Below are 72,089 nucleotides of genomic sequence, written 5' to 3'. Positions count from 1 at the left end.
CTGTGTGTGTCTCTCTCTGTCTATGTCTGTCTCTCTGTGTCGTGTGTTTGTCTCTGTGTGTGTGTGTGTCTGTCTCTCTGTGTCGTGTGTGTGTCTCTCTTTCTGTGTGCGTGTCTCTTTCTCCGTCTGTGTGTGTCTATCTGTCTGTCTGTGTCTCTTGTCTATCTCTCTCTCTGTCTGTGTATGTTTCTGTGTGTGTCTCTCTCTCTGTGTCTGTCTGTGTGTGTGTGTCTGTCTCTCTGTTTCTGTGTGTGTGTGTGTCTGTCTGGGTATGTGTGTCGCTCTCTCTCGGTGTCTCTAATATTTGCTTATTCATTACCCACCATTATCCATCCCTACTGGTGGTGCGGGCTTTGTTCCCCAAGGCGTCTGTATTGGCTGTCCATAGACCATATCTGCCCCAACGCATTCCTCATTGTCACCTGCATTAAAATCAAGATGGCATCAGCACCTTTTTGGGCACTTTTAGCCGTGTTTCCTCAGTTGTTCTGGCCAGTTTTGTGTTTCGTTCACACATTCCTGCTGCCTGGGGTTCATGGCACTCGTAGAAGATAGCCAGTTCCTGAAACAATTCTTCATTTATCTTATTTGTAACATTTTTACATTTAATTTAACATATGCATTAAAAAACTTAAATTTCTTATTTGAAAATAAGATAAAATTAATGCATAGTGATTTCAAAAGTAACCCCTCCCACAGCTGCCCAATAGAAAACAATAAAGAGAGAAAACATCTAGATAGTATTTATAAAAATTGACCAAAACTCTCAAATAAAATCTTGCTTTTCTTGGTTTTAGGAGTCAGAAAGTTCGTGTTGGGTGATTACCACTTAATTCCTACAATTGGTAAATACACATCCCAAATCTTCAAAAGAGAAATTCAAATTTGTTCCGTGAATTCGATGTAATTATTTCGTGGGAATCAATGGCCTATTTCAGTGTGGCCATCGACCCATTCCCAAATACGCATCGGACTTCCAAGTTACTGCCACACATTTTAACCCTATAACAATTACAGCACAGAAACAGGTCATTTGGCCCTTCTTGACTGCACTGAACTAAATACTCTCCCCTCGTACCACCTCTCTGCATTCCCCTCCCCTCCAATTTTTCCTGAAATGACAAAATGGACCCTGCCGCCACTATTTCTCCCGGAAGCTCACTCCACTCAGCCACCACTCTGAGTAAAGAAGTTCCCCCTCATGTTATTTCCAAACTTTTACCTCCTGTTTCAATCTCTGAGATTTTTTCATTATTTTTTTCCTTTTGAATTGAACATTACGATATATGTTAATACACTTTTCAAATTATTTTACAATGTAAACAATATTTTAAAGAAAAATCTGTAGATTTCACCACCTGAGGTGGAGGAACTAAACTGTGGTTTCGGTGGGTCCACGCCTAGGGGTATTCGGATTATTTTAAACTGGACCGTCTTCCAATGTCTGCAGCGGAACCGGCAGAAAGAGGATTGGGCTGTCGGTGTCATTGTTAATGACGTCTCATTCCAGTACAGAAACCTTCCAGTCTGCGGTGAACTGATTTTCTCATCCCACTGACCAGCACCCATTTCATATCCCTTCATACCCCTCCCATCCATGCCCATATCAAATGCTTTCTGCAGTTAAGCCATTTCTGAATCCACACATCCATAGATCCCAAGCCTTATGACTGAGTCTGTGGAGCCTATCAAATGTCTATGTTTGTGTGTGTCTCTCTGTGTCTGTGTGTGTCTCTGTGTCTGTGTGTGTCTCTCCCTCTGTATGTGTGTCTCTGTCTGTCTGTTTGTGTGTCGCTGTGTGTGTGTCTCTCACTCCCTCTGTGTCACAATTTGTGTCTCTCTGTCTGTATGTGTGTGTCTCTCTCTGTCTGTGTCTCTGTATCTGTGTGAGTCTCTGTGTCTGTCTCTGTGTGTCTGTGTCTCTCTGTCTGTGTCTCTCTGTCTGTGTCTCTCTCTCTGTGTCTCTGTGTGTGTTTCTATATTTGTGTGTCTGTGTGTGTCTATGTCTCTGTGTGTGTCTCTCTATCTGTCTGTGTGTGTCTGTCTGTGTATTTGTGTCTCTGTCTGTTTGTGTGTCGCTGTGTGTGTGTGTCTCTCTCTGTGTCACAATTTGTGTCTCTCTGTCTGTATGTGTGTGTCTCTCTCTGTCTGTGTCTCTGTATCTGTGTGAGCCTCTGTGTCTCTCTCTGTCTGTGTCTCTCTCTGTCTGTGTGTGTGTCTCTCTCTGTGCCTGTGTGTCACTGTCTGTGTCTCTGTGTGTGTTTCTATATCTGTGTGCCTCTGTGTGTGTGTATCTGTCTGTGTGTGTCTGTCTCTCTGTGTCGTGCATCTGTCTCTCTGTGTCGTGTGCCTGTCTCTTTGTGTCGTGTGTGTGTCTCTGTCTCTGGCTGTGTGTGTGTGTCTGTCTCTTTGTGTCGTGTGTGTGTCTCTCTGTGTGTCTCTCTGTCTCTTTCTGTGTGCATGTCTCCCTCTCCGTCTGTGTGTATCTCTCAATCTGTCTGTGTCTGTCTGTCTGTGTGTGTCTCTGTCTGTCTCTCTCTCGCTGACAGTGTCTCTCTCTCTGTCTCTGTCTGTGTGTGTTTCTCTGTGTGTCTGTGTCTGTCTCTCTGTTTCTGTGTGTGTGTGTGTCTGTCTGGGTATGTGTGTGTCGCTCTCTCTCGGTGTCTCTAATATTTGCTTATTCATTACCCACCATTATCCATTCCTACTGGTGGTGCGGGCTTTGTTCCCCAAGGCGTCTGTATTGGCTGTCCATAGACCATCTCTGCCCCAACGCATTCCTCGGTGTCACCTGCATTAAAATCAAGATGGCATCAGCACCTTTTTGGGCACTTTTAGCCGTGTTTCCTCAGTTGTTCTGGCCAGTTTTGTGTTTCGTTCACACATTCCTGCTGCCTGGGGTTCACGGCACTCGTGGAAGATCGCCAGTTCCTGAAACAATTCTTCATTTATCTTATTTGTAACATTTTTACATTTCATTTAACATATGCATTAAAAAACTTAAATTTCTTATTTGAAAATAAGATAAAATTAATGCATAGTGATTTCAAAAGTAACCCCTCCCACAGCTGCCCAATAGAAAACAATAAAGAGAGAAAACATCTAGATAGTATTTATAAAAATTGACCAAAACTCTCAAATAAAATCTTGCTTTTCTTGGTTTTAGGAGTCAGAAAGTTCGTGTTGGGTGATTACAACTTAATTCCTGCAATTGGTAAATACACATCCCAAATCTTCAAAAGAGAAATTCAAATTTGTTCCGTGAATTCGATGTAATTATTTCGTGGGAATCAATGGCCTATTTCAGTGTGGCCATCGACCCATTCCCAAATACGCATCGGACTTCCAAGTTACTGCCACACATTTTAACCCTATAACAATTACAGCACAGAAACAGGTCATTTGGCCCTTCTTGTCTGCACTGAACTAAATACTCTCCTCTCGTACCACCTCTCTGCATTCCCCTCCCCTCCAATTTTTCCTGAAATGACAAAATGGACCCTGCCGCCACTATTTCTCCCGGAAGCTCACTCCACTCAGCCACCACTCTGAGTAAAGAAGTTCCCCCTCATGTTACTTCCAAACTTTTGCCTCTTAACTCAATACCTCCTGTTTCAATCTCTGCTCCCCGCAATGAAAAAAGTCTATCCACATAAACACGTTCCATCCTCCTAGTAATTTTAAAGACCTCGATCAAATCCCCTCTCAACCATCTACAATCTAAAGAATAAAGACTTCATTTCCTCAATCTTTCTTTGTAATCTAGTTGCTGATATCCAGGTAACATTGACGTAAATCTTCTCTGCACCCTCTCTACTTTGTTGATAGCTTTCCTCTCATTTGGTGACCAGAAGAGCACACAGTATCTCAACAGGGCCTCACCAATACCTTGTCTAGTCTCAACCTCACTGCCCGACTCCTGTATTCTATGCTATGGTTGATCAAGGCCAGCTATTTGAACAGATTCTTTTCGAGGTACTCTCTGATTACCCTCCAATAATTTACCTATCACTGTCAGGCTCACCTGGTTGGCTTTTGAAGCCGTTTTTCAACAAAGGAACATTAGATTACATCCATTCCTCTGGCACCTCACCCGTGGATAAACAGGTTTTAAATATTTCTGTCAGAGCCCTTGCAATTTCTACTCTTCTTTCCCTCAAGGCCAAGGGAATATCATGTCAGACCTCCATCCACCAACAGACAAAAATCAGCCATCACAAGGTGAAGGCAGGACAGTAGTCCCACCTCTCCAGCACGAGTCACCCCAGGATCAAGTCAGCACTGACTGCAAGAAGTTTCTACATCCTCTCGGTGTCTGTGTGGATTTCCTCCCACACTCCACAGCTCAAGGGGGCCGAAAGTTCATTGGCGATTTGGGAAGCTCAAGACCATGGGGTGGAAGTGCACATTCTGGTCCTGGGGGCATCAATTCAATTCAACAGCACAGATGAACCTTTGGGCACGACCTGATCTTTTTCTGGTTTCAAACTCATTATTTTTGAAAATTGTATGTGCACCTCTAATGCAGCACGACTGCTGCTAAACAGGCTTCTTGATGCATATCCATGACAAGAACTCGGGAGAATCTGATTTGGTTGCTAGACTTTTGAACAGAACAGTGTCTGGACATTTTATCCCTAAACTGAAACTTTATAGACATACAGAACAAAATGAGGGCAAAACAAGCTTGTGTCTCACCAATACCACAATTCACGGACACTTTTTAAGTTCTCAAGGGTGGCAGAAAACACAAAAATAGACAAACTCCTTCCACACTGTCACTTTGAGAGCTTTGGACTCACCATGCTGTAAATATTGCCAAGCCATCACTCTCTCTCCAAATCAATGACCAAAAGTACTGGCTGAGCGATAGATTTGAGACATTTTACCCGCTATGTAGCAATCAGGCACAAGGAAAATTGCTGCTTCCATTGTAAAGTATTTAGGAATCTCAGACCACAAACAAACTTCACCCCGAAAAACAAGCAATTCTCCACAATAAAACTAGGTTTCCTTCCTGTCTGCAAGCATTTGCTCTCTTGAGTCTGAATGGCACAAGTGGGGAAACCGTTTCAAACCCATGACCTGAAACAGCATATTCTCTTCCCCTAATTGGAGCTGTCTTGCAATTGGCCACCACTGCCCAAGCATGAATGAACTGGGAGATCTCACACTTGCTCCTTCACAGGTGAGACCTCCCTGTTCATTGGAGCTCCATATTATCCATCTTGCTCTATTTTGTTAACCTTAATCAAGTCTCCTCTCATTCTCCAACACTCCCATGAAAAATAAAAATCATGTATCCTGTAGTTCGCGAGTCCGGACACCAGGTGGTGGTATTATACCTAGATCTCTCTCCCTCGCTTCATGCATGCAGTACTCGGTGTGAACAGGCGGTGGCAGCACTTTACAGCCCTTGCAATCTGCAGCTTGGACAGGAGATGGTTGCTTTGCACCTCGTGGGCTCTTGCACCAAGATTGAAGATTTGGAGATTTCCCATTGATTGGCAGAGAACATACACGACATTACATCCAACCCTGAGATTCCCTTTTTCCTGTGGACACGGCCGAATTCCCACGCATGGGTCGTGCAAAAATAAACGGTTCAGTGGAAACCTGGAAAGATAAAAGAATTGAAAACAAAGAAAATCAATAAAGTGCTGCAAGAGTCCTGAAATGAGTTCCTGATTGAGTCTGAAGGTGGAGGGGGAGCAGCTTTCCTGAACCTGGGGGTGTGAATCTTGAGGCTCCTTGTGCTCCAATTGTTGCTTTGGTCTAGGCTTCTGTCCTTTTGCCTAGATTCTCATCCTCTGCTTTTTCAGTCTGAACCTTGCCATCAGCCCCAGGAATAAAAATGTGGAGATATGAATCGGAATTCTTTCTGGCTGGGTACACGTTGTAACACGGAGCCTGGAGCACCTCAAACACTGCTCTCATCCTCGTGTGTTCACGGCTAGAGACGAGAACAAATCTGGTGTTAGCCACTGATAAATCCATCTCCAGGATGCTGGCACTTTATTCCTGTGTGTTTGCTTTGAACCTTGCTTCGTGCTAGGGCTTTGAATTAAGAATTTTTCATTATTTTTTTCCTTTTGAATTGAATATTACAATATATGCTAATGCACTTTTCAAATTGTTTAACAATGGAAACAATATTTTAAAGAAAAATCTGTAGATTTCACCATCTGAGGTGGAGGAACTAAACTGTGGTTTCGGTGGGTCCACGCCTAGGGGTATTCGGATTATTTTAAACTGGACCGTCTTCCAATGTCTGCAGCGGAACCGGCAGAAAGAGGATTGGGCTGTCGGTGTCATTGTTAATGACGTCTCATTCCAGTACAGAAACCTTCCAGTCTGTGGTGAACTGATTTTCTCATCCCACTGACCAGCACCCATTTCATATCCCTTCATACCCCTCCCATCCATGCCCATATCAAATGCTTTCTGCAGTTAAGCCATTTCTGAATCCACACATCCATAGATCCCAAGCCTTATGACTGAGTCTGTGGAGCCTATCAAATGTCTATGTTTGTGTGTGTCTCTCTGTGTCTGTGTGTGTCTCTGTGTCTGTGTGTGTCTCTCCCTCTGTATGTGTGTCTCTGTCTGTCTGTTTGTGTGTCGCTGTGTGTGTGTCTCTCACTCCCTCTGTGTCACAATTTGTGTCTCTCTGTCTGTATGTGTGTGTCTCTCTCTGTCTGTGTCTCTGTATCTGTGTGAGTCTCTGTGTCTGTCTCTGTGTGTCTGTGTCTCTCTGTCTGTGTCTCTCTGTCTGTGTCTCTCTCTCTGTGTCTCTGTGTGTGTTTCTATATTTGTGTGTCTGTGTGTGTCTATGTCTCTGTGTGTGTCTCTCTATCTGTCTGTGTGTGTCTGTCTGTGTATTTGTGTGTCTCTGTCTGTTTGTGTGTCGCTGTGTGTGTGTGTGTCTCTCTCTGTGTCACAATTTGTGTCTCTCTGTCTGTATGTGTGTGTCTCTCTCTGTCTGTGTCTCTGTATCTGTGTGAGCCTCTGTGTCTCTCTCTGTCTGTGTCTCTCTCTGTCTGTGTGTGTGTCTCTCTCTGTGCCTGTGTGTCACTGTCTGTGTCTCTGTGTGTGTTTCTATATCTGTGTGCCTCTGTGTGTGTGTATCTGTCTGTGTGTGTCTGTCTCTCTGTGTCGTGCATCTGTCTCTCTGTGTCGTGTGCCTGTCTCTTTGTGTCGTGTGTGTGTCTCTGTCTCTCGCTGTGTGTGTGTGTCTGTCTCTTTGTGTCGTGTGTGTGTCTCTCTGTGTGTCTCTCTGTCTCTTTCTGTGTGCATGTCTCCCTCTCCGTCTTTGTGTATCTCTCAATCTGTCTGTGTCTGTCTGTCTGTGTGTGTCTCTGTCTGTCTCTCTCTCGCTGACAGTGTCTCTCTCTCTGTCTGTGTGTGTTTCTCTGTGTGTCTGTGTCTGTCTCTCTGTTTCTATGTGTGTGTGTGTCTGTCTGGGTATGTGTGTGTCGCTCTCTCTCGGTGTCTCTAATATTTGCTTATTCATTACCCACCATTATCCATTCCTACTGGTGGTGCGGGCTTTGTTCCCCAAGGCGTCTGTATTGGCTGTCCATAGACCATCTCTGCCCCAACGCATTCCTCGGTGTCACCTGCATTAAAATCAAGATGGCATCAGCACCTTTTTGGGCACTTTTAGCCGTGTTTCCTCAGTTGTTCTGGCCAGTTTTGTGTTTCGTTCACACATTCCTGCTGCCTGGGGTTCACGGCACTCGTGGAAGATCGCCAGTTCCTGAAACAATTCTTCATTTATCTTATTTGTAACATTTTTACATTTAATTTAACATATGCATTAAAAAACTTAAATTTCTTATTTGAAAATAAGATAAAATTAATGCATAGTGATTTCAAAAGTAACCCCTCCCACAGCTGCCCAATAGAAAACAATAAAGAGAGAAAACATCTAGATAGTATTTATAACAATTGACCAAAACTCTCAAATAAAATCTTGCTTTTCTTGGTTTTAGGAGTCAGAAAGTTTGTGTTGGGTGATTACAACTTAATTCCTACAATTGGTAAATACACATCCCAAATCTTCAAAAGAGAAATTCAAATTTGTTCCGTGAATTCGATGTAATTATTTCGTGGGAATCAATGGCCTATTTCAGTGTGGCCATCGACCCATTCCCAAATACGCATCGGACTTCCAAGTTACTGCCACACATTTTAACCCTATAACAATTACAGCACAGAAACAGGTCATTTGGCCCTTCTTGTCTGCACTGAACTAAATACTCTCCTCTCGTACCACCTCTCTGCATTCCCCTCCCCTCCAATTTTTCCTGAAATGACAAAATGGACCCTGCCGCCACTATTTCTCCCGGAAGCTCACTCCACTCAGCCACCACTCTGAGTAAAGAAGTTCCCCCTCATGTTACTTCCAAACTTTTGCCTCTTAACTCAATACCTCCTGTTTCAATCTCTGCTCCCCGCAATGAAAAAAGTCTATCCACATAAACACGTTCCATCCTCCTAGTAATTTTAAAGACCTCGATCAAATCCCCTCTCAACCATCTACAATCTAAAGAATAAAGACTTCATTTCCTCAATCTTTCTTTGTAATCTAGTTGCTGATATCCAGGTAACATTGACGTAAATCTTCTCTGCACCCTCTCTACTTTGTTGATAGCTTTCCTCTCATTTGGTGACCAGAAGAGCACACAGTATCTCAACAGGGCCTCACCAATACCTTGTCTAGTCTCAACCTCACTGCCCGACTCCTGTATTCTATGCTATGGTTGATCAAGGCCAGCTATTTGAACAGATTCTTTTCGAGGTACTCTCTGATTACCCTCCAATAATTTACCTATCACTGTCAGGCTCACCTGGTTGGCTTTTGAAGCCGTTTTTCAACAAAGGAACATTAGATTACATCCATTCCTCTGGCACCTCACCCGTGGATAAACAGGTTTTAAATATTTCTGTCAGAGCCCTTGCAATTTCTACTCTTCTTTCCCTCAAGGCCAAGGGAATATCATGTCAGACCTCCATCCACCAACAGACAAAAATCAGCCATCACAAGGTGAAGGCAGGACAGTAGTCCCACCTCTCCAGCACGAGTCACCCCAGGATCAAGTCAGCACTGACTGCAAGAAGTTTCTACATCCTCTCGGTGTCTGTGTGGATTTCCTCCCACACTCCACAGCTCAAGGGGGCCGAAAGTTCATTGGCGATTTGGGAAGCTCAAGACCATGGGGTGGAAGTGCACATTCTGGTCCTGGGGGCATCAATTCAATTCAACAGCACAGATGAACCTTTGGGCACGACCTGATCTTTTTCTGGTTTCAAACTCATTATTTTTGAAAATTGTATGTGCACCTCTAATGCAACACGACTGCTGCTAAACAGGCTTCTTGATGCATATCCATGACAAGAACTCGGGAGAATCTTATTTGGTTGCTAGACTTTTGAACAGAACAGTGTCTGGACATTTTATCCCTAAACTGAAACTTTATAGACATACAGAACAAAAAGAGGGCAAAACAAGCTTGTGTCTCACCAATACCACAATTCACGGACACTTTTTAAGTTCTCAAGGGTGGCAGAAAACACAAAAATAGACAAACTCCTTCCACACTGTCACTTTGAGAGCTTTGGACTCACCATGCTGTAAATATTGCCAAGCCATCACTCTCTCTCCAAATCAATGACCAAAAGTACTGGCTGAGCGATAGATTTGAGACATTTTACCCGCTATGTAGCAATCAGGCACAAGGAAAATTGCTGCTTCCATTGTAAAGTATTTAGGAATCTCAGACCACAAACAACCTTCACCCCGAAAAACAAGCAATTCTCCACAATAAAACTAGGTTTCCTTCCTGTCTGCAAGCATTTGCTCTCTTGAGTCTGAATGGCACAAGTGGGGAAACCGTTTCAAACCCATGACCTGAAACAGCATATTCTCTTCCCCTAATTGGAGCTGTCTTGAATTGGCCACCACTGCCCAAGCAAGAATGAACTGGGAGATCTCACACTTGCTCCTTCACAGGTGAGACCTCCCTGTTCATTGGAGCTCCATATTATCCATCTTGCTCTATTTTGTTAACCTTAATCAAGTCTCCTCTCATTCTCCAACACTCCCATGAAAAATAAAAATCATGTATCCTGTAGTTCGCGAGTCCGGACACCAGGTGGTGGTATTATACCTAGATCTCTCTCCCTCGCTTCATGCATGCAGTACTCGGTGTGAACAGGCGGTGGCAGCACTTTACAGCCCTTGCAATCTGCAGCTTGGACAGGAGATGGTTGCTTTGCACCTCGTGGGCTCTTGCACCAAGATTGAAGATTTGGAGATTTCCCATTGATTGGCAGAGAACATACACGACATCACATCCAACCCTGAGATTCCCTTTTTCCTGTGGACACGGCCGAATTCCCACGCATGGGTCGTGCAAAAATAAACGGTTCAGTGGAAACCTGGAAAGATAAAAGAATTGAAAACAAAGAAAATCAATAAAGTGCTGCAAGAGTCCTGAAATGAGTTCCTGATTGAGTCTGAAGGTGGAGGGGGAGCAGCTTTCCTGAACCTGGGGGTGTGAGTCTTGAGGCTCCTTGTGCTCCAATTGTTGCTTTGGTCTGGGCTTCTGTCCTTTTGCCTAGATTCTCATCCTCTGCTTTTTCAGTCTGAACCTTGCCATCAGCCCCAGGAATAAAAACGTGGAGATATGGATCGGAATTCTTTCTGGCTGGGTACATGTTGTAACACGGAGCCTGGATCACCTCAAACACTGCTCTCATCCTCGTGTGTTCACGGCTAGAGACGAGAACAAATCTGGTCCTTAGCCACTGATAAATCCATCTCCAGGATGCTGGCACTTTATTCCTGTGTGTTTGCCTTCAACCTTGCTTCGTGCTAGGGCTTTGAATTAAGAATTTTTCATTATTTTTTTCCTTCTGAATTGAATATTACAATATATGCTAATGCACTTTTCAAATTGTTTAACAATGGAAACAATATTTTAAAGAAAAATCTGTAGATTTCACCATCTGAGGTGGAGGAACTAAACTGTGGTTTCGGTGGGTCCATGCCCAGGGGTATTCGGATTATTTTAAACAGGACCGTCTTCCAATGTCTGCAGCGGAACTGGCAGAAAGAGGATTAGGCTGTCGGTGTCATTGTTAATGACGTCTCATTCCAGCACAGAAACCTTCCAGTCTGTGGTGAACTGATTTTCTCATCCCACTGACCAGCACCCATTTCATATCCCTTCATACCCCTCCCATCCATGCCCATATCCAAATGCTTTCTGCAGTTAAGCCATTTCTGAATCCACACATCCATAGATCCGAAGCCTTATGACTGAGTGTGTGGAGCCTATCAAATGCCTCACCAAAATGAAGACAAACCTCATCCTCTGCCAGACCTTCATCCATTCCTTTTAGTAACACTTGATGGTTGAGGTCAGGGGTCCCCAAACGGGTCAGACTGTCCTCATAGCATCCCTGATCCCTCATTGACCTCAACGCCAGGAATCCTGGCGCTGGATGGGGTGGGGGGAACATCACTGCCGCATCTACTTGAGGAACAGAGAGTCCTGTGGAAAAGTGGAACCTTTCTATTATTGGCCCTGACCACCCATCCCACTTGCAGGTCCCCATCCCCAGCCCCCTCACATCGCTCACAAACTTCCCGCTCATTCCCATCCAAGGGTCCCCGACCCCCTCACACTCACTGGTCCTCCTCACCCTCGCAGTTCCCAAACCCCGTCACCGTTCCGGGTCCTCAACCTCCTGAGCTTCACGGTTCTACCTCAGGCTCTCAGGTCCCCCTCACCCTTCTGGGCCCCCCTCCCTCCTCAGCCTCACGTGTCTCCGATCCCCCCTCACCCTTCTGGGTTCCCGACAACCCCTCAGCCTAGAGGATCGCCGACACCCCTCTCAGCCACGCAGGTCCCCAACACCCCTCACCCATCTGGTTCCCCCCTCACCCATCTGGTTCCCCCTCACCCTTCTGGTTCCCCCTCACCCTTCTGGTTCGCCCTCACCCTTCTGGTTCCCCTCAACCTTCTGGTTGCCCCTCCCTCCTCAGCCTCACCGGTCCCTGATGCCCCCTCACCTTTCTAGGTCCCAACCACCCTCAGCCTCGCGGGGTCCAACCACCCTCAGCCTCGCGGGGTCCCGACCACCCTCAGCCTCGCGGGGCCCCGACCCCCATCAGCCTCGCGGGTGCCCGACCCACCCTCAGCCTCATGGGTACCCGACCCTCGTGAGCCACGTGGGGCCCGACCTCCTCAGCCTCACGGGTCACCCCCCTCAGCCTCGCAGGGACCCAACGCCCCTCAGCCTCGCGGGACCCAACAGCCTCGCGGGGCCCAACCCCCCACAGCTTCGCGGGGCCCAACACCCCACAGCCTCACGGGGCCCAACCCCCTTCAGCCTCGCGGCCCCCGACCGACCTCAGCCTCGCAGGTCCCCGACCGACCTCAGCCTCGCGTGTACCCGACCCCCCTTAGCCTCGCGGGTTCCCGACCCCCCTCAGACTCACGTTTCCCCCTCCCCCCAACAGCCTCACGGACCCTGACCCCCATTCAGCCTCGCGGGTCCCCGACTACCACACACCCTAATGTCACCCCGACCCAAACTCCATCACGGTTCCCCAGCCCACCTCACAACCATCCCTCTGCCCGTTCCCCTCCAAGCTCCGGCCGCCCCAGACCCAAAGTGCGACCCGTGGAAACTCCGCCCTCTCTGGTCTCGCTCCCAAAATGCCTCGATTCCCGCCCGTGAAGAACCGACACGAACCTCTCTCTTCCTCCCGCTCGCGAACTATTCATCCAAAGGCGGGAAAGATCAACAACATGGCGGCCCCCAGGGGTCGCTCTCGCGTGAGCTTTGGCCACCCCTCCACGGGATCTCTTCTCCGCCACCCCGAGCCCCTGGATGGAGCCCTTTGGAGCCCCCTCTGTCCTGAGAACCTCGTCCCACTGGGGAAGGGTCCGAGAGCTGCCTCAGGCCTCCAGTCCATCTCCCCTTCAGGCTGCACATTTCCACACCAGGACCTGCACCACATTCCCCCACAAGATTCCAGTCCATCCCACCTCCACCACCTTGGCCCAAAGCTCATTCCACACTCCCATCCCCCTCTGAGGGAAAAAAATCCCCCTTCAATCTCAATCCATGTCCTCCTCTTTGAATCTCCCCCACTCTCCTTGGAAACAGCCTGTCCCCATGGACACGATCCGTCCCCACTCACAATTTTCAAATCTTCCTCAATCTTCTACGGTCCAGGGAATAAAGTCCCAGCCTGTCCAACCTTCCCCTGGAACTCAAACCCCGAAAGCCAGACCACCTTCTTGTCCCTCTCCTCGATGCGCTCTCATTCCTATCCTTCCTCTCCTCCGGCCACCCAAACGGCACACAATGTTCCCCAGTTGGCCTCACCCAGGCCTTGTCCAACTTCCTCGTAGCCTCCCACCTCCTGCACTCAATCCTCTCATTTCTGAAGGCCAAAATACCAGAAGCATTCTTCACCCCCCCACCCCCCCCCCATCTCTACATGGGACTCCACTTTCGGGCAGTTCTGTATCACAGTTCCTCAATCCCTTTGTTTGACAACACTCCTCAATGGTCTGCCATTTAACATTCAAACTCTTACGTTTTAAGAATCAATTGCAGAGATCCATGGATGTGGGAAGTCAGGAGGGTTAGGGACTGGCTGCAGGTCGATCAGACTGGCAGAATGATATTTCACCATGGATGAGAAGGGCCGAAGGGTCTCTTTTCTTTGCTGTGGGGTTTCTAGGGTAGAGTTCACACCATTCTCAGGAAGGAGGATGAGCAGACAGATGTCATGGTCCATGGGTAGGAAAGGTGATGAGATCCTGCCAGGAGAGATGAGAGAGTTAAGTGCGAAGGTGAAGGGCACAACCAAGGGGTCTCTCTCTGTCTGTTTGTGTGCGTGTGTAACTACGTCTGTGTGTTTCTCTCTATGTCTGTGTGTGTGTCTCTCTCAGTCTGTCTCTCGGTCTGAGTGTGTCTCTGTGACTGTGTGTCTCTCTGTGTCTGTGTGTCTCTCTGTGTCTGAGTGTGTCTCTCTGTGTTTGTGTGTCTGTGTCTCTCTCTGTGTCTCTCTCTCTGTCTGTGTCTCTCTCTGTCTGTGTCTCTCTCTGTGTGTATCTTCTTCTGTGTGAGTGTCTCTGCGTCTGTTTGTGTGTCTCTGTCTGTGTCTGTTTGTGTGTCGCTGTGTGTGTCTCTCTCTCCCTCTGTGTCACAATTTGTGTCTCTCTGTCTATATGTGTGTGTCTCTCTCTCTGTCTGTGTCTCTGTACCTGAGTCTCTGTGTCTGTCTCTGTGTGTGTGTGTGTCTCTCTCTGTCTGTGTCTCTCTGTCTGTGTCTCTCTGTCTGTGTCTCTCTGTCTGTGTCTCTCTGTCTGTGTCTCTCTGTCTGTGTCTCTCTGTCTGTGTCTCTCTGTCTGTGTATCTCTCTCTGTGTCTCTCTCTCTCTGTGTCTCTATGTGTGTGTGTCTCTCTCTGTGTCTCTCTCTCTGTCTGTGTGTGGGTCTCTCTCTGTGTCTCTGTGTGTGTCTCTGTCTCTGTGTGTCTGTGTCTCTTTATCTGTCTCTCTCTGTCTATGTCTTTGTGTGTGTCTGTCTCCCTGTGTCTTGTGTCTGTCTGTATGTGTCGTGTGTTTGTCTCTGTCTCTGTGTGTGTGTCTGTCTGTGTGTGTGTCTGTCTCTTTGTGTCGTGTGTGTGTCTCTCTGTGTGTCTCTCTCTCCGTCTGTGTGTGTCTCTCTATCTGTCTGTGTGTGTCTCTGTCTGTGACTCTTGTCTGTCTCTCTCTCGCTGTCAGTCTCTCTCTCTGTCTGTGTGTGTCTCTCTGTTTCTGTGTGTGTGTGTCTGTCTGTCTGGGTATGTGTGTGTCGCTCTCTCTTGGTGCCTCTAATATTTGCTTATTCATTACCCACCATTATCCATCCCTACTGGTGGTGCGGGCTTTGTTCCCCAAGGCGTCTGTATTGGCTGTCCATAGACCATCTCTGCCCCAACGCATTCCTCGGTGTCACCTGCATTAAAATCAAGATGGCATCAGCACCTTTTTGGGCACTTTTAGCCGTGTTTCCTCAGTTCTTCTGGCCAGTTTTGTGTTTCGTTCACACATTCCTGCTGCCTGGGGTTCACGGCACTCGTGGAAGATCGCCAGTTCCTGAAACAATTCTTCATTTATCTTATTTGTAACATTTTTACATTTAATTTAACATATACATTAAAAAACTTAAATTTCTTATTTGAAAATAAGATAAAATTAATGCATAGTGATTTCAAAAGTAACCCCTCCCACAGCTGCCCAATAGAAAACAATAAAGAGAGAAAACATCTAGATAGTATTTATAACAATTGACCAAAACTCTCAAATAAAATCTTGCTTTTCTTGGTTTTAGGAGTCAGAAAGTTTGTGTTGGGTGATTACAACTTAATTCCTACAATTGGTAAATACACATCCCAAATCTTCAAAAGAGAAATTCAAATTTGTTCCGTGAATTCAATGTAATTATTTCGTGGGAATCAATGGCCTATTTCAGTGTGGCCATCGACCCATTCCCAAATACGCATCGGACTTCCAAGTTACTGCCACACATTTTAACCCTATAACAATTACAGCACAGAAACAGGTCACTTGGCCATTCTTGTCTGCACTGAACTAAATACTCTCCTCTCGTACCACCTCTCTGCATTCCCCTCCCCTCCAATTTTTCCTGAAATGACAAAGTGGACCCTGCCGCCACTATTTCTCCCGGAAGCTCACTCCACTCAGCCACCACTCTGAGTAAAGAAGTCCCCCTCATGTTACTTCCAAACTTTTACCTCCTGTTTCAATCTCTGAGATTTTTTCATTATTTTTTTCCTTTTGAATTGAACATTACGATATATGTTAATGCACTTTTCAAATTGTTTTACAATGTAAACAATATTTTAAAGAAAAATCTGTAGATTTCACCATCTGAGGTGGAGGAACTAAACTGTGGTTTCGGTGGGTTCATGCCCAGGGGTATTCGGATTATTTTGAACAGGACCGTCTTCCAATGTCTGCAGCAGAATTGGCAGAAAGAGGATTGGGCTGTCGGTGTCGTTGTTAATGACGTCTCATTCCAGCACAGAAACCTTCCAGTCTGTGGTGAACTGATTTTCTCATCCCACTGACAAGCACCCATTTCATATCCCTTCATACCCCACCCATCCATGCCCATATCCAAATGCTTTCTGCAGTTAAGCCATTTCTGATTCCACACATCCATAGATCCCAAGCCTTATGACTGAGTGTGTGGAGCCTATCAAATGCCTCACCAAAATGAAGACAAACCTCATCCTCTGCCAGACCTTCATCCATTCCTTTTAGTAACACTTGATGGTTGAGGTCAGGGGTCCCCAAGTGGATCAGACTGTCGACCGCCCTAATAGCATCCCTGATCCCTCATCGACCCCCACGCCTGGAATCCTGGCGCTGGATGGGGTGGGGGGAACTTCACTGCCGCATCTACTTGAGGAACAGAGAGTCCTGTGGAAAAGTGGAACCTTTCTATTATTGGCCCCGACCACCCATCCCACTTGCAGGTCCCCATCCCCAGCCCTAGCCCCCACACATCTTTTCTAATGGAATACAAGACCTCCTTTCTGAATGCCACCATTGAATACTCGTCATTTTCTAGCCCCAGCTAAAGCCAATCTCAAAGAGCAATTTGAGACTCATCTAATTTTAATTCTAAACTCAATTTCTTCATATAACCCAATAAAAATACCTTAGGATCAAGTGAAAGTTTAAATTTTAATAAGTTCCTTGATTCTATCCCAGAAAGGTTTCACATAATCAAGTCGAGTGCAAGAAAGAGCCAACTTGCTCATGGCACCTAAAGCACCGATTTACGTGAAACTCCACGAGTTCCATCTACCTACTTCCCTTGCCCATAACCCTCCCACCCCCTCGCATCCATATACTCATATAACCTCATCTTAAATGACAGAATTGACCCTGGCGCCACTTCTTCCAGTAGATCATTCCACTCAGCCACCACTCTGAGTGAAGAAGCATCCTCTTGTATTACTTCTCAAGTTTTGCCCCTTAACTTATGACCCCTTGTTCCAATCTCTGCTCCCCTTAGGGGAAAGAGCCTATTCACAGCTACTCTATCTATTCCCTTGATAATTTTAAATACCTCTATCAAATCCCCGCTCAACCCTCTACGCTCCAATGAACGAAGTCCCAGTCTACTCAATCTTTCTACGTATTCAAAATACTGCAATCCAGGCAACATTTTCGTCAAACTTCTTTGCACTCTCTCTACCTTATTGATATCCTTCCTATAATTTGGAGACCAGAAAGGCATACAATACTCCAAACCTGGCCTCACCAACACTCTGAACATCACCTCCCCAGATCCTATATTCCATGCTATGATTTATAAAGGCCAGCATACCCAAAGCCTTCTATCTCCATGGGAATCCACCTTCAAATTTAAAACTAATTTGGCAGGGGGAAGGGAACAGGACTGATAGGGAAGCAGATAGGAGAGTGAATATAGGGGTGGTTCTGTTAGACGGTGCAACAATAAGGAAAAAGGGAACTAAAAGTGATAGGAGAGTAGGGGCAAGTGCATCGAGAACAAAGGTGGAGGGAGAAAGGAGATATGTTATCAAGGTATTGTGTATGAATGCACGGAGTGTAAGGAATAAAATGGATGAGCTTGAGGCGCAAATGGCAATGGGAGGTTATGACATTGTCGGAGTTACGGAGACATGGCTGCGGGAAGGGCAGGATTGGGAAATCAATGTTCCCGGGTACACGTCCTATAGAAAAGACAGAAAGTTGGGAAGAGAGGGTGGGGTAGCTCTGTTGGTAAGAAATGAAATTCAGGCGTTTGAAAGGAAAGACATTGAAACAGGTGGGTAGAGTCTGTTTGGATAGAATTAAGAAATTGTAAAGGCATGAGGACCATAATGGGGGTCATTTACAGGCCTCCGAAAAGTAGCTCAGATATCGGTATAAATCAGGAATTAAGAGTGGCATGTCAAAGTGGTAGCAATACGGTAGTTTATGGGGGACTTCAACATGAAGGTGGACTGGGATAATCAGACGGGGGCAGGAACACAAGAGAGTGAGTTTATTGAATGTCTAGTGGCAGCTAGTAGAGGAACCTACCAGGGGGAAGTCGATTCTGGACTTGGTGCTGTGCAGCGACGCAGAGTTAATAAGTGACCTCGATGTAGGGGAGCCATTAGGGAATAGTGACCATGGTATGGTTACTTTTGAGCTGCAATTAGAAAGGGAAAAAGAAAGGAAGTCGGAAGCATCTGTACTGCAGTTAAATAAAGGGGATTATGCAGCTATGAGGGAGGAGCTAGCCAAAACAAAATGGAAAGATACACTAGCTGGGAGGACAACTGGGGAAAAATGGCAGGTATTTTTGGACATTTTTCACAGTATTCAGGACAAATTTATTCCAAAGTGGAGGAAAGGCTCTTGGAGATGCAAATGGCAGCCGTGGCTAACTAATGAAATCAAGTGCAATATCAAATCCAAAGGGAGTAAGTATAAGATAGCGAAGCGGAGTGGGAAGTTAGTGGATTGGGAAACCTTCAAGGAGCATCAGAGGGTAACTAAGAAAGTCATAAGAGAGGGGAAAATGAAGTATGAGAGGAAATTAGCAAATAATATAATGGAGGATAGCAAAAGCTTTTTTAAATATGTGAAGAGGAAGAAATTGGTTCGGTCTAAAATTGGTCCATTAAGAATGGAAAAGGGTGGAATTATTACCGGAAACAAGGAGATGGCTGAGGAATTTAACAAATACTTTGCATCGGTCTTCACCAAGGAGGATATAGGTTATGGTCAGTTAGTGGGTAGTGGTCATTTGGTATCAAGAGACTTGGGGAACTTTCCTGCGGAAGTAGGGGATCTAATGGATATCCGGATCTAGAAGCAGGAGGTTGTTAGTAAATTGTTTGGACTGAGGTCTGATAAAACCCCAGGGCCTGATGGGCTGCATCCCAGGGTGCTTAAAGAAGTTGCTATGGAAATTGTGGAGGCACTGGTCGACATTTTCCAAAGTTCCATAGATTCGGGGGAGGTCCCTGAGGATTGGAGAATGGCTGATGTGGTGCCGATTTTTAAGAAGGGAGGGAGGGAGAAAACGGGAAATTATAGACCGGTCAGCCTGACGTCAGTGGTGGGGAAGATATTGGAATCTATCATAAAAGGAGTAATAGCAGAACACTTAGGCAGAAATAATAGTATAAGGGCTAGTCAGCATGGATTCCTTAAGGGTAAGTCATGCTTGACTAACCTTCTGGAATTTTTCGAGCATGTGACAAAGAGGGTGGACTTGGGAGACCAGTGGATGTGGTGTATTTGGACTTCTAGAAGGCCTTTGATAAGGCACCGCACGGGAGGCTAGTGGGCAAGAACAGGGAGCATGGTATTGGAGGTAAGGTGCTGACATGGATAGGAAATTGGTTAAGAAATAGAAAACAAAGGGTTGGAGTAAGCGGGTCTTTTTCAGGATGGCAGGATGTGACGAGTGGTGTGCTACAGGGATCGGTATTGGGTCCTCAGTTGTTTGTAATTTATGTAAATGATTTGGATGAGGGGATTATTAATAACATGAGCAGATTTGCAGATGACACTAAACTGGGTGGCGGTGTGGGGTGTGAGGAGGATATCATGAAAATGCAGAGGGACTTGGACAGGTTGGGGGAGTGGGCTGTTGAATGGAAGATGACGTTCAATGTGAGCAAATGTGAGGTTATCCATTTTGGGGGCAATAATAGGAAAGCTGAGTATTATTTAAATGGAGACAAGCTAGGGAGTGGGGAGGTGGCAAATAGATCTGGGTGTACTTGTTCACCAGTCACTGAAGGCTAACATGCAGGTTCAGAAAGCTGTGAAATGGGCAAATGGCATGTTGGCTTTCATAAAGAGGGGATTGGAGCATAGGAACAGAGACACCCTTCTGCAGTTGTACAGGGCCCTGGTGAGACCCCACCTGGAGTATTGCGTCCAGTACTGGTCTCCAATTTTGAGGAAGGACATACTAGCTATAGTGGGTGTGCAGCGCAGATTTACAAGGTTAGTTCCAGGGATGGCGGGGTTGACATATGCTGAAAGGCTAGAAAAACTGGACTTGTATCCGATGGAGTTTAGAAGGATGATGGGGGACATGATTGAGGTCTACAAAATTATCAGGGGGATAGACAGGGTGAAGTCGGATTACTTGTTCCCAATGATGGGGGAGACGAGGACTAGAGGGCATAGTTGAAGAATACAAGGTAGGGCCTTTAGGACGGAGATGAGAAAACATTTTTTTACCCAGAGAAGTGTGAATCTGTGGAATGCTCTGCCAGAGAGGGTGGTTGAGGCAGATTCGCTGATTATGTTCAAAAGAGAGTTAGATAAGACTCTAGTGGGCAAAGGAGTTAAGGGTTATGGGGATAAGGCTGGAAAGGGGTACTGATAGTAGTGATCAGCCATGATCTGTAAAATGGTGGTCACTGAAGGCTCGATAGGCCGAAGGGCCTACTCCTGCTCCTATTGTCTATTGAACCATTCCTCCAAGATCCCTCTGTTCCTCAATGCCCTCCCCTTCACTGCATACGTCTTGGTTATTCTTCCCAAAATAAAGCACCTCACACTTACCTACATTAAACTCCATCTGCCATCTTTCCAAACAGTCCAAATCCTTTTGTAGTCCATGAAAACCCTCCTCACTCTCCACAACTCTTGAAAATAAGCAAAATGTATTACGTTATGTTAAGCTTCTCTTTGAAAATTTTAATTTCACATGCATTAAATGCGTACATAAATTTCTCATTCAAAGATAATGAAAAATTAATACATAGCATTTTTTTTAAAATCCCCCTGCCCAACAACCCAATAGAAAAGAAAGATAACATCTGGAAAGTATTTATAAAAAAATTACTAAAAAACTATCAAATAAAATCTAACAAATTTTCTTGATTTTAGGAGTCAGAAGGTTCAGGTTGGGCGATTACAACTTAATTCCTACAGTTTATAAATAGGATTCCCAAATCTTTCCAAAAATTTCAAATTTGTTACATAAATTACATGTCATTATTTCAAGTGTGGTCATGAAGACCACTGCCAGTGGGCTGATAACGCCTCAAACCGTGCATCTTGGCACCTCACAGTTTGGCGGGCAGCAACCTCCTTTGAAGAAGACCGCAGAGCCCACCTCACTGACAAAAGGCAAAGGAGGAAAAACCCAACACCCAACCCCAACCAACCAATTTTCCCTTGCAACCGCTGCAATCGTGTCTGCCTGTCCCGCATCGGACTTGTCAGCCACAAACGAGCCTGCAGCTGACGTGGACTTTTTACCCCCTCCATAAATCTTCGTCCGCGAAGCCAAGCCAAAGATTTCAAGTGTCAAGGGACTTGGGGGGTTCTCGTTCAGGAAAACATAGTGAGTGGGTAACCAGCAGGTTGGATCGGCAGGAAAAGAAAGCAATTCCTATGTTGGCCTTTGTTTCAAGGGTAGGGAGGTGTTGATGGGGCATGGGAGACACCTCATTTGGAGAACTGCGAAGTTTATCTTAAAAAGGATGTGCTGATGTTGGAGAGAGAGCAGAGATTTACCAGGATGATATATCTCCACTCTTCATTGGAGTATAGAAGAAGGAGAGGAGATCTTAGAAACCTTTCCAATGCTGAAAGGATTGGACAGTAGATGTGAATAATGTTTCCCTTGGATAAAAAGACATTGTCTTAGAATTAGAAGATACCTATTTAAAGCAGATGAGAAATTTATTTCACCAGAAGGTCATGGAATTTGTTGCTGGATTGTTGAGGGAGTTTAAGTGGGGGGGGGGGGGGGGGGCGGAATTAATAGATGTTTAATGAGTCAGGGTATCAAGGGATCAGGGCAAAACGCCAGAACTTGGAATGAGAGGCGAGAACTGTTTAGATCAGGGGATAGCAGACACAGTGGGCTGAATGGCCAACTTCTGTTCCTTGTGATTTGACACCATTTTAACTAATGTACCTTTGAGAATTTTAACATTCCTCCATATGTCCTCTGTATTTTGGATGTGAAACAACGTCTGTGCAGGAGAAGCTAGTGAGTGGCTGTGGCCAATTGCTCCTCAGACTGGAGGCCTGTGACGAGAGATGTGCCTCAGGGATAGGTGGTGGAACAATAATGTGGTGAATTGGATTCGCAAGTTTGCAGGTGACACCAAGAACGGAGGAGTTGTGGACAGCCAGGAAAGCTTGCAGAAGGATCTGGACCAGCTGGAGAAAGGGCAGATGGAATTTAATGCAGACAAGTGTGAGGTGTCACATTTTGAAGGGCAAACCAAGAAAAGATAGACACGGTGAACGGTCGGGCACTGAGGAGTGAGGTTGAACAGAGGGACATGGTAAACGGGTGTCATTCCATGCAAGTGCTGTCACAGGTGGATTTGGGCGGGAATTGAAGATACCCAAGTTAACTAAAATTGAAAATTATAAATGGGGCCAAAAAAGGGATCTATTTCAGAAATGTTTGTGACAACAGAAAATGGCTAAACCAATGGGAGATTCTTCTTTAGAATTAACCCAAGAAGAATGGACTACTTACTATGTGTGAAGATGGTGGATTAAATTGATTAATGTGCGATATAATTGGGTGAATTATAATTTTTTTTTACATCAGTTGTATTTAACTCCAGGAAAAAAAGATAAGGATTTAGTCATTCAGATTTATGTTTTCATTGTGGGATTCAAATTAATACTTTTTTTTGTCTGTCTGGTTGTGTGATAAAGTTAAGCCTTTGAGGATTTATTTGAAACTACTTTAAAGAAACTCTTTTTATGTTCGATCCACTGCTTTTTCTAATGCGGTATATTACAACTTTGTGGGGGGGCTGGTAGTCATGGTGGGGAGCTGGCTGATGGAGGACCTCAGTTTTCTTCAGGCTGACTTCCAGGCCAAACATTTTGGCAGTTTCCGCAAAGCAGGACGTCAAGCGCTGAAGCTGAAGCGGGCACACAAAACTCAAAACGGTCAACCAGTTTACCTATCTCGGCTGCACCATTTCATCAGATGCAAGGATCGACAATGAGATAGACAACAGACTCGCCAAGGCAAATAGCGCCTTTGGAAGACTACACAAAAGAGTCTGGAAAAACAACCAACTGAAAAACCTCACAAAGATAAGCGTATACAGAGCCGTTGTCATACCCACACTCCTGTTCGGCTCCGAATCATGGGTCCTCTACCGGCACCACCTACGGCTCCTAGAACGCTTCCACCAGCGTTGTCTCCGCTCCATCCTCAACATCCATTGGAGCGCTCACACCCCTAACGTCGAGGTACTCGAGATGGCAGAGGTCGACAGCATCGAGTCCACGCTGCTGAAGATCCAGCTGCGCTGGATGGGTCACGTCTCCAGAATGGAGGACCATCGCCTTCCCAAGATCGTATTATATGGCGAGCTCTCCACTGGCCACCGTGACAGAGGTGCACCAAAGAAAAGGTACAAGGACTGCCTAAAGAAATCTCTTGGTGCCTGCCACATTGACCACCGCCAGTGGGCTGATAACGCCTCAAACCGTGCATCTTGGCGCCTCACAGTTTGGCGGGCAGCAGCCTCCTTGGAAGAAGACCGCAGAGCCCACCTCACTGACAAAAGGCAAAGGAGGAAAAACCCAACACCCAACCCCAACCAACCAATTTTCCCTTGCAACCGTTGCAATCGTGTCTGCCTGTCCCGCATCGGACTGGTCAGCCACAAACGAGCCTGCAGCTGACGTGGACTTTTTACCCCCTCCATAAATCTTCGTCCGCGAAGCCAAGCCAAAGAAAGATATTACAACTTTAACAACGGGATTAAGAATCGATAAATCTCAAATTGAGTTTATTCAGTTAGTATTAGCAGTGGCCAGTAAATGCATTGCGATGACGTGGAAAATTATGTTTGGTGTTTTCATTCTGCCACAACAAATTGGTATGATTTTTCTCTCCCTCAGTCGAGGGAGTTTGGGGGGGGGGGGGGAATTATGGGGAGGGGGGATGGAATATAATTTTTTTTGGGAGGTTGGTTTCTTTTGTTTACTATTTATTTTATATATTCATAAATAAAGTTTAAAAAAAGATACACAACCAGTGTTTCAGGCTTGAGCCCTTTATCAGGGCTACGAGTATCTGTACTTATAAGGTTCACTGCTTGATCAGCTGAGCTTCTCCAGCATTTGTGTCCTTACAGAATTTAGTTGAGTTACTATATGTGGACATCAGGACATTTTTTTCACCCTTAAACTGTCCATCCACACAGACAGGAACTTGAAACATTTCTTCTTTTTCACACAAATACTCCCATTTGGTGAAGTGTGTGGAATATTAGCTGTAGAATATCTTGTTCTGGGAATTATGATGAAGAAACCATTACACAGACTTTGCCAGAAAGCTGGGAAAGAGAGTTAAAAAGCACATTCCAGACAGGAATCAATTCTCACCTCCTCTACTGAGCCATACATATCCAAATGCCTGCCTGATCTTCAAAACAATGGTGCTAATTGTTAGACCTGATCCAAAGGCTGCAATAAGCCCCCAGCACCACTCAGACCCTGAATGGCATTGTTTCTGCTTTGAAGTGAAGAATTTAAGACTGCTATGAAATTAAGACACTTGGGTAAATTGGAAACCAGAAATCAGGCAGGCAGAGGATTACTAATGTGAACTGTTGGAATCTAGGGGTTAAAACATTATGAAAGAAATGATTAATTAATAATTTTATATTTACTGCATGGTTCAGGGAAAAAGAGGAATGTGATTAAGTGGCAATCACATCATGGAGCAAAGTTGGCTGAGCAAAATTGTCTGCTCCCAAATACAGGGAGAGGAAATGCACAAAATGATTTAGGAGGAATGCTCAAACTGAAGGAGGTGGTGAGTAGCACAGGAGACACAGGCCAGACCAGAACAAAGAATGGCCTGCAAGAAACAAAGGGAATGGAAAACCAGTCCAGGAGGAAGATTAAGGCATGAGGAGGTGTTAAAGAGAACAGCAGAAATTGGCCAGACAGGAACAGAATGGTGATTAGAAATATCTGGGGATGAATTAATTTCTAATCCAATCAACAGGATAGTCTGGCCTGGAGGATTAAGATGGGAGTGCTACACCCCAGATATCTGCAAAACAGGAGATGACTTGTGATAACCCTTAGGAAAAAAACATCTAGCAAAGGAAGCCAACTTTTGTTCTGTATGATAAGGTTGATCTATATAAACTGAGCCAACTGGACAATAGGAGTCAGTCTTGAGGAATAGCTCACTGTGCAGGTGACCTATGAACTAACGACTGATCCAGAGCTCTGTTAAGTTTTATTCTTGTGCTGTGTAATAAATTGACTGTTGAACCGAATACCTTCTCCTATCACTTCATTCAAAGAACACGCTGGACTCAGACCACACATAGACTAAATTAAGAGTAAAGTAAAGCCAGAGTCCGACAGAACTGTGAGCAACTCTTCCAGACTCCTGTTGATTTTTTTGTGTTCCCTAACCCTAACTGGTACATGAGATTAGATGACCAACAAGAAGTCCTTTCCATGTCTTTAGGAAGAGGATATGCAAAATGTAAAACACAGTGGCAGATAGAACAGTAACAGGTCATAACAAGCCCTGACCATCTGAAACAGGTCATGGGAATATAAATTTATTCAGTAATGTAGAAATGACTGCAAAAGCTGAGAAATTAGGAATTCATCAATTGAGGCAAAGATGGGATGGAGATTTGAACAGCAAAAATGGACTGATCGTTATAAATGAGATACAGACTGGTTCAATACAATTTTATTCACCAGACACCTCAAAAGAAAATTAATGGAATCGGATTTGTTTCACATGTTAACAAGTCATTTGTACTTTCCTGCATTTGACTTGGCAATGTCCTAAAGTTGGGCCGCTTGGTTGAAAATAAGTATTTTTTGAAAATTCCCACAGGATCCATTCGAAAGAGATGTGAAGGAATTAAATTTAAATTAAAACTGAATATTTATCAGGTTTAAATTGCTGCAAATTGGACAGCTAGAAAGTGCGTGGCCATATCTTGCAAACTGGCTGAGGTTCGGAGCTGTTCACCACAAGAAAATAATGTATAATTCACGAGATGAACATTCTATCTTTGGAGTCCACATTTCCTAAAGGTGGGTTGAAGTGAAGTTTTGAAATATGCACAATATTATGGTTAAAAAAAACCTGTTGAAGATCTCTGGTCCCTCATATGTGATGTGGAGAGGGAGGGTCTGGGTTGATCTCGATTTGTATTAATCAACCACATGTATCGGGATTTGAATTATATCCTTGTAAAATTAACACATTTATTATGGCTTGAACTCTTAAAAATTAATTTCAAAAAAACCCCTGACCCACACAAATGCCCCTGTTCACCTTGCCATTTTGTAAAAGGTGATAGGGGGAAAATCCTGATACAGGGACAGATTTGAACCTGGATCACTGTCACTTTCTGCTAAACATGCCAAAATCAAAATTCGACTGACTGTCCTGCAATATTACACACACGTAAGGTAAGATGGTTACATCAGCAAAAATTAAATGAAATGCTTCTTACAGTCAAGAGCAAAAGAATTCCCTGCAGCCTCCAACCCAGCCCTTGCCCACAAATAAAACCCCCACCCCCCATTCTGGGATCAAACCATCAGCAGCGTCCACTTCAGAGACAAACCTCAGCCACAAACATCCCAAAACCATCATCCCAAGACAAGAGCTAAAGTTGCAGGCACCGTAAACCACACACATTAAAGCAACACATTTCTCTGGCTCAATACCCACGAACCACATGGAACACCAGTTTGCAAACGACCCACAAACACCGGATTCCTTTCACCCCAACAACTCAAAGAACCACCCCAGAAAAAGCAGCCACAGTAAAACCAGGCTTCCTACCTTCCTCTGATGGCAGCATCACCTCATCTCTGCCTGAAAGCTGCAAGTGACGAGAGTGGGGAAACTCTCCTGTTTTAAACCCTGAGCTGGAATCTGGAGGACAATTAATTCAGGTGTGAAATATCTCAGTAAATTGTGGCTGGCCCTTTAAACAAGGCCCATCTCCGCCCTTCAAGAGAGCTGCAATTAAGGGAATAGCACCTTTTTAATTTGGAGATGGGAGTTAAAACAGTTTTCTCACCTGTGGCATTGAGATGTTTGAGGAGATGATACTTCTAGATAGGGGAGTGTTAGAGCTTTATGAGAGATTTGTTTGTTTTTGGGGCTTGTCCTTTCAATTTTGGTTTGAAAGCCTTTTGTGGTCTATGACAGCTGAAAACTTTAACAATGCAAACTAGGGTTTTCTTTGATCCTGATGGTTGTGCAGCAGTTCAAACTTCTCAAATGCAGAATTTGAGCTGTTTGCTCTCCCAGTGCCCTAGAGCATTGGTTTGGGAATATTTATGCCACAGGTGGTGTTATGGTCCTGTTAAGTCAATGACTCTGGATCAAATCTGGCCCCGTCTGCAAGGGGTTTGTGTGTTCACCCACTCTTCAGTGGAGGTGGCAGGTTAACAGGGGTTTGTGGGGGGGAAAATCGCAGGTGAATGAGGGGGCATGCACAGAGCTGGTGGGGTGAATAGGAGTGTGAGGCAGTTGTTGGCGAAGGGGAGTGTGTTGCAGGGATGTGGAGCTGAGGACTCTCCATCCAATCTCAGACCAGAGGGAAACAGGATTCTTATCGTGCTCACAAATTCCTTCGTCACTCCTCAAACGATGATCAGTATTCTGACTCAAGCGTTTTCTGGCCCTGTGACGACAAGCGGGCCTAATGTTCCAATGGCAAATGAGGCAGGGAGGATGTTTCCTATCATAGAGGTAGTAAAAGTTCCATTAGAGAGGAATACATTGCCTTTAACTGATAACGCGGTGGGGTCTCGGTACATTTGGTGATGTCTGGGATCTCTCTATCAATATAAAAAATAAAAATCAAGGCTGGATCTCTCTGTGGGGGGGGGGGGGGGGGGGGTGTCTAATATTTGCTTACATCATCATCTAATTCAACCCAACTGGCAGTGCAGGCTTTGTTCCCCAAGGTGTCCGTATTGGCTGTCCATGGACCATCTCTGTCCCAACGCAGTCCTCAGTGTCACTTGCATTTAAATCAATGATGCCATCAGCACCTTTTGGCCAATTTTAGCTGTGTTTACTCAGTCAATCTGGCCAGTTTAGTTTTTCATTCAGTACTGGTGTCTGGGGTTAATGGGAGTAGTGGAAGATTGCTAATTCCTGAAACAATTCTTCATTTATCTTATTTTAAAACGATTATTTAATTTCACATTTGCATTAAAAACAAATTTTTTTTTTTGAAATATCATCAAATGAATGCATAGTGATTTAAAAAATTAACCCCTTGTCTTGGGATGATGGTTTTGGGATGTTTGTGGCTGAGGTTTGTCTCCGAAGTGAAGGCTGCTGATGGGTTGATCCCAGAATGGGGGTGGTGGGGGGTGTTTGTGGGCAAGGGCTGGTTTGGAGGCTGCAGGGAATTCTTTTGCTCTTGACTGCAAGAAGCATTTCATTTAATTTTTGCTGATGTAAAGAAAAAAAGAAAAAACATCTGGATAGTATTTATAAAAATTTACCAAACCTTTCAAATAAAACCTAACATCTTAATTTTCTTGATTTTAGGAGTCGGAAGGTTCATGTTGGGTGATTACAACTTAATTCCTACAATTGGTAAATACACATCCCAAATCTTCAAAGAAATTCAAATTTGTTCCGTGAATTCGATGTAATTATTTCAAGTTGGATACAATGACCTATTTCAGTGTGGCCATCGACCCATTCCCAAATACGCATCGAACTTCCAAGTTACTGCCACACATTTGACCCCTATAACAATTACAGCACAGAAACAGGTCATTTGGCCCTTCTCGTCTGCTCTGAACTAAATACTCTCCTCCAGTACCACCTCTCTGCATTCCCCTCCCCTCCAATTTTCTCTTAAATGACAAAATGGACCCTGCTGCCACTATTTCTCCCAGAAGCTCACTCCACTCAGCCACCATTCTGAGTAAAGAAGTTCCCCCTCATGTTACTTCTAACAAGACCTCTTGTTTCAATCTCTCCCACTTGCAATGGAATTGCCTATCCACATCAACTCTATCCATCCTTCTTGTAATTTTAAATAGTCTACCAAATCCCCTCTCGGCTTTCGAGTTGACAGTAATGCAGTCATGGATGGTCGGGTGAATTCTCTTGGGAAAGAGTTCATAGTGGCTCAAAAGTGCCTGATTAGATGGAAGGAGAGCTGCCACTGAATGTTGCATGTATTTGGTTCTGGGTTTCGAAGGTACCTCAGATCTGTCTCTTTTGTACTCAGTCTGAAAGTCATTTCTGATCTTCTTTGGAATTAGACCAGTTTCAATTAAGCAATGCTGAAGATTTTTGGTGGTGGGGGGGTGGGGGAATTAAGCATTGCATTAAATGAAGCTGCGGCTGGTCATCATTAAATGTCTGATCTGCAGTCCAAGTCTGGTGAGCTTTCTGGGATGGGCTAACGTTCCAGGCAACTCCTTCGTCACACAACAGGATTCAACATTTAATAGGACAGGGGATAGGGGAATAATCTGGGGCTAAGTTCCATATGTGTTTTGAGTTGATCTGATATAGTTCATAAAGCCCATTGGATTTTGACTTCTGTCGGGAGCACAGTGGGCTATGAACAACATTTCTTGTTGTTTTCAGAGTATATCTTTCCCCTGGTTTATAATTCTTTGTATGAATCATTTTTTTACTCCTGTCCAAGTTAGTAACAGGAAACACTGTGGGAGTGGGACGCTGTTTCATCGCTGGTAAAGTCCAACAACTGGTGAAACATTGACATGGTTGAAGCTCTCTTGAAGGCAGGTTTCCAATTACTGCAGGTAACTTTCAGTTCAAGATCTTTCATCCCATCTTCCTCACTCGTGCACAGTGTCACAGCCACCATTGATGGAGGGAGGAAAGTTGGTTTGAAATTGAGCAAATTGTTTACATCAGAGCCAAGTCTGAAACCACCTTTTATTGAACCAAGTGAGATGCAGGACTGGTCACGTGGCTGCTGGGGAGCACATGCAGATAGCCTTGTCCACAAGGAATCTTTTGAGTCCTCATTCTCAACATAGGGTGGCAGTGTCCTAGGGTCTCCTTCTTTCGCCTTGTCTTCCTTAATCATCTGGAACCTGATTTCTTTCCCCTCTCATTCAGCCTGCGTTATTTTCTGCATCGCCTCCCTGTTACTCCCTTGCTTTCTGTTCCCTTCATTTTCTCCCTCATCATTAATTTTAGCAAAGATGACTGGCTTGGTTTAGTCTGAAACATGTATGAGTTTCAAGTGGAACATTTAAAGTGGGCTCAGTGCTGTTCAGAAATATTAGCAGAACAGAGGGTGACACCAGTCACTAATGGATAGAAGAGAAAAAGATCCCCCTCTCTTTGGTAAGGTCGTGGGCAAGAGACCTAAGAGAGGAACGAGTCTGAATAAACATCTTTCCTGATTAACTGTGTCCGGTGCATTGATTGAGTGGTGCTGTTGCAGCAGACCCCACTCTTATCCATAATTGATTGGAAACTAATCTATGGTCACTGGACCCAAAATGTTCACATACACGTTTTACCTCTCTAACCATTACAGCATCGAAATAGGCCAACTTCCTAAGTAACATAAAAAATAAAGAATTTGGAATTGACTTGGAGGATGCACAAAAAAGATTTGTTAAGATAGCCCTAGCTGTAGCAAAAAAATGTATTATGTCAACCTGGAAATTGGAAGATAATTTGAAAATACAACAATGGTATATAGAAATGAATAAATGTATTCCATTAGAAAAAATAACATATAGTTTAAGAAATAATATTGAAATATTCGAACAAGTATGGGAGCCTTACATTAAATACAATAGCGAAAACCTACCGGGAACAAACATTACCTAAGTTGATGGAAGGAGAAGAGAAGAAAAGAATGGACTCAGTAGAATTTCTGGTGTATTTTTGTTGAATGACAACATTGTCTAACTGAATTAATGCAACCTAGATTGTATAACTAAAATGGATGAGAGGGGGGGGGGGATGGGGGGGTGGCTTGGGAGGAGGGAGGGGGGAGGGAGAAAAAGTCACTGTAAATGTGTGGAAAAGAAAAAGTGTATATCATGGCTATTGTGATTTATGGTGTGAAAAATAAAAAATTTAAAAAAAAAAAAAAAAAAATAGGCCAACTTGGCCCTTCGAGTCCACGCCGAACACTTTGTCCTACCTCATCCCATAGACCTACACTCGCCCCTTGACCCTCCATTCCTTTCCTGTCCAAATACATATCCAACTTCTCCTTAAGTGCTAATATTGAGCCTGCCTCCTCCACTTCATCTGCAAGTCCATTCCACACACCCACCACTCTGAGTGAAAGTCCCCCCTCACATTTCCTCTAAACTTTTGCCCCTTTCTCTCAACCCACGTCAAATCTATACCCCAATAATTTTAAATACCTCAACCCAATCCAACCTCAACCTTTTATGCTCTGCAGAATAAAAATCTTGCTTAATCTTTCCCTATAACTTAGACCTGTGGTTTTCAAAATGCTCCCAAACTCAAATTCCACTTGAAGCAATCCCTACACCAGAAGTGCTCTGTGATTAGTCAGGGATTGATTCAGGTGCTATGAAAGGAACCATCTACATCCTACAGGATGGAGCGCCAGAATAACGTACATAGTTGAAGAAATTAAATTCCAAGACTTTGCTCTGCAAAGTGTTTCAACTTCAAAAGTACAGCCCCTCATGGCCAATCCCGGGAATTTACTGGGACAGGGTCCAGTGGAAAAGGGACACTGTCCAAATGCCAGTGTCAAATGATGTCATTTCACGCCACCTCTACCGCTACTCATATCCTTGGCGTTTGCCGATGTCGGCCTGATGGTAAAACCAGTGGAACAGAGACAGCAGAGAATCACCCGTTTCCAGTCGAAGGCAGAACACTCCGCTCCCCGGGGATGAGTTGTGTTCAGTGGGAAAGCAATCTTGTGTCCCAGTGGAAATGGCACCAAGGGCTTCCTAACCTGAGACACTGCATGGCCAATGAACTGGGATTCCCGTGGAAAAAGGGTTTCAGACTGCTTTGTAAAATCTGCATGCAGTGTTTCAACCGAAATCCAGCAACACTAACATGAGGCTGCTTTGTGCTATGTTGGGCAAAATGCGTGCGCAAAATTTGAAAATAGCGCACGGAAAGGCTGCTTCGGAAAGGAGAATGCAAATCAGAAACAAGCTGCTTTGAAATAGGTGGGTTAAGTTTTCAAAATAAAATCCAAGCCGACACTTGGCAAAAAAGTTGATGAAAAATGCATAATAAAGCATTTTTGTCTCACCAAATGTGCTGCAAAGTTTCAAGCATGAAACACTGCAACAAAGGGTGTTTCACAGATAGGGTACATGGGTTTTTGAATTTTTTTTACATCAATATACATATCAAAATTTTCCAAATTATAACTTATTTTAAACAAAACTGCAACCTCTTCCCTCCTTCCCAGTACAAACCCATACACTGACAGGGCTGACAACTGGGTTCCTCAAGAAAATTTTCATTGGTGAGGTCATTTATTTTTATAATAGAAGCACCTTTTTTATATTTGGGCCCATACGTTGTCCAGATATGGTTGCTATATTTTTGTAAATGTTATATTTATTCTTTAGATTGTGATTTTTGTTTCATGGGTAAAAACTGTTCATCTGTCTTCCATTGTACTAGCTGTAGAATGGAGTCAGATTTCCAACACATAACTTAGCATCAGCGAAAGCTACTTTAACAGCTCCAGGTCGTCTGGAAAGGCCACCCTGTTATCCTTGTTACTATTTCAGTAATATCCTGCCAGAAAGGTTTCACGTGACCACGTAGCATGTAAGAACCTTCCTATTTCTGTCCTACACCTCAAACACATCTCAGATAAATTTAAGATTTTGATTGAGGCAATTTCTGTGGTGTGAGGTATAATTGGTGTAGAAAATTATGTTACACTAATCTGTGTCTTGCTGCCCAGTCACCTTCTGTTATTTCAGCCGCTTTTAGGTGGCCAGAATACCTGACTGTAAAGCCGCCTATTCGACCCCAATGCGGCTGTCGGGTGGCCACCTGAAAGTGGAGAACCCGGCCACAAGGAGCACTAACCTTACCCTCCTTGGGTAGGTATATTCTCCGGTTCAGAGCACCCCTCCTCCCCCACTCCCCCCCACCTTTGCACCTGAACACAGCATCGTGAATGTAGCCCAAGACACAATCCTTCTCAGATATTTAATACAAGATTTAATATCCTATTAAATATTGTTTCTCTCACCATCAGGTAGGTAACAATTTAACAACAGACCCTTACTGTTAAAGTAAGTGACTTTAGCATCGCAAACCATTTATTCGGTTTAAAAAAATTATTTGGGGGCATTAGATTACATAAATAAAAACTCAGTTAAAAAAATAGTACATTGCTTCCAAAACTCAGAACTTTGACAGCTGCAAGCAGGGCTGCACAATTAAATGCTGACATAAATAGGTCCAACTTAAAGGTCTGAAGAGATCTCAAAAGAGATCTCAAAAGAGATACAGGGCTTGGAGAGGGGAAGGGAAAGCAGCAGTGACTACGTCCACAGGAGCCACGTTCGCTCGGACGCGGCTCTCCTTCAGTTGGCACGGTCAGGTGACAAAGACGTCTTCTCCGCGGCCACCTGAACGTTCCAGCTGCATCTGCATCGGACGGAGAACCTGAAAGCAGTTTGAGACTCCAAGATCTGACGCCCATCTCTCACTCGATCTCTGTCAACCTGGCTTTGCACTTTCATTTTAGACAGAAGTATAGGTGGGTTCTAAGATCTGGATCCATGTTTAAAACCTAGAAGCCCTAATGACACCAGGCTGTGGTTTAACAAGATTTTGTCTGCAGTTTTTCAAACGTGACAAAGGCAGGGTTTTGCATGATGGTTTGAAGTGTTGGAGGTGTGATTCACAGCATGAGACAGCACTCAGTCATTGTTTTCCAAAGATGGCCATTTCTGTGACTTGCAAAAAAAAACAGGGATGTTCTTTGCCAGTGATCTGTTTGTAATAAACACCCAAAATGATGGAGGAATTCAGCTGGTCTTTACAACATCTGGAGGAGACAAGTGCCCTTCTTCCACAAAAAACCCCGATTAGTGGAAGTGCAAAACAATCAGTCAATGTGCACATGCAGACAAATAAATGTGAACGAACTGGAATACAGAGAGAAAAAAAATCAATAAAGTGCAGAGGAAAGAATCCTTAAATGAGTCCCAAGCCACTTTTACACAAGCTGCAGTGTGACCATGTCGAGACGAGATTTTTTTTTTATTTTTTTTATTTTTTATTGAAACGAGATTTTTTAATGTGAATTCCATCCCGTAATTTATCCATTGGGACCCCAACACATTTTTACAGAGCAGCTGCAGTGTAAAATAACCACAGCCACTCTGTCAGAAACAGGCCTAATGAATACGACGTTCCCCTTCTGACAAACTCCGCAACACTGGAAGGCTGTGCAAAAGTGTCCCTGTGTAAACAACCACATCGGGACACACCAGAATTAAGTATCCAAATTTCTTTCAGAATAATTCCATTTTCTGTGTAAAAATGCCATCTGATTAAATTTGACATTGAGGAGTCTGATGGTGGAGGGGTAGCAGCTGTTCCTGAATCAGGGGTATGAGTCTTGTGGCACCTACACCTCTTCCCTGATGGCAGCAGCAAGAACAGAGCGTGTGCTGGATGATGTGGGTCTTTGATGATCACTGCTGCTCTCAGAAGGTAGCATTCCCTGTAGATATTATTCATGGCGTTGGGCTGTGTCCACTATATTTTGCAGGGCTTTTTGTTCAGGGGTATTGGTGTCCTATTTAAGGTGGCCAGATCTCCAGTTTTGAGCCCACTTTCCTCCATCCGGCGCCACCTCAAGCCGGACATTAATTTTTCCTCCATTTGGGGGCAATGGCCCAACTAGCTTGGCCAGACATCCGGGTGTCAGCTCGACACCCCCAAATGGAGGACAAATTAAGGGGCAAAAAGGGCACTTACCTGTGTGCAGCCACGTTTCTTCTCACGTGCAGGTGGGATGAGGGGGAAGGGTGACAGCGGCACCTGTTCTTCCCCCCCCCCCCCCCATCCAGTTTCTTACACTGACCCTGCACGTCTTCCGTTTTGGCAAGTTGGAAATGGCCACCTGACCTCAAACCTATCCAAACCTACTCCACAAACAGAATCTTCCCCACCTCACATTTCATAAACCTCTATTTTCCTTACATCCACGTACCAGAATGTTGTTAACTCGGCCTGCGACATCTTCAGTCACCAGACTTCACTCCACCAAGGACATCGACGTGACATTGTGTCTTAAAAAAGCAGCCTCTCACCTCAAAGACCCCACCACCCTCTTCACTCTGCTACCATCAGGGAAAAGGTACAGGAGCTCAAAGACGAGCACTCAGCAGCACAAGGACAGCTTCTTCCCCTCTGCCATCAGATTCTTGAACGATCAAGGAACCAAAGACACTGCCTTACTTTTCGTGCACTGTTATTTTCATAGTACTGTTGTAAAATGGTTGAAATAGGAATGTTGCTGTAGAACACAGAATTTCATGACTTGCTCGTGACAATAAAATCCTGATTCTGTTTCTGAGAACCACAAACGGCAATGAGGAAGCAGACAGGAGGGAGACAGATCAGCTCATTGAGTGGTGGCACAACAAGAACCTTAGGCTCAACATTAGCAAAACTAAGGAACTGATTGTGAACGTCAGGAAGGGAAAAACCTGGAAAATACAAACCAGGCCTCATCGAGGGAGCAGCAGTGGCAACGGTCAAGAACTACAAATTCCTGGATGTCAGCACCTCCGAGGATCTATCCAGGGGCCTCTGTGTTGATGCAATCATTTTATCTTTTTTTAAACTAATTTTTCAAAATATAATTTAAAGCAATTTTGCACAGGGAGAACATCCAAACTCCTTACAGACAGCACAGGTTCAAACCCCCGTCCCGATCGCTGGCGCTGCAAAGGTGCTGCTGTAACTGCTACGTCAACCATGCCCCACCACCAAAGTTATTGCACTCATAGGCATAAAGATTCTAAGGTATCAGATTAATATCCTGGGGAGATTGGGGGAGTGAGGGTTCAAACTGAGATAGAGGGTGGGAATCCATGCAAAAAGACAAGGAAGCAAAGTCTTGGCAACAACTGGGAAAGAATGGAGCGGAGAGAAGTCAAATGTTCAGGAGACAAAGATTCAGTTCCACGGAGAACTGAAGCAGAATCACAACCTATTGTCATGAACATGCCATGAAATTTGTTGTTTTGTGGTAGTGTTACACTGCAAATATTGCTATAAAATAACTTTCAAAAATAAATCAGTGCAAAAAAAAGGAAAAGTGAGGCTGTGTCTATGGTTCATTGTCCTTTCAGAAGTCTGTTGGCAGAGGAGAAGAAGCTGCTCTTGTGTCACAGGGAGCTCGCCTTCAGACTCTTGCACCTCTTTCCTGATAGTCGCAGTGTGAAGAGGGCATGGCCTGGGTGGTGTGGGTCCTTGTGTCAGTCCCCATACTCCAAAGTACCTCTGTTCTACAACACTCCCCACCATTCACCATCTCAGCCCCCGTATGCTGAAGTCTCTCTGTTCCATGATATTTCCCACCATTTGCTGTGTTACCTCGAGGTCTCGCTGTTGTATGACACTCCCCAATAGTCACCATGTCAGTCCCCATACCCCAAGGTCTCTCTGTTAAGAACATTAAAAAATTGGAGAAAGAGTAGGCCCTCCAGCCTGTCAAGCCTGCTCCAGCATTCAATAAGATCATGGATGATCTGATCGTTGACTCAACTCCACCTCCCTACCTTTTCCCCTTATCCCATGCTCTTCAACGACGACAGCTCGTCCTTCAAAACCATTATTCCCTCAGTGCTGGTCGAGAAGCTACAAACTCTAGACCTCTGTACACACCTCTGCAACTGGATCCTTGACTTTCTCCTCAGAAGACCACAGTCAGTACAAATTGGAAACAACATCTCCTCCTCACTAACCATCAACACAGGTGCACCCCAAGGATACGTGCTTAGCCCACTGCTCTACTCTTTATACACCCATGACTGTGTGGCCAGGCACAATTCCAATGCCATCTATGTTTTCTGATGATACCATGGTTGTTGGCAGAATCACAAATGGCAATGAGGAAGCGTGCAGGATGGAGATAGATCAGCTTGTTGAATGGTGTCATGACAACAACCTCACTCTCAGCAAAACTAAGAAGATGATTGTGAACTTCAGGTGGAAATCAGGGGAACACGACCCAGTCCTCATCAAGGACGAGTTGAGAGAGTGAAGAACTTCCAATTCTTGGGTGTCAACATCTCTGACGATCTGTCCTGGAACCTCCATGTGATGCAAACACAGCTTGTCAGTGGCTTCATTTTGTGAGGTGTCTGAGGAGATCTGGTATGTCACCGAAGACTCTTGTAAACTTCTGGCTGGTTGCATCACTGCCTGGTGTGGATGCATTAACACACAGGGCAAGAATAAACTCCAGAGGGTGGTTCACTTGGCCTGCACAGTCACCAGATTTCACTCCATCGAGAACATCGACTCAAGGCGGTGTCTTAACAAAGCAGCCAAACCATTCCCTCTTCACTTTGTTACCATCAGGGAAAAAGGTACAGGAGCCTAAAGATGAGCTCTCAGCAGCACAAGGACAGCTTCTTCCTTGCTGCCATCAAATTGCTGAATGATCCACGAATCAAAGACACAGCTTCACTTTTGGTGCATTATTATTTTTACAGTAATGTACGACAACACTGCCATAAAACTCCGAATTTCATGACCTGTTCAGATTATAAACCCTGATTCTGATTCTGAATTATGGAGTGTGCCACAGAAAAAAAATAATAAATCCAGATAAAAAAATTTTAAGCCCCACCCCCAAAACAAGGTTGAAATTTAATGTTGATGAAACAACGTCGCTGTCAATGGGGGTGGGGGGTAAACACTAAACCCACGTTCTGTATTAACACTGAACCTGGAGATGATGGTGATCATCCATGAACGGGTCCCATAACATTTGGAATCTCCGGTTTGAATTACCAATTGCAAATCTAATTTTCCCCAATTTAAACAGAACCTAACGTCCCTCAGCCATTGTGCATAAGTAGGGCCGAGGTTTAATCTTTCCACTTCAATAAAATAGCACATCTGGATCAGCAAGAAAGTGAAAGCCAAAAATCACAAGCCTCAAAATAAAGGAACAGACACAGGCCATTCGGCCTATCAAGTCTTTTGCACAAATCCACCCTAAACTCAACCACTCGCATCTCGTTCCAAATTCCAGCCCAATCCCTTGATACGATACCCCAACTCATAAGACACCCATCAATCTCCCCCTTAAACTCACTCAATTATCCCACCTCTCCACAGCCGTCTGTGGCAATGAATTCCATAAATCCACAACCTCGCAAGAACAGGGGTGGGCGGGGATGGAGAATTAGGATTGCCACACTGTGAAACCACGTTTGAGGGAGGTGGAGGTGGCACCTGCAGAATATTTTGAATCGGTGACTGAACTGTATTCAAGGACTCGGCCTCAAACATGAATGAATCTGCCATGCCTGTCTGGAATATAGGGGTTAATTAATCATAGAAAATATGTAGAATATATGCTTATGTACTATTAATTTTGTATACATGAATCCAGTACTATGTAACAATTTAATATTTATCTCATGGTGAAGGGAAAGAGTAATGTAAGTAAGGGGCAGCCACAGTATGTCAGAAACAAAGAGAATGGAATAACTCAGACGACACATAGACTAAATTGAGGGTAGGGTAAAGCCAGAGTCCGACAATTTGGTGACCCCGACGTGATGAAGATGGAGAAGTGACGGAAGAGAAAGAGACGAAACAACGGTCGATTGTGGTGTGGTGATAACAACAAGTGGCCACTCAACAAAAGGAGGTAAGCAGACGCCTGTTTAAACGAAGGTCTGCTATTGGCAATGATAAAATTGTGTGTTGTCACCACTCTGCAAAAGTCCTAGTAGAAGCCAATGAATAAGGCTTAAAAAACCCAGGGGTTAGAGTCCCCTGGAGAAAATGGGGGTTAGAGGCCCCCTAGAGGAACAGGGGTTAGAGAAACAGGGGTTAGAGGCCCCTGAAAAAATAGGGGTTAGAGTCCCCTAGTAGAGACATACATATAAAAGTTAGAGTTCTTGGCCAAATAGATTTAGTAAACATATTGTAGAAGTTACGTTTTTTAATAGTGTGCTAAGTTTTCCTTGTTCAATATTGTATAATAGTTACATTTTTAGTGTGCTAAGTTTTCCTTGTTCAATGTTGTATAATAGTTACGTTTTTTAATAGTGTGCTAAGTTTTCCTTGTTCAATATTGTATAATAGTTACTTGTTTTAGTATTGTGATAAGTTTTCCTTTTGTGTTTGTAGGAAAGTGTGAAAGTTCAAGGTAAATTGAAGGGAGTTGAAAAAGGAGGTACAGGAACATGAGAAAGAGGGACAAGGGTCTATCTTGAATAGAAGAAAATTTAAACAACAGAAGGAAGCGAAGGAGTCAGAGGATGAGGAGATCTCGACTTTTTTGAGTCAGTGTAAGGAGAGTTGGACGGAAAAAGCAGGAGTACACCCAGCCACAGACCCCTTGCAGACTACACTCTTTAGGGCTGCAGTAACGAGCGGACTGCCAGCTGTACTTAGGGAGGCATTAGAGAATAACCCTGATATTCCTGGCTGCTCGAATGAGCAATGGGAAAAACATTTGACCCATCACATGAAACGTTACAGGGCTAAGCAAAAGGAGGTCAAACAAACTACGGAGTCGGCACAAGTGCAACTCCTGAAGTTTCAATTGGAAGAGGCTAGGAAAAAGGCAAATGAGGCAAAAAAGATTTCCTCAAAGGGTGCAAACCAGATGATTCAGCAGCCACCGCAGCCACCACAAGGGAATAATACAAGTTGGCACCCTGCCCCAAGTTGGGCACCGGGTCCCACCTATGTGGGCAGAATGGGAGGTCCAATGGGGGGGATTCCGAGTAAGAGGGAGAGGTCGGGGTGCCCCACGAATGCAGCCAGCCGTATGTTTTGTATGCGGTCAGCCAGGACACTGGAAGAGAGACTGCCCCCTAGTTTGGGGTCCTCAGGACACTGGGGGAAGGGGATATGGACCACCACAAAATGAGCATTGGGTCCAGCCCCAGAGATCGTCAGTGCCACCCCCGGTACATCAGGCACCCCATGCGGCTCTAGCTCCGAAGAGACAATTCCCTTTGCTGACAGAGGAGGAGCAATATTGCTCACAGTGACGGAGCCCGAGCACCCACGAGCAGGCTAGGTTGGCAGACCCTTTCCTGCAGATTAAAATAATGGACATGGAAGTATCCTTTTTAGTGGATACGGGAGCCAGATTTTCAACACTTACTGGCGCTGAGTTTCAAACTAAAACATCATCCTCTAGCGTCCAGCTGATAGGGTTCTCGGGTACACAAGAAAATCTGCCGTTTTCTACACCACTAGTCACTTCTGTGGCAGGACAGACTTTTACACATCAATACATTTTGTCAGCCATGTGCCCTACTAATCTTTTGGGCAGAGATCTGCTGGTCAGGTGTGGAGCATCGATCCTTTGTGGACCTAGCAGATTAGAGGTCATCTTTCCAAATGGATATTCAATGAACTGTTCATTAACTACGCTTTGTTCCAGTTCTCAGATGTTGGTGTCAGCCGCTGGAGGATCCACGTCTGAGGGACTATGGGCCGACATTTACTGGGGGCTGCTGGAACCAGAGGACCCACAGAAGGGAGGGCTGCTAAAGCTTTATAATCAATGGAAGCTGTGGATCCAGACGTAACACCCATATACCCCTCCCTCGGACCCCCTCCATGTTACCCTCTTTTATGATAGAGATGGGGATGAAATTTATCAGCATGCCTTTTATGCAGAGGTAGAGGGCATGCAATGGGAGATTAATTCGGACTACATAGTGGTAGGAAAGGAGAGAGTGGCCGCAACGGTGGCACTGACATCTGAGCAGCTGGAATGGTATGTGATGGCCGGTGAGGCCATTCCTCATGTCACTCTTGCAATTGGCACTAATCACCAGGCAAAAGATTTGGGACCGATGTGTCAGAACTTGATGTCCTTGAGGGACTGGTCTGACACTCAATTACTGACAGTGCAGTTCTCTCTATCTGGTCAGGCGTACAGGATTTTGTACCCTTCAAATGATCGGGTTCTCCTTGAGCATAGACAGATTGAACGCTTACATGGTAGAGAAAGGATGGATCATCCCGACTCTGCCCCTATGTTAGATTCTATCCCTGAGGTCCTTTGGTCAGTGGGACCAGCAGACGTGGTTTTTGCCAGCAGGTTGATCCCATAACATTTGAACTCAGATTATACTCCCATTTGGCAGACACAGTATCCCCATAAGCCTGAGGCTGAGGTGGGTCTGGCAGATACCATTGATGGCCTTATGTATTCAGGGGTGTTGGAACATTCGTGTTCAAGTTGGAATACACCCATCTTAACTGTTCTGAAACAGGACACGGGCAAATATCGGATGGCCCATGACTTAAGGCGCATTAATGGTATTGTGCGAACACCCACAGTTCCAGTACCGAACCCATATACCACCATGACTGCTTTAACTCCAGACCACAAGTGGTTCTCTTGTATAGATTTAGCGAATGCTTTATTTTGTTTGCCGCTAGCAGAACAGTTTAGAGATGTGTTTTCCTTTACGTATAGAGGTATAAAGTTACGTTATACTCGACACCTGCAGGGCTTTATCAGATTTTGAAAGAACAGCTGGGGGGGCTAGTACTGCCATGTGGGGTAGTTCTGATCCAGTACGTAGATGATATCTTTTTGGCAGTATCTGAGCCTGTCTCCTGTTTGGAGGCTACAAAACTCCTGCTAGTGCAGCTGTTCAAGGCAGGTTTTTAAAGTCTCTCGTTTAAAGTTGCAATGTTGTAGACAAGTAGTCTCCTTTTTAGGAAGAATAGTCTCAGCGCATTGTGGGTTTGACAGGTTATAGTAGGCAGTTTATCCCATCGTATGGTGAGTTGACATATCCACTGCGAACTTTGGTGAATGAGCAGGGGATGAGGAATCTGGGAGCTACACTTGATTGGACTGCACAGGCTGAGATGAGTTTTATTCTACTTTAAGCAAGCTCTTACAACCGCTATAGATTTGGCGATTCCAAATTATAGACACCCTTTCTTTTTGGATGTTTCTGAAAAAGCACACACGATTGTTGGTGTCCTTTTTCAGAAAAAAGGGGGTGGAAGATGTGTGCTCATGTATGTGAGTATAACACTAGATCCGACTGAAGACAGACACCCACCATGCACGAGACATGCAGCGGGGTTAGCAAAGATTTTACAAAAGGTGACACACATAGTGATGGGACAGTTTATTATGATGCCCTGATGGTATTAACAACACACAGTATTGTAGCATTTGTGAGCTTGACAGCGTTTACAATGACATCACTGAGGCAGACGAGACTGGAAAAGATTCTGAATGCTCCAAATATTACATTTACCCATGAAGGCATTAATATGGCAGACAATATGGGAGAGGGAGAACCACAATGTTGTGAAAAGAGGATTCTAAGGGATATTAAAATAAGACCCGATTTACAGGCTTCACCCTTGAGAGAACCAGATGAAACCTTATTTACAGATGGTTGTCGTTACAGACATCCTGCGGACGGATTAAAAGCCACCTATGCAGTAGTACGGAGAACCACAGAGGATTTGAAGAAATTATTACAGGGACAGTGAGAGGAAAGGAGTCAGCACAACTGGCCAAACTACAGGGAATGATAGCAGCATTAGAATGGGCAGAAGGAAAGGAGGTAAATATATATATAGATTCAGCATATGTGGTAGGGACAATACAGGTTGAGCTGAGTCAATGGATTAGAAGTGGGTTTTTAACAGCAGCAAGGACCCCAATTAAACATGAGAAGGATGTTAGGAAATTGGCTGAGACCCTCTTGAAACCAAGGGCATTAGCAGTTATTAAATGTAAGGGCCATGATAAAACAGATACGATGGTAGCTCGGGGAAATCAGGAAGCGGACACGGCCGCAAAAAGGGCAGCAGGGTACGCCCCTCAGTTTATTATGATGCAGGCAGATAGAATGGCACGTGACTTATTGCCACCTTGTGAGGTAGGAGTAATAATTCAGGAACAAGCGCAGGCATCACCTCAGGAAAGGATGGTATGGGAAGAAAGGGGGGCAACCAAGAATCAAGGACTGTGGAGATCGATAGACGGTAGGCCAGTTTTACCATCTGGACTCATGAAGCCCTCCTAGAGGAGGCGCATGGGTTAACACACTGTGGAAAGAAGCAGATGATAAGGTATTTGATACATTGGTGGCACCCCTTCCTGCCGGCGAAGGTGGAGAACCATATCAGAGAGTGTGCGGTATGTATAACTTTCAATGTCAAGGCGACTGTGAAGCCGCATGAAGGACAGTTTCCGTTGCCTAAGTTACCAGGGCAGGAAATTGTAATTGATTACACGGACATGATTGAGAGGGCAAGTGGTTATCAATACCTTTTAGTAGCAGTAGATGTGTTCACAGGTTGGCCGGAGGCAATCCCTGCCAAAAGAGAAGATGCAAAGACGGGAATTAAGTTCCTAATCAACCAGTACATTCCTATACATGGGTTTCCTAGGAAGATCAGGTCAGATAATGGAAGTCATTTTAAGAATGAAGATTTACAGGAGGTAAAAGCGATGTTAGGGTTAAGACATGCCTTTAGAATGGTGTATCATCCACAATCCCAAGGAAAAGTGGAGAGAATGAACCAAACAATAAAAGGTAAGATCGGGAAAGTACAGGCACGGACCAAATTAAATTGGGTGGATGCGCTGCCCCTGGCATTGATGTCAATAAGGAGTTCGGTAAGTTATGTGACAGGATTTACTCTGTATGAACTACAAACGGGGCACCAGTTTCCGGGACCTGGAGCCGGGATTCATACCACAAAGGAAGAGGTAAGTCCAATGAAATGTAAGCTTTATTATGATAAACTAACGGCTCTGGTATCAGCTTTTTCACAACAGGCTACAAGTACCGAATGGAAAGGTGAAACCCCAATACCATCAGCTGCGGAGTGGGTTCTGCTAAAGGTGATCAAGAGAAAGTGGTCGGAGCCCAGGTGGACAGGACCCTACAAAGTGGTGGAAAGAACGTCCCACGCGGTTCGACTCCTGGGAAAAGGAGAGATGTGGTATCATTGAAGTCAGTGTACAGCAACGAACCCACCTACACGGACACTGGAACAGATTCGAACGGAGATGACTGAGAACCTGTCAAGCAACTACGGACTAAGAACTTTTTGAACGGGTCCCTTTAAAGAGACTATTGGATTGCGGTGACTGTATTTCAGTATTTGAAGTGATACTTCTATATTGAAGTCAACAGAATTTAGGGGGCTGTGATGGACACTATGTGGGGACTATGGGTGATGTTGTTCCTAGCCCTTGAAGCATCTGGAGAAGGAAACAACTGTACAAAGTGTTTGTGGTCAGCCTGGGAGGCCCATAACGAACTGAAACAGTACTTTGCGGATTGGACTGACGTTCCTGAACACTGTGTTGGGGCCCCCACTGGACTGAAGTGTGTTCATAATGGCCAAGTTTGTGAGGTTAAGTTTAACAAGGGGTCGGAGATGCCGGTCCTTGCAAAAACTCCTGAGGTCTTGGTCCCATAAGTTAACTGGTGGTTGGTCTCATTTTCATGAGACCAAAAGAGGGACTGTTGGAATCTAGGGGTTAATTAATCATAGAAAATATGTAGAAGATATGCTTATGTACTATTAATTTTGTATACATGAATCCAGTACTATGTAACAATTTAATATTTATCTCATGGTGAAGGGAAAGAGTAATGTAAGTAAGGGGCAGCCACAGTATGTCAGAAACAAAGAGAATGGAATAACTCAGTAAGAAGGCAGAAGGAGGTGTTGAGTAGAACAGAACATGGCCAAATGAGAACAAAGAAATAATTAGAAATATCTGGGGTATGAATTGATTTCTGATCAAAATAACAGGATATTTTTGCTTTGAGGATTAAGATGGGAGCTCTATACCCCAGATATCTGCAGAGCAGGAAATTACTTGTGATAAATCTTGTGCAAGAAATCTAGCAAAGAAAGCCAACTTTTGTTCTGTATGATAAGGTTGAGCTATATAAACTGTAGAGACTGGACAGTAGAGGTCAGTCTTGGGGAATAGCTCACTGTGCAGGTGACCTATGAACTAACGACTGATCCAGAGCTCTGTTAAGCTTTATTCTTGTGCTGTGTAATAAACTGATTGTTGAACCGAATACCTTCTCCTATCACTTCATTCAACGAGCACGCTGGACTCAGACGACACATAGACTAAATTGAGGGTAGGGTAAAGCCAGAGTCCGACACAGGATACCAGAAAGGTTCACCTCAGGTTGAGTCAGTGGTGAAAAAGGCAAATGCAATGTTGACATCCCTATCAAGGGAATAGGACACAAGAGCAGGGATGTGATGTTGAGGATTTACTGTGTAAGGCACTAAAGAGGTCTCACAAAGTTCGGGGCACAGTTTTGGGCTCCTTATTTCAGAAAGAATAGGGGAGGATTCAGAGAAGATTTACAAGAATTATTCCTGGAATGAAGGGATGAGCAGATGAGGAATATCTGACAGCTCTTGGTCTGGACTCCTTGGACTTCAGAAGAATGAGGGGAAACCACAGGAACATGAATGAATGTTGAAAGGCCCGAATAGAGTAAATGTGGTGAACTTGTTTCCCAGGATAGGGGAGTGGAAGACAAAAGGGCACAACTTCAGGATTGAAGAGCCCCCATTTCAATGGGGAGGAATTTCTTCAGCCAGAATACGGAGAAGCTCTGAAATTTGCTGCCATGGGCACCTGTGGAGGCCAGGTTGTTGGGTGTATTCGAGGCATAGATTGATAGCCGTCTGTTATAAACTAACGACCCTTTTAATTATGCTTGGGACGAAAAGGTGTTTTTAAAATTTTATTGGCACATGTAAAACATTACATCTAGAGACAAAATTTCTATCTCTAAAAGTCAATGGATGCCTTATCATTTATCTCTCTCCCCTCCAACATAGAAAAGAAAACCCCCAAAGAAAGAAAGAACAAAGAGCAATAGAAAAAAATAATAAATATTTTTAAACAATATGGGATTATTCCCTCAAAGATAAATTGTGATCGAATTATTCTAACACTCATGGCTATCGTTATATCTTTTAAGAATAAAATATACAAATAAAATGCAACTGTATAACATATAACACAATCAAAATCAAAGTATATTATATATAAAAAAAAACACATACAGAACCTCTAGCCAAAATCGTAAAATAAAATATGAAAGTGAAGCCGGGAGCGACAAAGTTTCCACCAAATTCTACCAAAGGACTTTTGACAAGAATGTGCTAAAAAGCATTTAAATCCACATATCTCCAAGAAGTCTGCTTTCCTCTGAACTAAAATGGCCAGAATTTATGCAGGTGCTTCTGAACTAACACCTATTGTTTTCAATATCTCAAGAACATAAATCCTTTTCACCTTGACTCTAACTTCAATCAGCACCCATATTTGTCTCAACTGCCTTCTGTCTGCGATCTCCAAGAACCATGTGTGTTTAAAATGCTAATGCTTTGTCCTTGTGCCCCTGGACCATCCAAGCTAACGCACCAAGAATACAGATACAATATTTTAACATTATAATTTACTTTACCAAGACATTCTTATCTTTGAGGAATATAATTTAATATTAAAGGTTAACACAACTCCATTACACCTCCTTCCCATGGATACATTTTTAGACTTCTGAAAGGTCAAAATTTTAAACTGCAATCTCCGATTTGTTCTTAATAGATTTCACAGCCAAATAGAATAAAAACAAATATAGCAGAAACCTCTAAATCCAACATCAAAATAAGCAATCCTCAATGACACTGGCCCTTAATATCATTATAGTGTCTTATACTTCAGTCGTATTCTTGCAAAATTAAACTCCAGTTGAATCATCATCTATTCTTATTTTTAATCTTACTCAAAAATTATGATCAATACTTAATCCCATAGCAGCGCAAACACATTCTTCTACATGTTGCAGAGCTAATACAAGGGACAAAAATTATTTTCCAGCAGCAGAATAATTCTTTTGAGTGTTTATTCAATGTCTGAGATACATAAGCCAGTGGATTTTTAACATCATCAGTCATATTTATTTTTAATACAGCACCAGCTGCATCCATCAAATCCCGGGATGAAGCGGTTATAAAAGTGGACCATACCCGCGAACTCCTGCAGCCCCTTGAGGCTGTCCGGGCATGGTAACTCCCTGAGAGCGGAGACCTTCGCAGCGGTGGGCGTGGCTCCTTCGGCCGTGATGGTATGGCCCAGGAACTGCATGGATTCTTTCCCGAACTAGCACTTGGCCAGGTTGAGGGTAAGGCTGAAATCGGCCAGCCGAGAGAAAAGGGCACATAGGTGGGCCTTGTGTTGCGCCTGGTCCTTGCTGGTGACTAGAATGTCGTTCTAATCCAAGTTCCTACCCACAGAGTCCATGAGGCGCTTGAAGGTCTGAGTGGGATTCTTGAGCCCGAACGGCATGCGCAGGAATTCAAACAAGCCAAAGGGGGAGACGATTACCGTCTTTGGTATGTCCTCAGGGTGCACCGGGATCTGGTGATATCCGCGCACCAGGTCAACCTTGGAGAAAACCCTCGCACCATGCAGGTTGGCCGCAAAGCCGTGGATGTGAGGGATGGGGTAACGGTCAGGAACTGTTATCTCATTGAGCCGTCGACAGTCTCCACAGGGACGCCAGCCGCCGGAGGCTTTCAGGACCAGGTGGAGCGGCGAGGCCCATGGGCTTTCAGACCGCCGAATGATCCCCAGTTCCAACTGGTGCGAAAACTCCTCCTTCGCCTCCTTGAGTTTGTCAGGCGGGAGCCGGCAAGCCTTGCCGTGAACCAGTGGGCCCTGCATGGGGATGTGGTGGAACACTCCGTGAGGCAGCGGAGAACTATGGCTTGATGAGTGTCGTGAACTCTTCCAGGATTCACTGGAACGAGACTCTGGTTGTGCTAATCGTGGCCATCTGCGGTTGCTCCGAGCGGGAGGCATTGAGGCGAACGGCCTGGAAGGTACGGCGTCCACCAGGCCTACCTCGAATGTCTACCAGAAGCCCATGTGCGAGGAGGAAGTCTGCACCCAGGATGGCAGTTGGAAAGGACAAGACGGTGAACTTTCATGTGAAATTTCATTGGCTGATCTGGAAGTGGACTGTCTTGTCTCCATACATCTGGATTGCTGTTGCATTGGCTGCACGGAGGGGAGGACCACGAGGTCAGTTCCTGGACTCGACGGACGTGGCCAGGATGACGTTGATCTGGGCTCCAGTGCCAACAAGGAACTGCCAGCTGCTGACTGAGTCCCGCGGGTAGAGGAGGCTGTGTTCTTGGCCAGCCCCCGCAGCCATTAACACCGGGCGGCCTGGTCATTTCCCTGGAATGAGCCAGACTGATGACACTTCTGAGACTTGGCTCCCCAGCGCTGGTGGTAGAAGCAGAGGCCTGGAGCGGATGCTGTGGCCTTGGTTATGCTCTTGGGCACCCCTGCAGGAGCCAGATGCTCTACCGCAGCGCTTGGGGCAGGCTTGGCATGGTCATGTCTGTGCCTCATAACCTGCTGGACCAGTGAGACCTCTGGGAATCGTGCGAGCCATAGCTTCTGGGCCTTCTGGGGGACCTTCCTCAGGTCAGTGAAGCTCTCCTGGACCAGCAGCGGTTGGATGTCCCAAGGCATATGGTCGAGGAAAATGCACTCGAAGAGTGGGGAGTTGGTGTGCTCACCCATGAGCGTGAGCATCTCATCCATCAGCTCCATCGAGGACCTGTCCCTCAGGGCGTCGAGGTGTAGCATCTGAGCGGCATGCTGGTGTCTGGATAGTCCCAGGGATCCAGTAAGCACTTGCTTGATGGTCTCATATTTGTTTTCGGTGGGTGGGTGCTGAGCAAGGTGCAGCACGTGTCTGCCAATGGCCAGGTCCAGGGCAGCAACCACATGATAGAATTTGGTTGTGTCGGACAAAATCTGGCAGAGGTGAAATTGAGCCTCCACGTGGCCGACCCAGGTCTCCAGCTCCTGAACCCAGAATTCATGGAGTTTCGCGGCTAAAGCGCTGATCACCCCAGGCTCACTCATGATGGGCTCAAAGACGTTTGATCCAATCAGGGTCACCAATTGTTGCATCAGCTATACTGCTCTTGAAAGAACACACACAACCAGACAGTTTGAGCTCAGTGAGCAGACTAGTTTATTGCAGGCTGCTGAGCTGTACTTATACTCCCATCCTGGACCTGGCTGAGAACCATGCTGGAGGGCGCTGACGTCACCCGGGTATCACGGGGCTTCTGAGCCCTGTGGTGGGAGGAAGAGAACACACCCAACGGCGCCATTTTGGCCGGCTGTCCCGCCACGTGGCTTACAAGCCGGGCTGGTTCGCCTGCCTGGTGGTGAGCCGCCACACATCACACATTCTGGGTGATTTGCAGACAATGCAATTTGGTTTTTTTAATACTTTATTTCTCAATTTTTCACCACAATAATAATTGTATTACATTCAATTGTAAATTATTTTTAATAATTAAATATGTGGTATTTATCCTCTCATCCCCCTCAACTCACCCTCCCAACATCCCCCCCACTCCTAAAAAAAGAAATAAACCGGAGAATGCCAAGAACATAAAGCATTCCTGGAGAAATATCTATTGGGATGTCTGGGAATGGACCAAGCGTTTGGTCTTCACGTCCAATGGCAGGCTGTGTGCTCATAGAAATTCTGCGCCGAGAAGTGATGTTTCCACAGTGGCTCGAGTGAAATTCCACTGGAAATTTTCTCTGCCGAGTTGTATTTGGACATTGTGCGTGTCAAAGGTCTTGATGGCAGTGTTTTTTGTCGCCCAGAGGGTGGGACTTTGTGGGTATGTTCATGTCTTCAGGGCGATTGGTGGGATGACACTGAGTTCAGCACCAGTGTCGACCAGGAACTGCCGGCCACTAGCCTTGTCAGTAATGTGCAAGAGGCTATTGGTGAGGCCAGCCACCTTCTCCATTAGCAGCGGCTGGCCTGGGCATTTTCTGAAAATGAGCAGGGGTGGCTGCATCTACACGCTCGAGCCCATCAGTGTTGGTGATAAAACAACCAGCTAACGTTCAGTGCCTCTGCTAATTTGGTGGGGTGCGATTGTGCTTGGTTCGGGTGGGATCAGTTCTGCTGCCCCACATGGGGATGAGTCAATTGGTTCATGGCGGACTCATTTTCGTGTTTCATGTGCCACAGTACATCAGCTCTGGCCGTGACCTTACGTGGGTCTGAAAAATCTTCGTCCGTCAACAGTAGTTGTATGTCATCTGGCATCTGTTCCAAGAAAGCCTACTCAGACATGAGGCATGGCTTGTGGCCCTCTGCTCGTGCAAGCATCTCATCCATCAGGGCACATGGTGCTCTGTCTCCTAAGCTGTGCAGGTGCATCAGCCTGGCAGCACACTGTCGTCTGAACAGGCCGAAAGCCCTCAAGAGGAGTTTGTGAAGGGCTGGGTATTTCCTTCCTCTGGGGATCGTGTATCAGGTCGTCCACCCTGGCCACGGTCTCTTGGTCCAGGGAGCTGATGACATGGTAGAACATTGTCGAGTCAGACGTGATCTGCCGGAGGTGAAATCATGCTTCCGCTTGCCTGAACTAAGTGCGTGCGCGAAGCGTCCAGAAGTTGGCAATGTCATAGCCACTGCGTTGACTGCTGCAGCATCCATGGTGTGGAGTCCAGAATCGTCTGGACTCGTCGGGGTCACCAATTGTAGCGGTAGCTACAAGGAGAAGTGAAATAAGGAGATGACTCTGTTAGTCGCTTGCACTTCCAACAGTTTATATTAGAAAATCCCCGTGCTGCACCTTATCAGGCGGCCCGTAAGTCCTGCCCACACATGGGCGGTGATGTTATGACGCAGCCAAGTGCATATGCATGGCCCGTTTGAGTTGGGGAGAAGATGCGCCCAGCAGCACCATCTTGACACGGCTACACTGCTGCTGCGGCCGTAACAGTGCAGAGCCGATTCGACTGCGTCTCAATGTGTGCCGCTACAGCTATACATTTCCAAGCAACTGCTGAAGCAATTAACACAAATTCAATGTGATAAATATTTCAATTTAATTTTGGCCTCATAACCTTAATCTTTCTTTGGCTTGGCTTCGCGGACGAAGATTTATGGAGGGGTAATGTCCACGTCAGCTGCAGGCTCGTTTGTGGCTGACAAGTCCGATGCGGGACAGGCAGACACGGTTGCAGCGGTTGCAAGGGAAAATTGGTGGGTTGGAGTTGGGTTTTTCCTCCTTTGTCTTTTGTTAGTGAGGTGGGCTCTGCGGTCTTCTTCAAAGGAGGTTGCTGCCCGCCGAACTGTGAGGCACCAAGATGCATGGTTTGAGGCGATATCAGCCCACTGGCGGCAGTCAATGTGGCAGGCACCAAAAGATTTCTTTAGGCAGTCCTTGTACCTCTTCTTTGGTGCACCTCTGTCTCGGTGGCCAGTGGAGAGCTCGCCATATAACACAATCTTGGGAAGGCGATGGTCCTCCATTCTGGAGACGTGACCTACCCAGCACAGTTGGATCTTCAGCAGCGTCGGCCTCTGCCATCTCGAGTACTTCGATGTTGGAGATGAAGTCGCTCCAATGAATGTTGAGGATGGAGCAGAGACAATGCTGGTGGAAGCGTTCTAGGGGCTGCAGGTGATGCCGGTAGAGAACCCATGATTCAGAGCCGAACAGGAGTGTGGGTATGACAACGGCTCTGTATACGCTAATCTTTGTGAGGTTTTTCAGTTCGTTGTTTTTCCAAACTCTTTTGTGTAGTCTTCCAAAGGCGCTATTAGCCTTGGCAAGTCTGTTGTCTATCTCATTGTTGATCCTTGCATCCGATGAAGTGATGCAGCCGAGATAGGTAAACTGGTTGACCATTTTGAGTTTTGTGTGCCCGATGGAGATGTGGGGGGGCTGGTAGTCATGGTGGGGAGCTGGCTGATGGAGGACCTCAGTTTTCTTCAGGCTGACTTCCAGGCCAAACATTTTGACAGTTTCCGCAAAACAGGACGTCAAGCACTGAAGAGCTGGCTCTGAATGGGCAACTAAAGCGGCATCGTCTGCAAAGAGTAGTTCACGGACAAGTTGCTCTTGTGTCTTGGTGTGAGCTTAATATTACTCAGTAAAAATAACATGAAGGACTGTGGAACATGAAGGCCTGTGAAAATTACCTACCCCAAACCAAAATTGTCTAACTATAAGACATTGCCAAGTTGAATGCAAAAATGTTCCAATCTCAGGTCCACATCGAAAACATTAATCCGATACGGCAGGATTTAATCTATTTGATTTTTGTGGAGTCAAATAGAACTGATGTAAAAAATGACATTGAACCAACCTATATCTTAGTCATATTATTTACACAAATCCATCCAATCCTTATTGCTTATTTGAGAATTTAAATCTATTTCCCATCTTCATCTAGATTTATTCACTCCAGTTTTGGGGGCCTTAGATTGAAGCAAGTTATACATTACTGAAATAAATTTATTTCCAGTAGGATAACAAATCAGTAATTCTAATTCACTTTGATTAGGTAACATCAAAGTAAGACCTATTTTTACAGATAAAAATGCTTTAACTTTGTAATAACAAGATAATTCTTTCAAAGGTTTCAATCTCACATCCTCAAAACTAATTTTCTTAATACCCTTCCATCTCCAAATCTTCCAGAATTGGTTGTCTATTGAAAAAGGAAAACACCTATTTCAATATTAAACCTTTCATGCCAATTTCATTATCAACTCAATCAAATGTTTCAAAATAGATGATTCCCAACTTCCAAATAAAGCTTAGGATTCCATTTGTAAATAAAATCTTGGGGATCCATATTCCCTATTGCATTAAATTTGACAGAAACCCAAGCTGGAATATCATCTAAATTATACAATATATTTATAAATCTCAATTGAGCTGCTTTTTAATAATTCTTAAAATGAGGAAGACACAAACCACACCCCCCCCCCCCACCAACTCATATTTCCAAGTCAATTTTTCCAAAGAAACCCTGTGCATTTTATCTTTACATAATTTCCGAACCGCCATATTTAAATCCTGACAATGCAATTTGTTGACCTCCTTGTTTATAAACTAACTGTTGAAATACACCTGACATAAAATTCTTTCCCTGATCTGATTTTATTTCTTGAGGCAAACCAAACCAATTGAAAAAATTTTTCTCGAGCCCCAGACACAGTTTTTGCTTTAATGTTCCCAAGTGGTATGGCTTCTGTACACCTGGAAATGGCACACATAATGACATAATGGTCAATAGATATTCATTTCCAGTTTTTGTTTCAGGCATTGGACCAAGACAGTCCACAATTACTTTAGAAAAATGTTCTCCAAGAACAGATTTTAAAGATGTTACTGTGGGACCTTCATTAGGTTTCCTTGCAACTTGACAAGTGTGACAAGTCTTACAAAATCTCTTTCCATCCTTTTCCAAATTAGGTCAGTAGAATTGTTTCATCATTTCCTTTACCCCAAGGTGCCCACCCAAATGTGTTTTATGAGCCATGTTCAAAATCTCATCTCTATAGGCTGTAGGATCTATAAGCCAATGAACCTCTGCCCATTCATCATTAGCCAACGTCACATTATATTTTCTCATCAATAAACCTCCTTTGAAATAATATCTAACTGGCACTTTTTAATTCCTTCACCAGAGAATGGTTTCTATCCATCTTCATTTTGTTTATCTATCAATTTTCCTCTAAGTTCTGAAAAATCCTTTTTCCAACTGCTGCTCACTGTCACAAACTTTTAAATCATTTTAGACATCACTGCCTTCACTGTCACAACTTTCAAATTTAAAATCAGAATCAGAATTCTGACTGAAGAAAATATTTAAAATGACTCTTTGATCTCTTAATTAGTTTGCTTCTGTACCTGACAGTTTGTTTCTTTCAGCTGCTGTATCACTCAAGCTTTCTTGAAATCAATTGTCCAATATCTTCTTCACTGGCCAAGGTTTTCAACATAACTGCCAACTTGCGTTGTTCAACTTTTAACCTCCAGAATTTTCATCTCCTTAGCAATAAGCAACAACTCCTCCTTCTTCAGATCTGAAAAGTTTGGTGATTCCAAACACATTTTTAGTTTCTATTTGGACAAGTTCACTTGGCCCACACTTAAGTTTTGTTTCCAAAACACACTCATCTGTACTTTGTACAGAATCTCACTTAATATTGGGGTTTAAAATATTCACATCCTGCAGAAAGTGACAAAGTTTCCACTTTCAAATCGACACAGATTGGTGTTGCCAAACATGGACCAAAATCCATCGCTATACTTTAACCACACACACAATAAGCCCTTTAATGAGCTTGGGAAATCAGTTTACTAATAAATCACAAAAACTCCAAAGATTTCAGATCCCAAAACTCCAAATCGCAAGGACAAGCCCAAAATATGTTATGAACTAACAACCTTTTTAAATTATGTTTGGGACTAAAGGACCTTTTGACAAGAATGTGCTAAAAAGCATTTAAATCCATTTATGCCTCTGAGAAGTCTGCTTTCCTCAGAACTAAAATGGCCTGCGTTTGTACAGGTGCTTCTGAACTAACACCTATTGTTTTCAATATCTCAAGAACATCATAAATCCGTTTCACCTTCTTGCATGTTTGTCTCAACTGCCTTCTGTTTGCGATCTCCAAGAACGATGTGTGTTTAAAATGCTAATGCTTTGTCCTTGTGCCCCTGAAACATCCAAGCTAACTCATCAAGAATACAGGTGGAGGAGTCACGTGATGGAGTAGTGGCCGGTCAGGGAATTCCAGCCCTCTCCCGAAAAGTTTAAAAAAAAACACACAAAGCACAAAGGTACAAGATTAAAATTTATAATAAAGTAAAAATAAAGGTGAGAAGAAAATGGCAGCGAAAGAGAAAAGTCGAAAACAACGGGAAGAAAGGAGGAAGAAAGAATGTCGGAAGAAGAAGGTGAAGGCCTTACCTGTCCGAAGAGGCCCGCCGCGGAGAGAGAAGCCCGCTCCCTCAGGTCAGTGGAAGTCCCGGGCTCGGGTCTACAAAAATGGCTCGCAGAGCCGAGTAAAAGTGCGCAAGCGCGCATGAAAAAAAACCCACTGACGGGAGGGGGGAACAGCTGCGGAGTCGATCTCCACAGCTGAGAGAGACACCTGCAGCACAGCAGCAGGTGCAGAACACAGACAATAACGACAACAAGAAAGAAGAGGGTAAAAAGAAAACAAGGAAACAACAGATGGTCAACCCAGAGGAAGAAGAAGAAGAAGAACAGAAAGAAGTGGAAGAAGAAGAGAAAGGCAAGACAATGGATGTATCTTTTTTAAAGAATATATGGAATCAGTGAAAGAATGGCAATTACAAGAATTTGATGAGATAAAAAGAAGAATTAAGAATGCAGAAGAAAAAATGAATAAAATGGAAATGGCCATCTCAGAGATAGGAAAAAGAGTGGAAAATATGGAAGAACGAGAAACAATTGTAGAAATGGAAGTAGAGGAATTAAAAGAGAAATTAGAAGAATCTAATAAAAAAGTTAAAGAGGCACATGAGCTGTTAGCTCGGAAGATAGATATAATAGAAAACTATAATATAAAATTCATTGGAGCGCTTTCATCCCTATCGTCGAAGTACTTGAGATGACAGAGGTCGACAGCATCGAGTCCACGCTGCTAAAGATCCAGCTGCGCTGGGTGGGTCACGTCTCCAGAATAGAGGACCATCGCCTTCCCAAGATCGTGTTATATGGCGAGCTCTCCACTGGCCACCGTGACAGAGGTGCACCAAAGAAGAGGTACAAGGACTGCCTAAAGAAATCTCTTGGTGCCTGCCACATTGACCGCCGCCAGTGGGCTGATATCGCCTCAAACCGTGCATCTTGGCACCTCACAGTTCGGCGGGCAGCAACCTCCTTTGAAGAAGACCACAGAGCCCACCTCACTGACAAAAGGCAAAGGAGGAAAAACCCAACACCCAACCCCAACCCACCAATTTTCCCCTGCAACCGTGTCTGCCTGTCCCGCATCGAACTTGTCAGCCACAAACGAGTCTGCAGCTGACGTGGACATTTTACCCCCTCCATAAATCTTCGTCCGCGAAGCCAAGCCAAAGAAAGAATAATAGAAGAAATAATATAAAGATAGTGGGCCTTAAGGAAGATGAAGAAGGCAAGAATATGAGAGAATTTATAAAAGATTGGATCCCCAGGGTCCTAGGAAGACCAGAATTACAGGAAGAAATGGAAATAGAGAGGGCACATAGAACTTTAGCCCCGAAACCACAACCGCAGCAAATCCAAGATCCATTTTAGTAAAATTCTTAAGATATACAACAAGAGAAAATATATTGGAGAAAGCAATGAAGAAAGTAAGAGAAGACAAAAAGCCACTGGAATATAAAGGTCAAAAAAATTTTTTCTATCCAGACATAAGTTTTGAACTCCTGAAGAAGAGGAAGGAGTTCAATACAGCAAAAACGATCATATGGAAAAAAGGATATAAATTTATGTTAAAGTACCCAGCGGTACTTAAAATAGTTATTCCAGGGCAACAAAACAGACTATTCTCGGATCCAGAGGAAGCAAGGAAATTTGCAGAACAACTACAAAACAAGCAGAGAGATGAAGACATGTAATGAGAGCTAAAAATGACCACGAACTATATGTATGTGTGTAAAGGGGTATATGTGTGTGTGTATATATATATATATATATATATATATATATAGTGTGCATACATGAATGTATCTGTATTTAGAGGAAAATATATAGAGTATAGACAAGAATTAATAAGGGAGGGAAAGGGAATAGAGGGAATAAGGAGGGAATTAAAAGAGTGACCTTTGTTACATATGAAAATTGAAATCTTTTCTGGGGGGGCTGGGTGGGGAGGAGTTACGGTCACAAAATCAGTTGACGTTTGCGAGTGAATTCGCAAATCCAAATGGAGAGGGGAGATGTGGTTGCCCGACAAGAGATAAAGGGCAACTCAGGAGGGGGAGGGGAGAATGGGGTTAAAGAAGTTTTAAATAAGAGAATAAGGAAAATGTTTGATGTTTTAGAAATGTTGTCTTATAAAGTGTTCAAAACAAGAAAGCAGAAATGGATAAGAAGGAAAGGTGATGATGGAGAAACGGAAAGGGAAGATAAACAAAGTATGAAATGGCTACGCTGAACTATATGACTTTAAATATTAACGGAATACATAACCAAATTAAAAGGAAGAAACTGCTAAATTTACTGAAAAAAGAAAAAATTGACATAGCATTTGTGCAAGAAACACATTTAACTGAATTGGAGCACAAGAAATTAAAGAGAGATTGGGTAGGACACGTAACAGCAGCATCGTATAAATCAAAAGCAAGAGCAGTAGCTATATTAATTAGTAAAAATGTGCCAATTAAAATAGAAGAGGAAATAATAGATCCAGCAGGGAGATATGTAATGATAAAATGTCAGATATATTCGCAGTTTTGGAATCTACTCAATGTATATTCACCTAATGAAGAAGATCAAAAGTTTATGCAAGATATTTTTTTGAAGATAGCAGATACGCAAGGGAACATATTAATAGGAGGGGATTTCAACCTGAATTTGGATTCAAATATGGACAAAACTGGGAAAAAAATTAACAGAAAGAACAAAGTAACCAAATTTATAATTAAATCGAGGGAAAAAATACAACTTTTGGATATATGGAGGAAACAACACCCAAAGGAAAAGGAATATTCATATTACTCGGGTAGACATAAAACATACTCAAAAATAGACCTATTTTTGTTATCAGCTCGTATGCAAGATAGAGTAAGAAAAACAGAATATAAAGCTAGAATATTATCGGACCATTCACCCTTGATATTGACAATAGAGTTAGAGGACATCCCTCCAAGAATGTATAGATGGAGATTAAACTCCATGCTACTTAAAAGGCAGGATTTTAGAGAATTAATTGAAAGACAAATTAAAATGTACTTTGAAATAAATACGGAATCAGTGAAAGATAAGTTTATACTATGGGATGCAATGAAAGCGTTCATTAGAGGGCAAATAATAAGTTATGTAACCAAGATGAAGAAGGACTATATATAATCAGTTGGAAAGGGAAATAGTAAATATAGAAAAAGAATTAGCAATGAAGGAAGATACAACTAAAAGGAGAGAATTGGCAGATAAAAAAATAAAACATGAAACACTACAAACATATAAGGTGGAGAAGAACATAATAAAGACAAAACAGAAATATTATGAACTAGGGGAAAAAACGCACAAAATTCTAGCATGGCAGCTTAAGACAGAACAAGCTAAGAAAATGGTATTGGCATCAAGGAAAAAAGACAAACAAATCACATATAACCCAATGGAGATCAAGGAAAACTTTAGAGAATTCTATGAACAATTATACCAAACTGAAAACGAAGGGAAAGAAGGGAAAATAGATGAATTTTTAACTAAAATTGAACTACCAAAATTACAAATAGAGGAACAAAATAAATTAACAGAACCATTTGAAATAATAGAAATACAAGAGATAATAAAAAAAATTACCAAATAATAAAACACCAGGAGAGGATGGATTCCCAATAGAATTCTATAAAACATTTAAAGATTTATTAATTCCTCCCCTCCTGGAAGTAATCAACCAGATTGAGAAAACACAAAGCTTACCAGATTCATGTAAAACAGCAATAATTACAGTAATACTAAAGCAAGGGAAAGATCCACTCGCACCAGCGTCATATAGACCAATATCATTACTTAACACAGATTATAAGATAATAGCTAAACTATTAGCAAACAGATTAGCAGAGTATGTACCTAAAATGGTAAATCTAGACCAAACTGGATTTATTAAAAAAAGACGCACAACAGACAATATTTGTAAATTTATTAACTTAATTCATGCAGTAGAAGGGAGTAAAGCGCCTACAGTAGCAGTTGCTTTAGACGCAGAGAAGGCCTTTGACAGAGTAGAATGGAATTATTTATTCAAAGTATTACAAAAATTCAGTTTACCAGAGAAGTATATTAATTGGATTAAAGCATTATATAAGGGGCCATTGGCGAAAGTGACAGTAAATGGATATATATCAAAGCAATTTAACTTAAGCAGGTCAACACGGCAGGGATGCCCACTATCACCCTTATTGTTCGCGTTAGCTATAGAACCACTAGCAGAATTGATAAGAACAGAAAATAATATAAAAGGGATAAAAATAAAAGACAAGGAATATAAAATCAGTTTGTTTGCGGATGATGTTATAGTATACTTAACAGAACCAGAACTATCAATAAAAGAATTATATAAGAAATTGAAGGAATATGGAGAAGTGTCAGGTTACAAGATTCACGTAAATAAAAGTGAAGCAATGCCAATGAATAATACGGATTTCTCAAAATTTAAGAAGGAATCACCATTCAGATGGCAAATGCAAGCAATAAGATACCTAGGTATACAAATAAATAAAAATCTCGGCCATCTATATAAACTCAATTATTATCCACTAATGAAAAAATTACAGGACGATTTAGAGCATTGGAAAGATTTACCATTAACACTAAGAGGAAGGATAAACTGCATTAAAATGAACATTTTCCCAAGGATATTATACCTATTTCAGGCATTGCCAATACACTTGACAGAGAAATTCTTCAAGGAGTTAAAGAAAATAATTAGGAAATTTTTATGGAAAGGGGGGAAACCAAGGATAGCACTAGATAAATTAACAGAATGGTATAAACAAGGGGGCTTACAACTGCCAAACTTTAAAAATTATAGAGCCGCACAATTAAGACACCTATCAGATTTTTATCAAACAAGGGAAAAGCCAGATTGGACGAGATTAGAATTAGATAAAATAGGGGAAAAGATACCTGAACACATATTATATAAATGGGATGAAAAATTGGTACCACGTAGGAGTTCTCCAGTATTACATCATCTACTCAATATTTGGAAAAAGATTCATGTAGAAAGGAATAAGACAAATTACCAATTACCAAAACTAATATTGACGCAAAATAAGTTACTCCCTTTTACAATAGTTAACCTTTCCTTTAGAGAATGGGAGAAAAAAGGGATCAAAAGAATAGAAAATTGTTTTTCAGGAAATAGATTATTATCCTTTGAACAAATGAAAGATAAATACAATACAACTCAAGATACAGTGCTGGCATATTACCAATTGAGATCCTACTTGAAGGACAAATTAGGAAGCAGTCTGAGGTTACCAGAGGGAAGTAACTTTGAATATGTGATTACAGATACAATGATAATCAAAAGATTTATAACAAATATGTATATTAAACTGCAAGAAAAGGAGAATGAGGAAACAAATGGTAAAACTAAACAAAAATGGGAACAAGATTTAAATATAAAGATAAAAAAGGAAACATGGGAGAAATTATGTTCTGGAACGATGAGAAATACAATAAATACGAGGTTACGTATGATACAATATAACTGGATACACAGGCTATACATTACACCTCAAAAGTTAAATAAATGGGACCCAACAGTATCTGATAGAAGTTTTCGATGTAAAAAAGAAATGGGAACAACAATTCATGCAATCTGGACATGTGAGAAAGTAGAAAAATTTTGGGAAGATCTAAACCAAATATTAAACAAAATAACAGAAAACAATATACCAAAAAATCCAGAGATCTTCCTCCTAAGTAACATAAAAAACAAAGAATTTGGAATTGATTTGGATGGTGCACAAAAAAGATTTGTTAAGATTGCTCTAGCCGTAGCAAAAAAATGTATTATGTCAACCTGGAAAGTGGAAGATAATTTGAAAATACAACAATGGTATATAGAAATGAATAAATGTATTCCATTAGGAAAAATAACATATAGTTTAAGAAATAATATTGAAATATTTGAACATATATGGGAGCCTTACATGAAACACAATAGAGAAAACCTACCGGGGACATTCACTACCTAAATTAACGAAAGGAGAAGGAAATGAAAAGAATTGACTCAGTGGAATTTCTTGTTTATTTTTATTGAATGACAACATTGTTTGACTGGTTTAATGTATCTTAGATTTTGTACTTTAAATGGATGGGGGGGAGGTAGGGAGGGTTGGATGGGAGGAGGGGGGGGAGAAAATGACACTATATATTTGAAAAGGAAAATGTATGTATCATGGTCAATGTGGTTTATGGTGTGAAAAATAAAAAATTTAAATAAAAGGATGAGAAAGCATCACTCCTTTTTTTTAAAATTTTTTTATTTTTCACACCATAAATCACATTAGCCATGATATACACTATTTCTTTTTCACACATATACAGTGACTTTTTCTCCCCCTCCCCTTTCCTCCCAAACCACCCCCCCACCCCCCCCTCTCATCCATTTTAGGTATACAATCTAGGTTGCATTAAGCCAGTCAGACAATGTTGTCATTCAACAAAATTACACCAGGAATTCTACTGAGTCCATTCTTTTCTTTCCTTCTCCTTCCATCAACTTAGGTACTGTTTGTCCCCGGTAGGTTTTCGCTATTGTATTTAATGTAAGGCTCCTATACTTGCTCGAATATTTCAATATTATTTCTTAACCTATCTGTTATTTTTTCTAATGGAATACATTTATTCATTTAAATTTAGTAGTTTCTTCCTTTTAATTTGGTTATGTATTCCATTAATATTTAAAGACATATAGTTCAGCGTAGCCCTTTTATATTTTGTTTATCTTCTCTTTCCGTTTTTCCATCATTACCTTTCCTCCTTTTCCATTTCTGTTTTCTTATTTTCAACTCTTTATAAGACAACATTCCTACAACATCCAACATTTTCCTTATTCTCCTATTTCTATCTTATTTATCCCCAATCTCCCCTTCCCCTCCTGAGTTGTCCTTTATCCCTTGTCGGAAGAAAGCATCACTCCTTCAAGTCTTAATTGTGTGAGTACCAACACAACAGTGGCAAAGAGGAACAAAATAAACCCTGCACATACTCCATGCACCAACCATGAGAAGGAAAACAAATATCTTACAACCCCAACAAATTCCCAACGAAAGATCAAGGCAAAAGCATGCCAAGATGGTGGAGGGTACATTCGGGGAATTCAACAAAGTAGAAGAAAGTTGGGATAACTCCATAGAATGGTTTATCCATTACTGCTTAGCCCACAATATTGTGGAAGGTCCAGTAAACCACAAAAGTGCCCTCTTCCTCGATATAATGTTCATCCCTAACCCTCTATTGATATGCTTCCAGGAGTGAAAAAAACAGAACTGCAGATAATGTTCCTAATTTGCCCTCACCAATGTCTGAAACAACGTCAACATCACATCCCTCTCCAGAAAATTCGGAAAAAACAAAGGAAAACACAAAGGCACAGGGAGGAGTCACGTGATGGAGTAGTGGCCGGACGGTGAACTCCAGCCCTCTCCAGAAAAGTCGGAAAAAACAAAGGAAAACACAAAGGCACAGAAATAAAAGTTACAGAAAAGTGAGTATAAAGGTGGAAAGAAGATGGCGACAAAAAAAGAAAAATCGAAATCAACGGTAAGAAGAGAGGAAGGGAAGACAACGGAGGAAGAAGGAGAAGGCCTTACCTGTTCGAAGAGGCCTGCGGTGGAGAGAGAAACCCGCTCCCTCAGGTCGGTAGAAAGTGGACTACAAAAATGGCTCGCTGAGCCGAGTAAAAGTGCGCAACTGCGCATGAAAAAAAACACACCGACGGGAGGGGTGACCAGCTGGGGAGTCGATCTCCACGGCCGGCAACGACAGCTGTAGAACACCTGCAGCAAGAGGAGAACACAGAAGACAATGAAAACAAGAAAGAAGAGAAGAAAAGGGCAACAAAGAAACAACAGATGGCCAACCCAGAGGAAGAAGAAGAGGAAGAGTACAGTGAAATAGAAGAAGAAGGGAAAGGCAAGATAAAGGATATACTTTCTCTTATTAAAGAATACATGGAGTCATTTAAAGAATGGCAAACGCAGGAATTTAATGATTTAAGAAGAAGAATAAAGAACACAGAAGAGAAAATGAATAAAATAGATATGACCTTAACAGAAATGGGAAAGAAGTCAATGGAAGAAATGCTGCTTTGAACTGTTGGCCACCATTGTCAACTTCAAGAATTTAAAATTACCATGAAACTAGACATTTACATGTGTAAATTGGAAACCAGAAATCAGACAGGCAGAGAATGATTACCAATGTGTACTGTGAGCAACCCTTCCAGATTTCTGTTGAAATTTTGTAGACCAAAAGGATGTTCTTAATTATAACGTGCACATGAGATTAAATTGCCAACAACAAATCCTTTCCATGTCTTGAGGAAGAGGATGTGCAAAATGTAAAACAGAAGCTGTAGCAATACCTTCCAAGAAATGTTTTCCAATTTGTTGGCAGGAAAATGTCTTAAACGCTCTACCATGTGACTGTGTTCTTTAAATCCCGTTCAAACATTAATAGTGAGTCTGTTCACTGACCACTGGTACCCCTCATTCCTGCTGGCATGACTCAATAAAGACTGTGTTTTAGAGTTTGCGGTTTGTTACTGTACCTTTTTTGTACCTTGACAGGAACTCGACTTCAACAAGGGTGAGAAAAAAAACACTCAAACCCCTTACATGGTGACAGATTTGAACCAGGGTCACTGTCACTAAGAACATTCTTCCAAACATGCCAAGATCAAAATTCAATTGATTGTCATGGTATAAAGTGCAATATTACACAAAATTCACTTCATTCAGGCATAAAGCAGACAGAGTCACATGAGCAGGAAGTTAGACAAAGTGTTCCTTTGCAGTCAAGAGGAAAAGAGAATTCCCCGAGTTCCCTACAGCCCCCAAACACAGCCCTTGCCCACAAACACCCAGCCCCCCGCCCCCAAAATCCAGCACAAACATTCAAATGCAGTCGCCTTGTTTAAAAAAGGTAATGGGGAGAATCTTGGGAATTATAGACCAGTATAGGATCTATGAGCATTTGCAAAAGTACAGACTTCTCAAGGACAGTCAGCATGGCTTTGTGAAGGGAAGGTCATGCTTCACGAGTCTAAATGAGTTTTATTTGAGGGGGGTAACAAAGGAAATGAATGAGGGTCGTGTGGTAGATGTGGTCTACATGGATTTTAGCAAGAATTTGACGAGACTCATCAGAAAGTATTTGGCAAAGGATCAGAGTCACTTTGGGTGTGGATAAAAAATTGTCTTGTTGGAAGAAAGCAGAGAGCAGTGGAGTGCCACAAGGATCTGTTCTGGGACGCCTGCTCTTGGTGATTTTTATAAATGACCTGGATGAAGAGGCAGAAGATGGGTGAGTAAGTCTGCAGATGATGTGAAAGTTGGAGGAGTTGTGGATGAAGCTGAAGGTTGTCGAAGGATACAAGAGGATACAGACAGGATGCAGATTTGGGCAGAAAAGTTGCAGATGGATTTCAATCCAGGTAAGTGTGAGGTGATGCATTTTGGAAGGACAAACCAGAAGGCTGGGTACAAGGTTACCAGTCGGTTACTTGAGTGTGGATAAACAGAGGGACTTTGGGGTTCAAATCCAAACATCCCTCAAGGTTGCCGCTCAGGTTGATAGGATAGTTATGAAGGCCAATGGGATGATGAGCTTCATTAAACTTTTCTACGTGGTCGTGCATGAAAGTGAGGCCATTTTGGCAAGAAAGCGCAGAAAAATTAACCACGTTCACAGGAGTGGCCTCCACGTGAGACCTGGAGCAATATCTTCATGGAAACAAGCGACAACTTGACCAAATATCTAATATCATTTATAAAAATAGCACTGGCCTTCGCGAAAAGATGTATCACGATCACTGGATGTCCGATAGCATGCTGGGCTGTGGAAGCTGTTACCTACGGAAAAAAAAAATCACATAAACGTGACCCTTTGGTAAAGGTCTGTCAGCTGTACCTGGACCACATAGGGGCCCAGACACTAATATAAATGAACAATAAAAGGGGATAAAAGTAACCATTATATAGACCAAAACCAAGTTTCCCCAACTGGACTCATCTACTTGTAATCTCTGAAAATGTGGATATGAAAACAAACTGCAATAGAGAGAGAAAAAATTCAAAGTGCAAAAGGAAGAGTCTTTAAATGAGTCCCTGAATGTGTGTTGAGTCTCGAGGTGAAGGGGTGGCAGCTGTTCCTGAACCTGGCTATACCTCTTTCCTTTTTTTTTTTTTTAAAATTAAATTTTTTATTTTTCACACCATAAATCACAATAGCCATGATATACACTTTTTCTTTTCCACACATTTACAGTGACTTTTTCTCCCTCCCCCCTCCCTCCTCCCAAGCCACCCCCTCATCCCCCCCCCCCTCTCATCCATTTTAGTTATACAATCTAGGTTGCATTAATTCAGCTGTTAATTCAGAACAGAACAGTGACTGGACATTTTATCCCTAAACTGAAACTTTATAGACATACAGAACAAAAAGAGGGCAAAACAAGCTTGTGTCTCACCAATACCACAATTCACAAACACTTTTTAAGTTCTCAAGGTTGGCAGAAAACACAAAAATAGACAAACTCCTTCCACACTGTCACTTTGAGAGCTTTGGACTCACCATGCTGTAAATATTGCCAAGCCATCACTCTCTCTCCAAATCAATGACCAAAAGTACTGGCTGAGCGATAGATTTGAGACATTTTACCCGCTATGTAGCAATCAGGCACAAGGAAAATTGCTGCTTCCATTGTAAAGTATTTAGGAATCTCAGACCACAAACAACCTTCACCCCGAAAAACAAGCAATTCTCCACAATAAAACTAGGTTTCCTTCCTGTCTGCAAGCATTTGCTCTCTTGAGTCTGAATGGCACAAGTGGGGAAACCGTTTCAAACCCATGACCTGAAACAGCATATTCTCTTCCCCTAATTGGAGCTGTCTTGAATTGGCCACCACTGCCCGAGCAAGAATGAACTGGGAGATCTCACACTTGCTCCTTCACAGGTGAGACCTCCCTGTTCATTGGAGCTCCATATTATCCATCTTGCTCTATTTTGTTAACCTTAATCAAGTCTCCTCTCATTCTCCAACACTCCCATGAAAAATAAAAATCATGTATCCTGTAGTTCGCGAGTCCGGACACCAGGTGGTGGTATTATACCTAGATCTCTCTCTCTCTCTCCCTCGCTTCATGCTTGCAGTACTCGGTGTGAACAGGCGGTGGCAGCACTTTACAGCCCTTGCAATCTGCAGCTTGGACAGGAGATGGTTGGTTTGCACCTCGTGGGCTCTTGCACCAAGATTGAAGATTTGGAGATTTCCCATTGATTGGCAGAGAACATACACGACATCACATCCAACCCTGAGATTCCCTTTTTCCTGTGGACACGGCCGAATTCCCACGAATGGGTCGTGCAAAAATAAACGGTTCAGTGGAAACCTGGAAAGATAAAAGAATTGAAAACAAAGAAAATCAATAAAGTGCTGCAAGAGTCCTGAAATGAGTTCCTGATTGAGTTTGTTGTTGAGGAGTCTGAAGGTGGAGGGGGAGCAGCTGTTCCTGAACCTGGGGGTGTGAGTCTTGAGGCTCCTTGTGCTCCAATTGTTGCTTTGGTCTGGGCTTCTGTCCTTTTGCCTGGATTCTCATCCTCTGCTTTTTCAGTCTGAACCTTGCCATCAGCCCCAGGAATAAAAACGTGGAGATATGGATCGGAATTCTTTCTGGCTGGGTACACGTTGTAACACAGAGCCGGGAGCACCTCAAACACTGCTCTCATCCTCGTGTGTTCACGGCTAGAGACGAGAACAAATCTGGTCCTTAGCCACTGATAAATCCATCCTGTGTGTTTGCTTTGAACCTTGCTTCGTGCTAGGGCTTTGAATTAAGAATTTTTCATTATTTTTTTCCTTTTGAATTGAACAGTACAACATATGCTAATGCACTTTTCAAATCGTTTTACAATGGAAACAATATTTTAAATAAAAATCTGTAGATCTCACCATCTGAGGTGGAGGAACTAAACTGTGGTTTCGGTGGGTCCATGCCCAGGGGTACTCGGATTATTTTAAACAGGACCGTCTTCCAATGTCTGCAGCAGAACTGGCAGAAAGAGGATTAGGCTGTCGGTGTCATTGTTAATGACGTCTCATTCCAGCACAGAAACCTTCCAGTCTGTGGTGAACTGATTTTCTCATCCCACTGGCCAGCACCCATTTCATATCCCTTCATACCCCTCCCTTCCATGCCCATATCCAAATGCTTTCTGCAGTTAAGCCATTTCTGAATCCACACATCCATAGATCCCAAGCCTTATGACTGAGTCTGTGGAGCCTATCAAATGCCTCACCAAAATGAAGACAAACCTCATCCTCTGCCAGACCTTCATCCATTCCTTTTAGTAACACTTGATGGTTGAGGTCAGGGGTCCCCAAACGGGTCAGACTGTCCTCATAGCATCCCTGATCCCTCATTGACCGCCACGCCTGGAATCCTGGCGCTGGATGGGGTGGGGGGAAACATCACTGCCGCAGCTACTTGAGGAACAGAGAGTCCTGTGGAAAAGTGGAACCTTTCTATTATTGGCCCTGACCACCCGTCCCACTTGCAGGTCCCCATCCCCAGCCCCCTCACATCGATCACATACTTCCCGCTCATTCCCATCCAAGGGTCCCCAACCCCCTCACACTCACTGGTCCTCCTCACCCTCGCAGTTCCCAAACCCCGTCCCCGTTCTGGGTCCTCAACCCCCTGAGCTTCACGGTTCTACCGCAGGCACTAAGGTCCACCTCACCCTTCTGGGCCCCCCTCCCTCCTCCCCCCTCAGCCTCACGTGTCTCCGATCCCCCCTCACCCTTCTGGGTTCCCGACAACCCCTCAGCCTAGAGGATCGCCGACACCCCTCTCAGCCTCGCAGGTCCCCAACCCCCCCTCACCCTTCTGGTTCCCCCTCACCCTTCTGGTTCCCCCTCACCCTTCTGGTTCCCCCTCACCCTTCTGGTTCCCCTCACCCTGCTGGTTCCCCCTCCCTCCTCAGCCTCACCGGTCCCCGATGCCCCCTCACCTTTCTGGGTCCCAACCACCCTCAGCCTCGCGGGATCCCGACCACCCTCAGCCTCGCGGGCCCCGACCCCCTTCAGCCTCGCGGGCCCCGACCCCCCTCAGCCTCGCGGGGCCCCGACCCCCCTCAGCCTCGCGGGGCCCCGACCCCCCTCAGCCTCGCGGGGCCCAACCCCCCTCAGCCTCGCGGGACCCAACCCCCCTCAGCCTCGCGGGGCCCAACCCCCCTCAGCCTCGCGGGGCCCAACCCCCCTCAGCCTCGCGGGGCCCAACGCCCCTCAGCCGCGCGGGACCTAACGCCCCTCAGCCTCGCAGGGCCGAACCCCCCACAGCCTCGAGGGGCCCAACACCCCACAGTCTCGCGGGGCCCTACCGCTCCAGCCTCGCGGCCCCCGACCGACCTCAGCCTCGCGGTTCTCCGACCCCCCTCAGCATCGCGGATCCCTGACCCCCCCTCAGCCTCGCGGTTCCCCCTCCTCCCAACAGCCTCACGGACCCCAACCCCCCTTCAGCCTCGCGGGTCCCCGACTACCACACACCCTAATGTCACCCCGACCCAAACTCCATCACGGTTCCCCAGCCTACCTCACAACCATCCCTCTGCTCGTTCCCCTCCGAGCTCCGGCCGCCCCAGACCCAAAGGGCGACCCCTGGAAACTCCGCCCTCTCTGGTCTCGCTCCCAAAATGCCTCGATTCCCGCCCGTGAAGAACCGACACGAACCTCTCTCTCCCTCCCGCTCGCGAACTACTCCTCCAAAGGCGGGAAAGATCAACAACATGGCGGCCCCATGGGTCGCTCTCGCGAGAGCTTTGTCCACCCCTCCACGGGATCTCTTCTCCGCCACCCCGAGCCCCTGGATGGAGCCCTTTGGAGCCCCCTCTGTCCTGAGAACCTCGTCCCACTGGGGAAGGGTCCGAGAGCTGCCTCAGGCCTCCAGTCCATCTCCCCTTCAGGCTGCACATTTCCACACCAGGACCTGCACCACATTCCCCCACAAGATTCCAATCCATCCCACCTCCACCACCTTGGCCCAAAGCTCATTCCACACTCCCACCCCCCTCTGAGGGAAAAAAATCCCCCTTCAATCTCAATCCATGTCCTCCTCTTTGAATCTCCCCCACTCTCCTTGGAAACAGCCTGTCCCCATGGACACGATCCGTCCCCACTCACAATTTTCAAATCTTCCTCAATCTTCTACGGTCCAGGGAATAAAGTCCCAGCCTGTCCAACCTTCCCCTGGAACTCAAACCCCGAAAGCCAGACCACCTTCTTGTCCCTCTCCTCGATGCGCTCTCATTCCTATCCTTCCTCTCCTCCGGCCACCCAAACGGCACACAACGTTCCCAAGTTGGCCTCACCCAGGCCTTGTCCAACTTCCTCGTAGCCTCCCACCTCCTGCACTCAATCCTCTCATTTCTGAAGGCCTAAATACCAGAAGCTTTCTTCACCCCCCGACCCCGCCCATCTCTACATAGGACTCCACTTTCAGGCAGTTCTGTACCACAGTTCCTCAATCCCTTTGTTTGACAACACTCCTCAATGGTCTGCCATTTAACATTCAAACTCTTACGTTTTAAGAATCAATTGCAGAGATCCATGGATGTGGGAAGTCAGGAGGGTTAGGGACTGGCTGCAGGTCGATGAGACTGGCAGAATGATATTTCACCATGGACGAGAAGGGCCGAAGGGTCTCTTTTCTTTGCTGTGGGGTTTCTAGGGTAGAGTTCACACCATTCTCAGGAAGAAGGATGAGCAGACAGATGTCATGGTCCACGGGTAGGAAAGGTGATGAGATCCTGCCAGGAGAGATGAGGGAGTTAAGTGCGAAGGTGAAGGGCACAACCAAGGGGTCTCTCTCTGTCTGTTTGTGTGCGTGTGAAACTACGTCTGTGTGTTTCTCTCTATGTCTGTGTGTGTCTCTCTCTCTGTCTGTCTCTCGGTCTGAGTGTGTCTCTTTGACTGTGTGTCTCTCTGTGTCTGTGTGTCTCTCTGTGTCTGTGTGTCTCTCTGTGTCTGTGTGTCTCTCTGTGTCTGAGTCTGTGTGTGTCTCTGTGTCTGTCTCTGTCTGTGTCTCTCTCTGTCTGTGTCTCTCTCTCTCTGTGTATCTCCCTCTGTGTGTGTGTCTCTGTGTCTGTTTGTGTGTCTCTGTCTGTCTGTTTGTCGCTCTGTGTGTGTCTCTCTCTCTCCCTCTGTGTCACAATTTGTGTCTCTCTGTCTGTATGTGTGTGTCTCTCTGTCTGTGTCTCTGTATCTGAGTCTCTGTGTCTGTCTCTGTGTGTCTCTCTCTCTGTGTCTGTGTCTCTCTGTCTGTCTCTCTCTCTCTCTCTGTGTCTCTCTCTCTGTGTCTCTCTCTCTCTGTCTCTCTCTCTCACTGTGTCTGTGTGTCTCTCTCTCTCTCTGTCTGTGTGTGTGTCTCTCTGTGTCTCTGTGTGTCTGTGTCTCTGTGTGTGTCTCTCTCTGTCTATGTCTGTGTGTGTGTAACTGTCTGTGTGTGTCTGTCTCTCTGTGTCTTGTGTCTGTCTCTATGTGTCGTGTGTTTGTCTCTGTCTCTGGCTGTGTGTGTGTCTGTCTGTCTCTGTGTCGTGTGTGTGTCTCTCTGTCTCTTTCTGTGTGCGTGTCTCTCTCTCCGTCTGTGTGTGTGTCTCTCTCTGTCTGCGTGTGTGTCTCTGTCTGTGTGTGTCTCTGTCTGTGTCTCTTGTCTGTCTCTCTCTCGCTGTCAGTCTCTCTCGCTGTCTCTGTCTGTGTGTGTCTCTCTGTGTGTCTGTGTCTGTCTCTCTGTTTCTGTATGTGTGTGTCTGTCTGTCTGGGTATGTGTGTGTCGCTCTCTCTCGGTGTCTCTAATATTTGCTTATTCATTACCCACCATTATCCATTCCTACTGGTGGTGCGGGCTTTGTTCCCCAAGGCATCTGTATTGGCTGTCTATAGACCATCTCTGCCCCAACGCATTCCTCGGTTTCACCTGCATTAAAATCAAGATGGCATCAGCACCTTTTTGGGCACTTTTAGCCGTGTTTCCTCAGTTGTTCTGGCCAGTTTTGTGTTTCGTTCACACATTCCTGCTGCCTGGGGTTCACGGCACTCGTGGAAGATCGCCAGTTCCTGAAACAATTCTTCATTCATCTTATTTGTAACATTTTTACATTTAATTTAACATATGCATTAAAAAACTTAAATTTCTTATTTGAAAATAAGATAAAATTAATGCATAGTGATTTAAAAAGTAACCCCTCTCACAGCTGCCCAATAGAAAACAATAAAGAGAGAAAACATCTAGATAGTATTTATAAAAATTGACCAAAACTCTCAAAAAAAATCTTGCTTTCCTTGGTTTTAGGAGTCAGAAAGTTCGTGTTGGGTGATTACAACTTAATTCCTACAATTGGTAAATACACATCCCAAATCTTCAAAAGAGAAATTCAAATTTGTTCCGTGAATTCGATGTAATTATTTCGTGGGAATCAACGGCCTATTTCAGTGTGGCCATCGACCCATTCCCAAATACGCATCGGACTTCCAAGTTACTGCCATACATTTTAACCGTATAACAATTACAGCACAGAAACAGGTCATTTGGCCCTTCTTGTCTGCACTGAACTAAACACTCTCCTCTCGTACCAGCTCTCTGCATTCCCCTCCCCTACAATTTTCCCTGAAATGACAAAATGGACCCTGCCGCCACTATTTCTCCCGGAAGCTCACTCCACTCAGCCACCACTCTGAGTAAAGAAGTTCCCCCTCATGTTACTTCCAAACTTTTGCCTCTTAACTCAATACCTCCTGTTTCAATCTCTGCTCCCCGCAATGAAAAAAGTCTATCCACATCAACACGTTCTATCCTCCTAGTAATTTTAAAGACCTCGATCAAATCCCCTCTCAACCATCTACAATCCAA

At 44.1% G+C, this 72,089-nt stretch overlaps 1 long non-coding RNA gene across 1 annotated transcript; it reads right to left on the bottom strand.

Annotated features, from left to right (window-relative positions):
* Window positions 1-16,269: 16,269 nt before the first annotated feature.
* On the bottom strand, window positions 16,270-66,603 carry LOC138744052 (uncharacterized). Its single transcript, XR_011345235.1, has 5 exons — window positions 66,297-66,603; window positions 64,968-65,033; window positions 62,772-62,957; window positions 20,648-20,730; window positions 16,270-16,495 (listed from the first exon to the last, which is right to left on the bottom strand). It is a non-coding gene; the product is annotated as an uncharacterized lncRNA (long non-coding RNA).
* Between the last annotated feature and the right edge of the window lie 5,486 nt (window positions 66,604-72,089).

Source organism: Narcine bancroftii, chromosome 10, assembly GCF_036971445.1.
Source record: "Narcine bancroftii isolate sNarBan1 chromosome 10, sNarBan1.hap1, whole genome shotgun sequence".
Lineage (NCBI taxonomy): Eukaryota > Metazoa > Chordata > Chondrichthyes > Torpediniformes > Narcinidae > Narcine > Narcine bancroftii.
Note: the sequence above shows the minus strand (reverse complement) of the source record. Positions and strands in the feature narration are given on the sequence as shown.